The following is a 71,712-nucleotide window of genomic DNA, read 5'->3' as shown; positions in this document are numbered from 1 at the left end:
CATGTTTCAAATTTGTTACATAACGTTTACCATACGTGCATGCTACGGGGCTTGCAAACTTCAACACAAGAATTTCTCAATTTCACAACTACTCAACTAGCACGACTTTGATATTATTACCTCCATATCTCCAAACAATCATCAAGCATCAAACTTCTCTTAGTATTCAAAACACTCTTAAGAAAATTTTACTAATCTTGAATACCTAGCATATTAGGATTTTAAGCAAAATTACCATGCTATTTAAGACTCTCAAAATAATCTAAGTGAAGCATGAGAGATCAATAGTTTCTATAAAACAAATCCACCACCGTGCTATAAAATATATAAGTGAAGTACTAGAGCAAAACTATATAACTCAAAAGATATAAGCGAAGCACATAGAGTATTCTAACAAATTCCAAATCATGTATGGCTCTCTCAAAAGGTGTGTACAGAAAGGATGATTGTGGTAAACTAAGAAGTAAAGACTCAAATCATACAAGACGCTCCAAGCAAAACGCATATCATGTGGCGAATAAAAATATAGCTCCAAGTAAAGTTACCGATAGAAGTAGACGAAAGAGGGGATGCCTTCCGGGGCATCCCCAAGCTTTGGATTTTAGGTGTCCTTAGATTATCTTGGTGGTGCCATGGGCATCCCCAATCTTAGTCTTTTGCCACTCCTTGTTCCATAATCCATCAAATCTTTACCCAAAACTTGAAAACTTCACAACGCAAAACTCAAAGTAGAAAATCTCGTGAGCTCCGTTAGAGAAAGAAAACAAAAGACCACTTCAAAGTACTATAATGAAATCATTATTTATTTATATTGGTGTTAAACCTACTGTATTAAAACTTCTGTATGGTTTATAAACTATTTTACTAGCCATAGATTCATCAAAATAAGCAAACAACACATGAAAAACAGAATCTGTCAAAAACAGAACAGTCTGTGGTAATCTGTAGCTAGCGCAAGATCTGGAACCCCAAAAATTCTAAAATAAATTGCTGGACGTGAGTAATTTATCTATTAATCATATTAAAAATAATAAACTAAATAGTACTTCCGAAATAAAAATGGCAGAAGTTCTTGTGAGCGCTAAAGTTTCTGTTTTTTACAGCAAGTTTAACAAGACTTTCCCCAAGTCTTCCCAACGGTTCTACTTGGCACAAACACTAAATTAACACAAAAAAACACAACAAAAACAGAGGCTAGATAAATTATTTATCACTAAACAGGAGCAAAAAGCAAGGAATAAAAATAAAATTGGGTTGCCTCCCAACAAGCGCTATCGTTTAACGCCCCTAGCTAGGCATAACAAGCAAGGATAGATCTAGGTATTGCCATCTTTGGTAAGCAATCCATAAGTGGATCTCATAATATATTCATAAGGTAATTTAATTTTCTTTCTAGGAAAGTGTTCCATGTCTTTCCTTAATGGAAATTGGAATCTAATATTTCCTTCCTTCATATCAATAATTGCACCAATCGTTCTAAGGAAAGGTCTACCAAGAATAATAGGACATGAAGGATTGCAATCTATGTCAAGAACAATAAAATCTATGGGCACATAATTCATATTTACAACAATAAGAACATCATTAATTCTTCCCATAGGTTTCTTAATAGTGGAATCCGCAAGGTGCAAGTTTAGAGAACAATCATCAAAATCACGGAAACCTAACAAATCACACAAAGTCTTTGGAATCGTGGAAACACTAGCACCCAAATCACATAAAGCTTAGCATTCATGATCTTTAATTTTAATTTGAATAGTTGGTTCCCACTCATCATAAAGTTTTCTAGGGATAGAAACTTCCAATTCAAGTTTTTCTTCATAAGATTGCATCAAGGCATCAACAATATGTTTAGTAAACGCTTTATTTTGACTATAAGCGTGAGGAGAATTTAGAACGGATTGCAACAAGGAAATACAATCAATCAAAGAGAAATTTTCATAGTTAAATTCCTTGAAATCCATAATAGTGGGTTTGGCAACATCTAGGGTTTTAATTTCTTCAATCCCACTTTTATCAATTTTAGCATCAAGATCAAAAAATTCCGAATTCTTGGAACGCCTTATAGGTAAAGGTGGATCATATTCAATCCCATCATTATCAAGATTCATATTGCAAAACAAAGATTTAATAGGGGACACATCAATAACTTTTAGATCTTCATCTTTATTTTCATAGGAACTAGAAGAACACGCTCTTATAAAGGCATCTTTCTTAGCACGCATCCTAGCGGTTCTTTCTTTGCACTCATCAATGTAAATTCTCATGGCTTTGAGAGACTCATTTATATCATGCTTAGGTGGAATAGATCTAAGTTTCAAAGAATCAACATCAAGAGAAGTTCTATCAACGTTCCTAGCCAACTCATCAATCTTAAGCAATTTTTCTTCAATCAAAGCATTGAAATTCTTTTGTGAAGTAATAAATTCTTTAATATTAGATTCAAAATCAGAGGGCATCTTATTATAATTTCCATAAGAATTGTTGTAGGAATTACCATAATTATTAGAGGGATTACTAGGATAAGGCCTAGGATTGAAATTTCCTCTATACGCGTTGTTACCAAAATTGTTCCTACCAACAAAATTCACATCCATAGATTCATTATTATTATCAATCAAAGTAGACAAGGGAATATCATTAGGATCGGAAGAAACACTCTTATTAGCAAATAATTTCATAAGTTCATCCATCTTTCCACTCAAAACATTAATTTCTTCTATCGCATGCACCTTTTTATTAGTAGATCTTTCAGTATGCCATTGAGAATAATTAACCATAATATTATCTAGGAGTTTATTAGCTTCTCCTAAAGTGATTTCCATAAAAGTTCCTCCCACAGCCAAATCTAAAAGATTTCTAGAAGCAAAATTCAATCCGGCATAAAAATTTTGTATAATCATCCACAAATTCAAACCATGAGTATGGCAATTACGTATCATTAATTTCATTCTCTCCCAAGCTTGTGCAACATGTTCATGATCAAGTTGCTTAAAATTCATAATATTGTTTCTAAGGGATATGATCTTAGCGGGAGGAAAATACTTAGAGATAAAAGCATCTTTGCACTTATTCCATGAATCAATACTATTTTTAGGCAAAGACGAAAACCAAGCTTTAGCACGATCTCTAAGCGAAAAAGGAAATAGCTTCAATTTAACAATATCATTATCCACATCTTTCTTCTTTTGCATATCACACAAATCAACAAAGCTATTTAGATGGGTAGCGGCATCTTCACTAGGAAGGCCGGAAAACGGATCTTTCATGACAAGATTCAGCATCGGTAAGCGGAGTAATCAGAGTGTTAATAAAATCATTATTGTTGGTATTGGTGAAGTCACACAATTTAGTGTTATCTTGAGCCATCATGACAAGCAAGCAAACTAACACACAAGCAAAAAAAAGCAAGCAGGCAAAAAGAGGCAAACGGGAAAGAGAAGGAGGATAGAGAGAGAGGACGAATAAAACGACAAGGGTGGAGTGGGGGAGAGGAAAACGAGAGGCAAATGGCAAATAATGTAATGTGGGAGATAAGGGTATGTGATGGGTACTTGGTATATTGACTTTTGCGTAGACCTCCCCGGCAACGGCGCCAGAAATCCTTCTTGCTACCTCTTGAGCACTGCGTTGGTTTTCCCTGAAGAGGAAGGGATGATGCAACAAAGTAGCGTAAGTATTTCCTCAGTTTTTGAGAACCAAGGTATCAATCCAGTAGGAGGCTACGCGCCAGTCCCTTGTACCTGCACAAAACAAATAAATCCTCGCAACCAACGTGATAAGGGGTTGTCAATCCCTACACGACCACTTACGAGAGTGAGATCTGATAGATATGATAAGATAATATTTTTGGTATTTTTGTGATAAAGATGCAAAGTAAAATAAAAAGCAAAGTAAAAAAAGCAAAGGAAATAATTAAGTATTGGGAGATTAATATGATGAAGATAGACCCGGGGGCCATAGGTTTCACTAGTGGCTTCTCTCGAGAGCATAAGTATTCTATGGTGGGTGAACAAATTACTATTGAGCAATTGGCAGAATTGAGCATTATTATGAGAATATCTAGGTATGATCATGTATATAGGCATCACGTCCGAGACAAGTAGACCGACTCCTGCCTGCATCTACTACTATTACTCCACTCATCGACCGCTATCCAGCATGCATCTAGAGTATTAAGTTAATGAAAACAGAGTAACGCCTTAAGCAAGATGACATGATGTAGAGGGATAAACTCATGCAATATGATGAAAACCCCATCTTGTTATCCTCGATGGCAACAATACAACACGTGCCTTGCTGCCCCTACTGTCACTGGGAAAGGACACCGCAAGATTGAACCCAAAGCTAAGCACTTCTCCCATTGCAAGAAAGATCAATCTAGTAGGCCAAACCAAACTGAGAATTCGAAGAGACTTGCAAAGATAACCAATCATACATAAAATAATTCATAGAAGATTCAAATATTGTTCATAGATAGACTTGATCATAAACCCACAATTCATCGGTCTCAACAAACACACCGCAAAAACAAGATTACATCGAATAGATCTCCACGAGAGAGGGGGGGGAACATTGTATTGAGATCCAGAAAAAAGAGAAGAAGCCATCTAGCTACTAACTATGGACCCGTAGGTCTGAGGTAAACTAATCACACTTCATCGGAGGGGCTATGGTGATGTTGTAGAAGCCCTCCGTGATCGATGCCCCCTCCGGCGGAGCTCTGGAACAGGCCCCAAGATGGGATCTCGTGGATGCAGAAAGTTGCGGTGGTGGAATTAGGGTTTTGGCTCCGTATATGATCGTTTGGGGGTACGTAGGTATATATAGGAGGAAGGAGTACGCTGGTGGAGCAACAAGGGGCCCACGAGGGTGGAGGGCGCGCCTGGAGGGGGGGTAGGCGCGCCCCCTACCTCGTGGCCTCCTCTTTTGTTTCTTGACGTAGGGTCCAAGTCCCCTGGATCACGTTCGGTGAGAAAATCACGTTCCCAAAGGTTTCATTCCGTTTGGACTCCGTTTGATATTCCTTTTCTTCGAAACCCTGAAATAGGCAAAAAAACAACGATTCTGGGCTGGCCCTCCGGTTAATAGGTTAGTCCCAAAAATAATATAAAAGTGGATAATAAATCCCAATAATGTCCAAAACAGTAGATAATATAGCATGGAGCAATCAAAAATTATAGATACGTTGGAGATGTATCAATGTAGGGTTCGGGTAGGTGTGAATGGCCTCCCACGGAACAAGGTACTTGCTGATACGTCTCCAACGTATCTATAATTTTTGATTGTTCCATGCTATATTATGTTCTGTTTTGGAAGTTTATGGGTTTTATTATACACTTTTATATCATTTTTGGGACTAACCTATTAACCCAGAGCCCAGTGCCAGTTTCTGTTTTTACCTTGTTTTAGGGTTTCGAAGAAAAGGAAAATCAAACGGAGTCCAATCGACCTGAAACTTCACGGAACTCATTTTTGGAAGGAAAGAAGCCCAGAAGACTTGAAGTGCACGTAAGGGAAGCTTCGAGGAGGCCACGAGGTAGGGGGGGCGCCCACCCACCTTGGGCGCGCCCTCCACCCTCGTGGGCCCCTTGTGCTAAAGGAAATATGCCCTAGAGGCAATAATAAAGTTATTATTTATTTCCTTATATCATGATAAATGTTTATTATTCGTGCTAGAATTGTATTAACCGGAAAATAATACTTGTGTGAATACATAGACAAACAAAGTGTCACTAGTATGCCTCTACTTGACTAGCTCGTTAATCGAAGATGGTTATGTTTCCTAACCATAAACAAAAGAGTTGTTATTTGATTAACGGGATCACATCATTAGGAGAATGATGTGATTGACATGACCCATTCCATTAGCTTAGCACCCGATCGTTTAGTATGTTGCTATTGCTTTCTTCATGACTTATACATGTTCCTATGACTATGAGATTATGCAACTCCCGTTTGCCGGAGGAACACTTTGTGTTCTACCAAACGTCACAACGTAACTGGGTGATTATAAAGGAGCTCTACAGGTGTCTCCAAAGGTACATGTTGGGTTGGCGTATTTCGAGATTAGGATTTGTCACTCCGATTGTCGGAGAGGTATCTCTGGGCCCTCTTGGTAATGCACATCACATAAGCCTTGCAAGCATTGCAACTAATGAGTTAGTTGTGAGATGATGTATTACAGAACGAGTAAAGAGACTTGCCCGTAACGAGATTGAACTAGGTATTAAGATACCGACGATCGAATCTCGGGCAAGTAACATACCGATGACAAAGGGAACAACGTATGTTGTTATGCGGTCTGACCGATAAAGATCTTCGTATAATATGTGGGAGCCAATATGAGCATCCAGGTTCCGCTATTGGTTATTGACTGGAGACGTGTCTCGGTCATGTCTACATTGTTCTCGAACCCGTAGGGTCCGCACGCTTAAGGTTTCAATGACAGTTATATTATGAGTTTGTGAGTTTTGATGTACCGAAGGAGTTTGGAGTCCCAGATGACATCGGGGACATGACGAGGAGTCTCGAAATGGTCGAGACGTAAAGATCGATATATTGGACGACTATATTCGGACATCGGAAAGGTTCCGAGTGATCCGGGTATTTTTTGGAGTACCGAAGAGTTACGGGAATATGTATTGGGCCTTATTGGGCCATACGGGAAAGAAGAAAAAGGGCCTCAAGGGTGGCCGCACCCCTCCCCTTGGTCTGGTCCGAATTGGACTAGGGAAGGGGGGCGCCCCCTTCCTTCCTTCTCCTTTTCCCTTCCTCTTTTCCTATTCAATATGGGAGGTGGAATCCTACTAGGACTAGGGAGTCCTAGTAGGACTCCACACTTGGCGCGCCCCCTCCTAGGGCCGGCCTCCTCCTCCCTTGCTCCTTTATATACGGGGGCAAGGGGGCACCTCTAGACACAAGTTGATCCACGTGATCATATTCTTAGCCGTGTGCGGTGCCCCCTTCCACCATAATCCTCGATAATATTGTAGCGGTGCTTAGGCGAAGCCCTGCGACGGTAGAACATCAAGATCGTCACCACGCCGTCGTGCTGACGGAACTCTTCCCCGACACTTTGCTGGATCGGAGTCTGGAGATCGTCATCGAGCTGAACGTGTGCTAAAACTCGGAGGTGTCGTAGTTTCGGTGCTTGATCGGTCGGGCCGTGAAGACGTACGACTACATCAACCGCGTTGTGCTAACGCTCCCGCTGTCGGTCTACAAGGGTACGTAGATCACACTCTCCCCTCTCGTTGCTATGCATCACCATGATCTTGCGTGTGCGTAGGAAATTTTTTGAAATTACTACGTTCCCCAACAGTGGCATCCGAGCCTAGGTTTTATATGTTGATGTTATATGCACGAGTAGAACACAAGTGAGTTGTGGGCGATATAAGTCATACTGCTTACCAGCATGTCATATTTTGGTTCGGCGGTATTGTTGGACGAAGCGGCCCGGACCGACATTACGCGTACGCTTACGCAAGACCGGTTCTCCCGACGTGCTTTGCACAAGGGTGGCTAGCGGGTGACAGTTTCTCCAACTTTAGTTGAACCGAGTGTGGCTACGCCCGGTCCTTGCGAAGGTTAAAACAGCACCAACTTGACAAACTATCGTTGTGGTTTGATGCGTAGGTAAGATTGGTTCTTGCTTAAGCCCGTAGCAGCCACGTAAAACTTGCAACAACAAAGTAGAGGACGTCTAACTTGTTTTTGCAGGGCATGTTGTGATGTGATATGGTCAAGACATGATGCTAAATTTTATTGTATGAGATGATCATGTTTTGTAACCGAGTTATCGGCAACTGGTAGGAGCCATATGGTTGTCGCTTTATTGTATGCAATGCAATCGCGCTGTAATGCTTTACTTTATCACTAAGCGGTAGCGATAGTCGTGGAAGCATAAGATTGGCGAGACGACAACGATGCTACGATGGAGATCAAGGTGTCGCGCCGGTGACGATGGTGATCATGACGGTGCTTCGAAGATGGAGATCACAAGCACAAGATGATGGTGGCCATATCATATCACTTATATTGATTGCATGTGATGTTTATCTTTTATGCATCTTATCTTGCTTTGATTGACGGTAGCATTATAAGATGATCTCTCACTAATTATCAAGAAGTGTTCTCCCTGAGTATGCACCGTTGCGAAAGTTATTCGTGCTGAGACACCACATGATGATCGGGTGTGATAGGCTCTACGTTCAAATACAACGGGTGCAAAACAGTTGCACACGCAGAATACTCAGGTTATACTTGACGAGCCAAGCATATACAGATATGGCCTCGGAACACGGAGACCGAAAGGTCGAGCGTGAATCATATAGTAGATATGATCAACATAGCGATGTTCACCAATGAAACTACTCCATCTCACGTGATGATCGGACATGGTTTAGTTGATTTGGATCACGTAATCACTTAGAGGATTAGAGGGATGTCTATCTAAGTGGGAGTTCTTAAGTAATATGATTAATTGAACTTAAATTTATCATGAAATTAGTCCTGGTAGTATTTTGCAAATTATGTTGTAGATCAATAGCTCGCGTTGTTGCTTCCCTGTGTTTATTTTGATATGTTCCTAGAGAAAATTGTGTTGAAAGATGTTAGTAGCAATGATGCGGATTGGATCCATGATCTGAGGTTTATCCTCATTGCTGCACAGAAGAATTATGTCCTTGATGCACCGCTAGGTGACAGACCTATTGCAGGAGTAGATGCAGACGTTATGAACGTTTGGCTAGCTCAATATGATGACTACTTGATAGTTTAGTGCACCATGCTTAATGGCTTAGAATCGGGACTTCAAAGACGTTTTGAACGTCATGGAGCATATGAGATGTTCCAGGAGTTGAAGTTAATATTTCAAGCAAATACCCGAGTTGAGAGATATGAAGTCTCCAACAAGTTCTATAGCTAAAAGATGGAGGAGAATCGCTCAACTAGTGAGCATGTGCTCAGATTGTCTGAGTACTAGAATCGCTTGAATCAAGTGGGAGTTAATCTTCCAGATAAGATAGTGATTGACAGAATTCTCTAGTCACCATCACCAAGTTAGTAGAACTTCGTGATGAACTATGATATGCAAGGGATAACGGAAACAATTCCCAAGCTCTTCGTAATGCGGAAATTGACGAAGGTAGAAATCGAGAAAAACATCAAGTGTTGATGGTAGACAAGACCACTAGTTTCAAGAAAAGGGCAGAGGGAAGAAGGGGAACTTCAAGAAGAACAGCAAGCAAGTTGCTGCTTAAGTGAAGAAGCCCAAGTCTGGTCCTAAGCCTGAGACTAAGTGTTTCTACTGCAAAGGGACTGGTCACTGGAAGCGGAACTACCCCAAGTGATTGGCAGATAAGAAGGATGGCAAAGTGAACATAAGTATATTTGATATACATGTTATTGATGTGTACTTTACTAGTGTTTATAGCAACCCCTCAGTATTTGATACTAGTTCAGTTGCTAAGATTAGTAACTCGAAACGGGAGTTGCAGAATAAACAGAGACTAGTTAAGGGTGAAGTGACGATGTGTGTTGGAAGTGGTTCCAAGATTGATATGATCATCATCGCACACTCCCTATACTTTCGGGATTAGTGTTGAACCTGAATAAGTGTTATTTGGTGTTTGCGTTGAGCATGAATATGATTTGATCATGTTTATTGTAATACGGTTATTCATTTAAGTAAGAGAATAAATTGTTGTTCTGTTTACATGAATAAAACCTTATATGGTTACACACCCAATGAAAATAGTTCGTTGGATCTCGATCGTAGTGATACACATAATCATAATATTGAAACCAAAAGATGCAAAGTTAATAATGATAGTGCAACTTATTTGTGGCACTGCCGTTTAGGTCATATTGGTGTAAAGCGCATGAAGAAACTCCATGCTAATGGGTTTTTGGAATCACTTGATTATGAATCAGTTGATGCTTGTGAACCATGCCTCATGGGCAAGATGACTAAAACGCCGTTCTCCGGAACTATGGAGCGAGCAACTGACTTATTGGAAATAATACATACTGATGTATGAGATCCGATGAGTGTTAAGGCTCGCGGCGGGTATCATTATTTTCTGACCTTCACAGATGATTTGAGCAGATATGGGTATATCTACTTAATGAAACACAAGTCTGAAATATTTGAAAAGTTCAAAGAATTTCAGAGTGAAGTGGAGAATCATCGTAACAAGAAAATAAAAGTTTCTACGATATGATCGCAGAGGTAAAGTATTTGAGTTATGAGTTTGGCCTTCAGTTAAAACAATGTGAAATAGTTTTACTACTCACGCCACCTGGAACACCACAACATAATGGTGTGTCCGAACATTATAACCGTACTTTATTAGATATGGTGCGATCTATGATGTCTCTTATCGATCTACCACTATCGTTTTGGGGTTATGCATTAAAGACAGCTGCATTCACGTTTAAAAGGGCACCATCTAAGTCCGTTGAGATGACACAATCTGAACTGTGGTTTGGCAAGAAACCAAAGTTGTCGTTTCGTAAAGTTTGGGATTGTGATGCTTATATGAAAAAGTTTCATCCTGATAAGCTCAAACCCAAATCGGAGAAATATGTCTTCATAGGATACCCAAAGGAGACTGTTGGGTACACCTTCTATCACAAATCCGAAGGCAAGACTTTTGTTGCTAAATTCGGAGTTTTTCTAGAGAAGGAGTTTCTCTCGAAAGAAATGAGTGGGAGGAAAGTAGAACTTGATGAGGTAACTGTACCTGCTTCCTTATTGGAAAGTAGTTCATCACAGAAATCTGTTCCTGTGACTACTACACCAATTAGTGAGGAAGCTAATGATAATGATCATGTAACTTCAGATCAAGTTACTACCGAATCTCGTAGGTAAACCAGAGTGAGATCCGCACCAGATTGGTACGGTAATCCTGTTCTGGAAGTCATGTTACTAGACCATGACGAACCTGCGAACTATGAGGAAGCGATGATGAGCCCAGATTCCGCGAAATGGTTTGAGGCCATAAAATCTGAGATATGATCCATGTATGAGAACAAAGTATGGACTTTGATGGATTTGCCCGATGATCGGCAAGCCATAGAAAATAAATGGATCTTCAAGAGGAAGAAGGACGCTAATAGTAGTGTTACTATCTACAAAGCTAGAATTGTCGCAAAAGGTTTTCGAGAAGTTCAAGGTGTTGACTACGATGAGATTTTCTCACTCGTATATATGCTTAAGTCTGTCCGAATCATGTTAGCAATTGCCGCATTTTATGAAATCTGGCAAATGGATAAACAAAACTGCATTCCTTAATGGATTTCTTAAAGAAGAGTTGTATATGATGCAACCAGAAGGTTTTGTCAATCCTAAAGGTGTTAACAAAATATGCAAGCTCCAACGATCCATCTATGGACTGGTGCAAGCATCTCGGAGTTGGAATATACGCTTTGATAAGTTGATCAAAGCATATAGTTTTATACAGACTTACGGTGAAGCCTGTATTTACAAGAAAGTGAGTGGGAGCACTACAACATTTCTGATAAGTATATGTGAACAACATATTGTTGATCGGAAATAATGTATAATTTTCTGGAAAGCATAAAGGAATATTTGAAAGGATTTTTTCAAAGAAAGACCTCGGTAAAGCTGCTTACATATTGAGCATCAAGATCTATAGAGATAGATCAAGACGCTTGATAAGTTTTTTCAATGAGTACATACCTTGACAATATTTTGAAGTAGTTCAAAATGGAACTGTCAAAGAAAGAGTTCTTGCCTGTGTTGCAAGGTGTGAAATTGAGTAAGACTCAAAGCCCGACCACGGCAGAAGATAGAAATAGAATGAAAGTCATTCCCTATGCCTCAGCCATAGGTTCTATAAAGTATGCCATGCTGTGTACCAGATCTATTGTATACCCTACACTATGTTAAGCAAGGGAGTACTATAGTGATCTAAGAGTAGATCACTGGACAGCGGTCAAAATTATCCTTAGTGGAATAAGGAAATATTTCTCAATTATGGAGGTGACAAAAAGGTTCGTCGTAAAAAGTTACGTCGATGCAAGTTTTGACACAGATCTGGATGACTCTAAGTCTCGATCTAGATACATATTGAAAGTGGGAGCAATAAGCTAGAGTAGCTCCGTGCAGAGCATTGTTGACATAGAAATTCGCAAAATACTTACGGATCTGAATGTGACAGACCCGTTGACTAAAATTATCTCACAAGCAAAACACGATCACACCTTAGTACTCTTTGGGTGTTAATCACATAGCGATGTGAACTAGATTACTGACTTTAGTAAACCCTTTGGGTGTTGATCACATATCGATGTGAACTATGGGTGTTAATCACATGGTGATGTGAACTATTACTGTTAAATCACATGGCGATGTGAACTAGATTATTGACTCTAGTGCAAGTGGGAGACTGAAGGAAATATGCCCTAGAGGTAATAATAAAGTTATTATTTATTTCCTTATATCATGATAAATGTTTATTATTCATGCTAGAATTGTATTAACCGGAAACATAATACTTGTGTGAATACATAGACAAACAAAGTGTCACTAGTATGCCTCTACTTGACTAGCTCGTTAATCGAAGATGGTTATGTTTCCTAACCATAAACAAAAGAGTTGTTATTTGATTAAAGGGATCACATCATTAGGAGAATGATGTGATTGACATGACCCATTCCATTAGCTTAGCACCCGATCGTTTAGTATGTTGCTATTGCTTTCTTCATGACTTATACATGTTCCTATGACTATGAGATTATGCAACTCCCGTTTGCCGGAGGAACACTTTGTGTGCTACCAAATGTCACAATGTAATTGGGTGATTATAAGGGAGCTCTACAGGTGTCTCCAAAGGTACATGTTGGGTTGGCGTATTTCGAGATTAGGATTTGTCACTCCGATTGTCAGAGAGGTATCTCTGGGCCCTCTCGGTAATGCACATCACATAAGCCTTGCAAGCATTGCAACTAATGAGTTAGTTGTGAGATGATGTATTACGGAACGAGTAAAGAGACTTGCCGGTAACGAGATTGAACTAGGTATTAAGATACCGACGATCGAATCTCGGGCAAGTAACATACCGATGACAAAGGGAACAACGTATGTTGTTATGCGGTCTAACCGATAAAGATCTTCGTATAATATGTGGGAGCCAATATGAGCATCCAGGTTCCGCTATTGGTTATTGACTGGAGACGTGTCTCGGTCATGTCTACATTGTTCTCGAACCCGTAGGGTCCGCACGCTTAAGGTTTCAATGACAGTTATATTATGAGTTTATGAGTTTTGATGTACCGAAGGAGTTCGGAGTCCTGGATGAGATCGGGGACATGACGAGGAGTCTCGAAATGGTCGAGACGTAAAGATCGATATATTGGACGACTATATTCGGACATCGGAAAGGTTCCGAGTGATTCGGGTATTTTTTGGAGTACCGAAGAGTTATGGGAATACGTATTGGGCCTTATTGGGCCATACGGGAAAGAAGAAAAAGGGCCTCAAGGGTGGCCGCACCCCTCCCCTTGGTCTGGTCCGAATTGGACTAGGGAAGGGGGGCGCCCCCTTCCTTCCTTCTCCTTTTCCCTTCCTCTTTTCCTATTCCATATGGGAGGTGGAATCCTACTAGGACTAGGGAGTCCTAGTAGGACTCTACACTTGGCGCGCGCCCTCCTAGGGCCGGCCTCCTCCTCTCTTGCTCCTTTATATACGGGGGCAAGGGGGCACCTCTAGACACAAGTTGATCCACGTGATCATATTCTTAACCGTGTGCGGTGCCCCCTTCCACCATAATCCTCGATAATATTGTAGCGGTGCTTAGGCGAAGCCCTGCGACGGTAGAACATCAAGATCGTCACCACGTCGTCGTGCTGATGGAACTCTTCCCCGACACTTTACTGGATCGGAGTCCGGGGATCTTCATTGAGATGAACGTGTGCTAAAACTCAGAGGTGCCGTAGTTTCGATGCTTGATCGGTCGGGTCGTGAAGACGTACGACTACATCAACCGTGTTGTGCTAACGCTTCCGCTGTCGGTCTACAAGGGTACGTAGATCACACTCTCCCCTCTCGTTGTTATGCATCACCATGATCTTGCGTGTGCGTAGGAATTTTTTTGAAATTACTACGTTCCTCAACACGTGCCCCCTGACATACTTATTCCGCCTATATATCTCCATATACCCTAAAAACATCGAGGAGCACAATAGATCGGGAGTTCCGCCGCCAGAAGCCTTCGTAGCCACCGAAAGCCAATCTAGACCCGTTCTGGCACCCTGCCGGAGGGGGAATCCCTCTCCGGTGGCCATCTTCATCATCCCGGTGCTCTCCATGACGAGGAGGGAGTAGTTCTCCCTCAGGGCTGAGGGTATGTACCAGTAGCTATGTGTTTGATCTCTCTCTCTCTCTTGTGATCTTGAGGTGACACGATCTTGATGTATCGCGAGCTTTGCTATTATAGTTGGATCTCATGTTTCTCCTCCCCCTCTACTCTCTTGTAATGAATTGAGTTTCCCCTTTGGAGTTATCTTATCGGATTGAGTCTTTAAAGATTTGAGAACACTTGATGTATGTCTTGCCGTGTGTATCTGTGGTGACAATGGGATACCACGTGATTCACTTGATGTATGTTTTGGTGATCAACTTGCGAGTTCCGCCCATGAACCTATGCATAGGGGTTGGCACACGTTTTCGTCGTGATTCTCCGGTAGAACTTTGGGGCACTCTTTGAGGTCCTATGTGTTGGTTGAATAGATGAATCTGAGATTGTGTGATGCATACCGTATAATCATACCCACGGATACTTGAGGTGACATTGGAGTATCTAGGTGACATTAGGGTTTTGGTTGATTTGTGTCTTAAGGTGTTATTCTAGTACGAACTCCAGGGCTGTTTGTGACACTTATACGAATAACCCAACGGATTGATTGGAAAGAATAACTTTGAGGTGGTTTCGTACCCTACCATAATCTCTTGGTTTATTCTCCGCTATTAGTGACTTTGGAGTGACTCTTTATTGCATGTTGAGGGATAGTTATATGATCTAATTATGTTATTATTGTTGAGAGGACTTGCACTAGTGAAAGTATGAACCCTAGGCCTTGTTTCAACACAATGCAATACCGTTTACGCCCACTTTTATCATTAGTTACCTTGCTGTTTTTATAATTTCAGATTACAAATACCTTTACCTACTATCCATATACCACTTGTATCACCATCTCTTCGCCGAACTAGTGCACCTATACAATTTACCATTGTATTGGGTGTGTTGGGGACACAAGAGACTCTTTGTTATTTGGTTGCAGGGTTGCTTGAGAGAGACCATCTTCATCCTATGCCTCCTACGGATTGATAAACCTTAGGTCATCCACTTGAGGGAAATTTGCTACTGTCCTACAAACCTCTGCACTTGGAGGCCCAACAATGTCTACAAGAAGAAGGTTGTGTAGTAGACATCACTTTCCTGCAGATAAATCAAACAAGGAAGGAGCAGGCAGGGTAATAGTCTCAGGAGTTGCCTCAGGATCCGGCTCAGGAAATGTCCAATTATTTTCATTTGTCAACATATTATTCAATAGAATTTCAGCTTCATCCGGTGTTCTTTCCCTAAAAATAGAACCAACACAACTATCCAGTTGGTCTCTGGAAGCATCGGTTAGTCCATTATAAAATATATCAAGTATTTAATTTTTCTTAAGAGGATGATCATGCAAAGCATTAAGTAATTGGAGAAGCCTCCCCCAAGCTTGTGGGAGACTCTCTTCTTCAATTTGCACAAAATTATATATATCCCTTAAGGCAGCTTGTTTCTTATGAGCAGGAAAATATTTAGCAGAGAAGTTATAAATCATATCCTGGGGACTACGCACACAATCAGGATCAAGAGAATTAAATCATATCTTAGCATCACCCTTTAATGAGAATGGGAATATTTTAAGGATATAAAAGTAGCGAGTTCTCTCATCATTAGTGAACAGGGTGGCTATATCATTTAATTTAGTAAGATGTGCCACAACAGTTTCAGATTCATAGCCATAAAAAGGTTCAGATTCAACCAAAGTAATTATATCAGGATCAATAGAGAATTCATAATCCTTATCAGTAACAAAGATAGGTGAAGTAGCATAAGCAGGATCATATTTCATTCTAGCATTCAGAGTTTTTTTGTTTAAGCTTAGCTAATAATTTCTTAAGATTACTTCTATCATTGCATGCAAGAAAGTCTCTTTTAGTTTCTTCATCCATAACATAGCCCTCAGGCACAACAGGCAATTCATATTTATTAGGAGAGCCTTCATCATCACTTTCATCAATATTATCGGTTTCAATAATTTCATTCTCTCTAGCCCTAGCAAGTTGTTCATCAAGAAATTCACCAAGTGGCACAGTAGTATCAAGAATAGAAGTAGTTTCATCATAAGTATCATGCATAACAGAAGTGACATCATCAATAATATGCGACATATCAGAATTAATAGCAGAAGCAGGTTTAGGTGTCGCAAGCTTACTCAAAACAGAAGGTGAATCAAGTGCAGAGCTAGATGGTAGTTCCTTACCTCCCCTCGTAGTTGAGGGATAAATTTTTGTTTTCGCGTCTTTCAAGTTCTTCATAGTGACCAGCAGATATAAATCCCAAGTGACTCAAAGAATAGAGCCATGCTCCCCGGCAACGGCGCCAGAAAATAGTCTTGATAACCCACAAGTATAGGGGATCGCAACAGTTTTCGAGGGTAGAGTATTCAACCCAAATTTATTGATTCGACACAAGGGGAGCCAAAGAATATTCTCAAGTATTAGCAGCTGAGTTGTCAATTCAACCACACCTGGAAATTTAATATCTGCAGCAAAGTGTTTAGTAGCAAAGTAATCTGATAGTAGTGTCAACGGTGGTAAAAGGTAACGGTAGCAAAAGTAATTTCTTTGGTGTTTTATAGTGATCGTAACAATAGCAACGAAAAAGTAAATAAGCGAAGAATAATATATGGAAAGCTCGTAGGCATTGGATCGGCGATGGAGAATTATGACGGATGTGGTTCGTCATGTAACAGTCATAACATAGGGTGACACAGAACTAGCTCCAATTCATCAATGTAATGTAGGCATGTATTCCGAATATAGTCATACGTGCTTATGCAAAAGAACTTGCATGACATCTTTTGTCCTACTCTCCCGTGGCAGCGGGGTCCTAGCGGAAACTAAGGGATATTAAGGCCTCCTTTTAATAGAGTACCGGACCAAAGCATTAACACACGGTGAATACATGAACTCCTCAAACTATGGTCATCACCAGGAGTGGTCCCGATTATTGTCACTTCGGGGTTGCCGGATCATAAACATAGTAGGTGACTATAGATTTGCAAGATAGGATCAAGAACTCACATATATTCATGAAAACATAATAGGTTCAGATCTGAAATCATGGCACTCGGGCCCTAGTGACAAGCATTAAGCATAACAAAGTCATAGCAACATCAATCTCAGAACATAGTGGATACTTGTTGTGTCATTCCATCGAACAGGTCGTGGGCAGCCCAGGCTCCTGCCCGATTAATTTTGCATATGACATGTTCAATGTTCGTTGGTTCGTTTCGTACATGATGAATGCTTGGAAACCATGATCATTTAGGAGTTAATCATGTCAGACATGATAAATGATAATCAAGATCCGACCCAAATGGACTACGAATTGGGGGATCCAAATTGCCCTTCATTTGAAGTTGGGACAACATCAAATCCCAATCCGAGCAAGAAGAAGAAGGCAACGGCAACAAAGGCAAGAGGTCCGGCATTCTCTACTTTTGAGGATATCTTGTTGGTCAAAGGTTGGTTGTCCACAACAATGGATCCAATATGCGACATAGAGCAAAAGGGGAACAAGTACAGGAGAGGATTTTGAAGGAATGTCATGAACAAAAGCAATAAGTGGAGTGGCATCTCTCCAACATCGATTGGGGGGCATTCATGGGGAAGTGAACAAGTACGCAGATTTCTAACACAAGTGATTGGCCAACCTCAAAGTGGGATGGGAGTGGCAACTCACCTAAGCTCAATTACTTCATATTTTCATCATTTGCATATGCTTGTTTTTGTTGCATTCTCATGCTCATATATATTTTGTTTGCTAGACGGCGGTAGCGTTCTTGTGTATCACGAAACGGAGAAGAAGCCATTTGGTTTTAGCCATTATATTGTTTGGTGATCTTGAATGACTGACCAAAGTGGACACAACTTGTGGTCGATCTCAAGGCCGGCAATTAGAGGAATGATGGCTCAAGCTCCCACCAATCATGTGGGTAGGACGAAGAAGATGAAGATGTTGTACTGAAGAATAGAAAAGCCACCGTGCGAAAGGATAACCGTCAAGTCATGGGAAACAAGTGGGAGAAGGAAGAGCCTCCTGTGACGCCGCAACTACAAAAATGTTCTCTACATGAATGGACATTTTTTCACCACGGGAGAACAAGAAAGAGGAGAGGTACAAGATCATGTTGGATGCGCAAACATTAGAGAATGGGTTGGGACTGGAAGAGGGCGGAGAAGAAGTTGGAAATAGAGAGGGAGAAGATACAGTTGGAGACGCAAGAGGCAGCGATCAAATGGGAGCTCGAGAAGGCCAAGACATTTAGAGAGATTGAGCTCGAGAAGGAGAGATTGAAACTCGCACGGGACGTGGAGGATACGAATATCATGTTGACGGACAAAAACCTCTTGGATGAGCATGCAAAGAAGTGTCTTGCGGAGAAGAAGAATGAGATCAATGGCCGTAAAGAGTACGAGGCGATGAGGACGGCTACGGTAGCAACAGAGCATGCGGCCCGGATACAGGACGCAAGAATGGCCTCGGAGCAGGCGGCATGGATGACATCCGGCAAGTGATCTGGCCAGGCAACGAGTGACCCGTCTCGCTCGCATATTGATTTCATTTTGGCATACCCATATTGTTCAACTATGCCTTATTTTGCTTTGTCCTATTTATTTTGAACTGTTGAATTGTGACGATTTGTATCGTACAATCGACGTGCATGGGTTGCATGGATTTGAGGATCCACATTTGAGTTGTGAACGTGCGGCAGCCTAAATAAGGGGATGTCCGGATTTATCAAGTCCAGTTATAGATACTCTAAACTTTGTAGTATCACAGATTTCATTTGTATCGAAATGGGACAAAATTTCAAATCCACAATGGAAATATTAAAGCAAGCAGCACACCGCCTCTAATAGCTCCACGGCCCCGGTGAGAGGCAAAGCAACCACGGCGTCCATTAGGAAGAAACCGTACGACCACACAATCTGCCACACACGCCGGACCACAGACCGCAACGGGAACCCAGAAAAAGGCAGTCGAAGAAGAAGGGAACATCAAGCGATCCAGTATCGTATCATCGGCCTACATCCTCCCTTGCAAATGCAAGAAAATACACGTAACTGAAAAGATGTGTCGTGCGAAAGCGGGGCGCGGGCCTAAAGACGAACCCCCCACCCCGAGAGATTACACACGACGCGGAGGAGAGAGGGTTACGGCTTACGGGCCATGTGGAGACGTAATCGGGTGTCTCTTTTGCTTTCCTTTAAAATAAACTCCAGTTGCTTTCCGGGCTTTACGAAATTCAGGGCGACGACAGCACGCACGGGAAGCTGCTGCCTTGACCCAAAGGCTGGTCTTTGACCGGGGCAAGGGCAGGGGCGTCCACTCGAATTTATCAGTGGAGTTTTAAACGGAAACGAAAACGACGCGCACGCAAAGAATGGCGGCGCATGCGCATCCTCCCGCTGGTGTTTAATCGTCGCGGCAATTTGGGTTCGTTCAGCGTGAGATATTTCGTGCCATGAGCGCACTATTTCTCTGACAGCAACGGCTGATCCTTATCCTTGTGGCGAACAGCCAGAGACTGCAAACGCGGCCTTCTCAGTTACGTACGTACTTACGTCCGTAATATTTGCGGAAAAGAAGAGGGGAGAAGCCGTTGCGTCCGTAAGATTTTGCGCAAAAAAACGAGTATGATTTGACCTTTTGGGCTGACGTGCAATTGACAAAGAGCGAGATGAGTTGGCGCGCACGACTTGGACGACGGACGCGTTCAGATTGAGAGAGATGTTGTGCGAGTCTCGTATCGTCGTAACTTTTTTTTAGCAGATCGTGTCGTCGTAACTAAACGGAAAAAACGATGAGAAATTCAGAAGGTCGTCCGCAGTGCTCCCCCCGATGGGACTCTAATCTATGGCCCAAAACAATACAGCCTTCTAGGCCCATGCGTTACCTCAGGTTCAATTGGAGGGAGAGGAGTGGGCTAAACTGCCACGCGAATCCTACTCAGTGCTTCAGGCGCTGATTAAACTATTTCCAATTTATGACATTTTCCAAATCTGCAAACTTTCTTCATTCCGCGAACGTTTTTCAATTCGGCAAATGTTTTTCAAATCCGTCGAAAGAAATTAAATCCGTGAACATTTTTCAAATCTGTAAAAAAATCAATCTGTGTACATTTTTCAAGTCGGTGAACTTTTTTTAAAATCGTTGAAAAAGATTCAAATCAACTAATATTTTCTAGACAAATGAACCCACTTTTTCTTTCAAAATCAACGGTCAACAGTCAAACAGGTCTATGGTCAACTGGTCACCCAAGTCAACCATGAAGAAGCTTTTTTTAGTCTTTTTTTACATAAATTTTTTTAAGTCTTTTTTAAACAAATCTTCTTTTAGTCAAAAATCCTGAAGAAGCGATCAGGCTCGTCGAGCGAGAGTTGCTCACTCGTGTAGCTAGGCCGATACATGCAAGGTGGCGTGAGAGCGTTGCTTCTGCTAGCTAGCGCAGCGAGCGCTGACTAGGAGCTCTCAAACTGCCATGACATCTCCAGGCCTGCACAGTCCAGGCTCCTTACGCTCGAAATGGACCTGACCCAGCCCAACACTAATTACAGTTTAATTGGAAAACAGAATTAGCCCAGCCCAACATATATCATAAATTCGCCCAAGTTCTGGGCCACTAAAGTCACATCCCCCTAAACAAAGGCATTTCCTAAACGGCACCCGTTGCGCCCGTTCCAGTCATCGGTGCAAACGGACGCACACCCCCCGCCGCACCCCCTCGCTGCCCTGGGCCAGCCCAACAATATGATCGAAGCAAAAAATTACCGTAGAGTGCAGCGCACTGACCACCAGGATAACAAGACACTTGTGCTAGTAAACTTCTTTCCTTTCTTTTAATTTTTATCTATGTTGTTCGCTGGTCAGTTTCTGGACGTTTTTTTTTCTTGTTCCGTTTTCCTTTTTTTTCTCATTTCCTTTTCTTTCTTTCCTTAAACGCGCAAACTTTTTATCAAATTCATGATCTTTTTTCGAATTCAATGAACTTTAATCAAAATCGATGAAATTTTTTCAAATTTGATGAACTTTTTTTCAAATCGATGAAATTTTTTCAAATGCAATGAACTTTTTTTTCAAATCGATGAACTTTTTTCAAATCCAATGGACTTTTTCCATTTTCGATGAACTGTTTTCAAATTGGATGAACTATTTTTTAAATCGATGAACTTTTTCCAAATTTGATGAAATTTTTTCAAATTTGATGAACTATTTTTTCAAAATAATGAACCTTTTTTCAAATCTGATGAAATTTTTTCATTTTTGATGAACTTTTTTTTCGATTTCCATGATTTTTTTTTAAATTGACGAACTTTTTTTCAAAACCGATGAAGCTTTTTTCAAAATGATGATTTTTTTAAATTTTGTGAACTTTAAAAAAATGCTGAACTCGTTTTCAAAATCAATGAACTTTTCAACTAATTTTCAAATTTACGTCAATGTTTCACTAAAAAGGGTTAAGTACAACGTTTTCCTAGTTAAAGAACAACAGAACGTGGTTGGTCTGTTGGTTGTCGCGTTAGTGCAGAATAATCCCTGTGGTCTTGAGTTCGATACACAGCTTTTGCACTTTTTCTTCATGTTTACCTTTTTCGCGTCGTGGTCGAAGCTCACCTGGGCCGGCCCAGTAGCGCGACGCTTCGAGCGCCAGAACGCGAAACCGGCGGTGAAGGCGCCGGTTAGGAGCTCCCACAAACAAAACCGTCAGATGCATCAAGTAAGGACAATCAAAAATATGAAACATAGCAACTTTTGCTAGCATGAGAAAAATTATTGTGTCTCCTGAAACATGCAGGTGCACCGGACCAGATCTAGGGGTATCCGGATTGCGCCAAGTGCGCCAAATATACATCATCTTTTGTTTACGAAGGATTATATCTTGTACACTTGGACGAAGCGAAGGGCATTTGGGCTCTTCATGATGATGACGTTGCGCTACCGGTGATTGGCGATAAAACCTCAAATGTCGAGCTTTGGCTGTTCAGTTTATGCAACACTCTAAGTAATCGTCGATTTGTGGGGATCCTAGTAGTTATGGGCAACCTAGTGGGCACAGCGTCAAGCTATCCATGAGCAATAATTTCAGAGTCATGTACCGACACATTATTTTTCATCCATCGATATCATGAAAAACTGGAGGTGTGTGATCATATGGCTAGTATGCCGTGCAGGCCTCTGGTTCGGGTGCGGACGAAGGCCCAGTGGAGAATCAAAGCTAAACTCATATGGCGCGGTTGCAAAACAATCTAACAAGGGTGCTGTTTAAATGTTTTTGCGGTGATTAGTCAATGTGTACGTGTAATGCACGTTAATTTAGAAGTATATTAAATGCATGCGGATATTAAGTACTTCCTCCGTTTCAGTTTACAAATCCTACGCGTATACCTAAATTGCCAATTTTATCACCCTAATATAAATTATATAACACAAAAAATATATCATTTGAAAATAGAACATCTGAAGTTTATATTGATATATTTTTTGTAATATATGACTTGTGTTAGGTTGGTCAAATTGACGATCTAAGAGTATGGCACGCCCTGTAAACTGAGAGAGAGGAATTACAATATTATTTACTTGTTATTATGTGATTCGCACTATATTTGACATGAAATTAACTACACGCTAAACGCGTTGAGCGCTTAACATTAAAGCAGTCTAGATCGTTGGATTAATATGATTTGATGCACGATGTTCTCAAGGAGTGTGACGAGGAAGCACTATGAATAGCTCTGCATCCGTAGTTCTGGTCCTCGTTCGCGCGAGCCTCTGGTTACTGCCTTGTTTCTGTTAGTAGTTTGTGAGGCGCGTTTAGACTGCTGCGGCATTGGTCGTTTTTGGTACAGACTTTGTAAGTTGTAGTGCTGTTCCTTGCAATTTCTAGGTCGTTGTCATGATCCTATCTTGTAATCTGCCAGATCATGTACTGTACCCCATTGCTTTCCTTGTACTCCTATATTATTCACATGCAGTCTTCCTGCATGTCTTGGAAAAATAGCCCCAACGGCCACTTCGTTGGCAGTGAGTAATAAATTACTTATGTGTTTGCTACTAGTTCTAAAAGAAATTAAAAGAACAAATCCAGTGTAGACCTGTTTTGTGCTTTATGAACATGCGGCCTTCCTTGCTGAGCTGGGCACAAGCGTGGCAACGACGGCACAGCAGCCGTGATAGCAGCGGTCAGCCCGTGAATAGCACCGCACCAGCGTGAGCGTGGACGGGCGTAGCCGCCACCGCTGGCGGCGGCATCGGAAACAATATAGACCACAGTTGCACCGCATTCATGGCACCACGTCTGGCTCCAGGCTGACGGCCATTTTGTTTTGTCGCCGCGTAGACGAAGGCAGCGGCAGGCGGCAGGCGGCAGCAGAGCTCTGCTGGAAAAGAAGAAGGGCGTAGCCACGTGTGACATGACACGACGCGTGCTTCCCCCAGATCCAGATCTACTCCTACTAACTACGGTCGCTTTACACATGCATGAGCCGCTGAAGGGCGCACACAAACACACACGTACGAACCGTCGCTGTCCGCGTGTGCTGGCCGTGGGGGATCAGTACTGCTTGTTCCACTCCACTCTCTTGTGTCTCTTATCTTCAAGACTCGGGCAAAAACGTGTAGTACGTTCGACAGTAAATAACGTACGGTATACACTTACATTCAGATTAGCATCTTGATGAGGACATACATATGCTCGCGCTAAGAGCAACTTCAACAGGCCGACCCAAACGGACGGCGTATTTGAGGTTTTTTGTCCGTTTGGGTCGGTTGCCCGTCCGGCGTCTGCCTAGTTTTGCATTTTGGGTCGGCAGTGTGTCCAACGCGTCGATCTATTTCATGTGCGCATTCAACTTTTATATAAAAAAAGTCCGCAGCCGACCATGCCAGCGGCCATGTCTCATGTCGGCACCATGCCAGCGCCGGCATACAATGCCGGCTTCATAAAATATCACCATAGTTCATACTTGCGCACTCGCCAGCCGACCGGCACACATGCCAGCACACAAAAAAGGGTGGGACTTGAGCTCGACCACGCCATCGCGGCTCCCGTGGTCATGCCGGCACACCTGTTGGCATACAAAAAAGATGACCCTCGCCGCCATAGATCACTCGTCGTCGAATTTGAGCATGTCGGCCTGCATCTTCTCGAACCACGACATCTTCCTTGGCGACACGGTTTTGAGATCCACCTTCATGGTCTCCACCCCGGTCATCATGCTCGCGAGAGCCACTTCTTTCGCCTTGGTCTTGGCGTTGGCGACCTTGATCTCTAGCATCTTGGCTTGATTCTCCGCCTCGAGCTCGAACATCTTGACTTGCTTCTCGGCGTCCAGATCAAGCCTCCTCCTTTGGATCTCCATGAAAGCATCCATTTGTTCTGCCTTAAAACACCGGCGTTCCTCCTCCCTTGAGTCCTTCTTATTCATCATGTCGTTCACACTTGCGATCAAGGCGTTGGTGGCCGCATCTCGCTTGTCCTCCTTCTTGTAGTTGGTCTTCCCCCGCGGCCGTGCCGGCTCACCCTCCCCAACATCCTCTATGGCTTTCTTCCCCCCACGTGCCTTGAATGCGGCATATTGCGCCTTGAACTTCCAGGGGCGGAGTCAGGATTTGAACATAGGGGGCGTGAAGCAAAGTTGGAAAAAAATTCCGCTTCATTGCTATAGAGTATAGACATGTCGTGGCTACATTTGAATTAGTTGTATAATCTCGGTGATTTTTAATAACATAAAGTATATTAACAATTTCATTAGAAGAGAATTCAGTTCTAAATTCCTTTCGAAGCAAGTTTTCATGCAATGCTCGAGCAAGTCGTCTCTCATTTTACTTTGAAAACATGCCCTCACAATTAAGCTGAAATAATATTTTTGGTGTTTGGCGACCCTTTTCTCTTGATAAATATAAATCTTAAAAATGACATTGCAAGTCACATAATTAAAAGAATTGAAATTTGATGTACAAATTTGATAGGTATAAGGTGGGAACCGATCGAGATGAGCAAGCAGTTGTTAGTTGTGCTAACCTTGGCTAGTTGGCCGGAGAATTAACGAGCTCATGATCACGCCGACGTCGCCTCTGATCTAATCCGGAATTGATCGCCAAAATTTGCTGGAAGAGCGTGAAGTAGCAAGGATGTATGGCAGAGCCAATTTCTTTGATCGTTTGTTCAGTTGCTAAATTGTGTAGATCCAATATCCTAATGCAACCACTGCGATTAATAGATAATTCACTATTTTATAGTCAACACTAACACACCATACTAGAACAATATGATTTTAATTCATAATAACTGATTGTTACAAGTACGAGCTAGTACCTTCCTCTATCTAATCTCCGTTTCTTCCAGTAAGATTCTGATCTAATGAAGCCTCCTCCTCCTGCCTTAGTCCTTAGACACTGGACAAACAACGGACAAAGACAACAGATTAATGTAGCCAATAGGGTAGGGGCGACGGCGTGGTAAGCGCCTTACCTAAGCAGGAGCGTCTGCGGCAGCCGGGCAGCCGGCGGCTGGGCGACAGCTGCAAACAACGCCCTAGACCCTAGTGCAAGGACACGATCAAAGAATCGATCCCATGGGGCAAACAACAAAAGGCCACAACCACATGACAATGACATGGGCTAGTGGGCTTCGGTCTAGGATAGTTATTATATTAGTACTTATATGGGCTAATTTTCCTAGAAAAATAATCTTATATGGGCTAATGATGTGATTATCTCCGGCCAATTAGCACATCTACAGTATACTACCTTACTACTACCTGCTAGAAATTGTTAGTCGGGGGGGGGGGGGCGATTGGCAGGGGTCTAGCCCCTGCTCGCCCCCCGTCTCCGCCCCTGTGAATTTCTCCTCGTCCTTGATGACTCGATAACAATGGAAGAGGTTGAAGCATTTGTCATTGTGTTGAACCTTGAATGCCTCCAAAGCTTGAAATGTCTACAAAATATTTTCATGCAAGCATATGGGCAAGTGATATGCAAATGAACACGCAAAAAATGATCTTGATGACACAAAAAGGGCGGTTTGCTTGCTATCATACCATGTCTTGCATGCTGATGCCGCTCACGGGGCAGGCCTTGACGCCCTCAAGGGTGGCGCAAAACTTGTTGCACTCTTGTTGGATCACCCTCCACTGTTTGGAAATGGCGACCCACCCGCGCGTGCTCTCAAATTGGTAAGTTGGAAACTTCTTGCGCTCATGAAACTCTCGGTGGACACGAGTCCAAAAGGTTGAATGCTTTTGCTCAGCGCCCGTCTTGGGGTCTTGTCCAATGTCTCGCCAACACTCGTAAAGAAGCTTGTCCTCGACAGCTGTGTACGTCTTCGTGCGCTTGTTCTTGCGCTTCAGCTTAGGACCGGCAGCTTGGTTGGCGAGCTCGTCCTCGAACAAAGGCTGCACTTTGATGTCGCACTCGTCCTCTTCCTCTAGCCCGTAGTCGTCCGGGAACTCGTGGTCGAGGGGGAAGCCATCCAGGTCGATGCCGACCTGATCACGCATGAAGGCCGCCTGATCGGGATCATAGCCAGCGACCGGCGTGAACGTCCCGCGGCCGTCCTGGCTTTGTGTCTCGTCGGGATTGTAGCCAGCGCCCGACGCACCATCCTCGAAGATGAGGTTTTGCAAGTAGTCCTCCTCGACGGCGGACGGCATTTCCTCGAACAGATTACGGGCGTCTGGGAGCCCGCCGGCCAGCGTCTGCCGCGTGCGTTTCCTCGTGCCGCCGGATGACGAGTCACCGACCACCGGGGTGGCGTTGAGGTCGATGGGCGCGGGCGTGGGCGTGGAAGGCGCGACCACGCTCACGTCGGGCGAGCACTCCCCGAAGAGGCAGGAGGCCTGCGGGTAGACGTGGAAGCCGGGGATCGGGCTGCAAGCCGACGCGCGAGGTGAGTCGGGCAGCACCATCCGAGGAAGGGCCGACGAGCCGGTGCTGGCCGCGGCGACGGCGGCTTGGACGAGGCTGTGCTGGCTAGGGTTTTACCTCTAGCATGTAAAGCGCCTCCCTCGTTGCCGCCGCGACGCGGGCGTTGGTGAACTCCTGCTGCGCGGCGGCGACGACGGCGGCCTACGCGGCGGCCTCATCCCTCGCATCTGTGGCGTGCCTCCGGCCCTTCCTTTTGGTCGACTCCCTTGCCCGCTGTTCGGGCGTTAGCGTCTTCTTCGGCTTGGTCGCGGTGGCGGTCTTGCGCGGGGCACGAGGCTTGTATTTTCCGGAGGGGGCGGCGGCGCCGGACGAGGCGAGGAAGGCGAGGCCGCCGCCGGCGGCGAGGTCGATGGCGTCGTCCATGGCTGGTTGAGGACGGGAGCGTGCGCGGCGGGAGTGTTTTTGGGAGAAAATGATGGTGGCTCCCATCGACACGCGGCCCGGGGAGAGGAGTAGGCGCGCGCGTTCATGTCGTGTCCGTACCGACGCAAATCTTAAAATTAGGCCGGGAATGGGTCGCCCGCGGACAAAAATGGACGCGCGTTCATTTGGATAGGCGCGTTGAATCACCACTTTTATCCGCGCCGACTCAAACGGACGCGGGCGGACGAAATGAGTCGGTCCATTAGAGTTGCTCTAATAGTTATAGTTGATACTCCAGCAATGCTACATCAACGGTCTCTTACGGGCATTTTACAGGGAGAATTTAAGTTGGAAGGGTGTGATTGGACAAAGGAAGAGGGCGGGCCCCATCACCCTGAAAATCAGGGGAGGGGGGGAGGGGCGGGGGCGGAGGGAGTTTAGTTGAAAGGAAGGGCCCGTAAAAGCCCCGTATTAGGCCCGTCGATGTAGCATTTTTGGTTGACACTCCTCCGGAGGACGAGCACCCGTGTGCGCATTTGCCTCTTATCTTCTTATTATTCCGTTGATGGTGCCAAGGACGTCTCGCCAGTACCGTCGCGCTCGCGATTAACCTGCGCGGTTTTGTGATCAAGCAGATAAGCCGCCGAGATATGGATCTTATCTTCTTCCATGGCCGCCGTTCTTTCATTGACTTGTCACCAAGCACTGCACTCGTACAGCGGAGATGTGGTTCCTTCTCGCAATCAAGCAAGTAACACAGCAGTCTCCTTCTCCTTCATGCTTAATGGGAAGGTAAGTAACACTGTATGTCTCGATGTGGTACAGAATTCAGACGGGTTTCCCCCCCATTTTCTGTTGGATGATGATGGGCTGTCTTCGTCAGTTTGCCGCCTTGGGCCGAGAAGACTAAAAAGTTTGACAATTCACAGAAGAGAGTAATAATAACTAGCCCTAAAGAAAACGAGTAATAATAACTGAATTCGACGGCTATCCATTTTGAGCCACCGCACTCTCCGCCGGTGTGCCTGCGTATAAGTAGTGCTGCTACCAGCTAGCTAGGGGGGTACTGCGGCTCGTCACTCTCAGACCTTGCTCCGTCCGTGGTACTTGTCCAAGTGCTCCTCTGGTCAGCCATCTTCTCCGGCCTCCAGTCTCAATGGCGGATCAGAGCCTCGCAGCCCCTATCCGTTGCAAAGGTAGTAATTGTGAGACTCCTCATGCATGCTCCAGCTGCCATCTTTTTCTTTACTTCAAGCAAGGAAGAGCTTATCCGTGTTGCAAACAGCGGCGGTGAGCAGAGCCAAGGGCGCACCTCTCGTCATCGAGGACATCGTCGTGGATCCACCCAAGGCGTACGAGATCCGCATGAAGGTCCTCTGCACCTCCCTCTGCCACACCGACATCACCTTCTGGCGCGGCAAGGTACCTCCTACACGCTCACGTCCAAAGATTCAGTTAGAAGCAGTGCACACTTGCTAACTCAGACACGTACTTCCGATCTGGCAGGAGGACTTCCCGCTCCCGCCCGTGTTCCCAAGGATCTTAGGTCACGAGGCGTACGGGTAAGCTCCTCAGATCCTGGTGCTGAAGGCGGCCGGGGACGACGACGTTGAACGTGTTATAAGATTGGACGGTGCTGCGTTGCGTTGCAGGGTGGTGGAGAGCGTGGGGGAGCGCGTGGAGGGGTTCGCGGCGGGGGACACGGTGGTGCCGACGTTCCTGGGGCAGTGCGACTCGTGCGGCGGCTGCGCGTCGGCGGGGAGCAACATGTGCTCCGCGCTGCCGTTCGTCGTCGGCCCCGGGATGCGCCGCGACGGCACCACCCGCTTCAGGGACAGCCAGGGGGAGCCGCTGCACGACTTCCTCGCCGTCTCCAGCTTCAGCCAGTACACCGTCGTCGACGTCAACCAGGTCGTCAAGGTCGACCCCGCCGTGCCGCCCAAGCTCGCCTGCCTCCTCGGCTGCGGCGCCGGCACCGGTGAGCCCGCCTCACAGAGAATATCTAGCTAGCACTGTAAGATTGATGGAGTAAAGAAGATGAACTCTCACGTTGCATTGCCGATGCAGGGGTCGGGGCTGCGTGGAGGTTGGCCAAGGTGCAGCCTGGATCGTCGGTGGTCATCTTCGGGCTCGGAGCGGTGGGATTGTCGGTAAGCTGGTGCCGTGACGCAGGCTGCTGCTTCTTTTTCTTCGTCGTCTTCTGATAAATATAAGCGGTTAGTAGATTTCAGTTGGTTGGTGCTGAAACCTGATGTAAACAACTTTTGGGTGGCAAGGTGGCACAAGGCGCAAAGATGTGCGGAGCAGCCAAGATCATCGGTGTTGATTTGAACCCTGACAAAGAAGAACTCGGCAAGTCGTCTTTTTTTCCTCCAGAGGAACGGAACACCGATTCAGAACACATTTGGTTGATTTCAAAATGGTATCTACTCCTGTTGCAGGGAAAAAATTCGGCGTGACAGATTTCGTGAACCCGTCAAAACTCGGCGAGAGCCCACTCAGCCAGGTAAGAATTTGGTACTACGAGGGCAGTACAAAACGGAACAATGGTAGTACTACCAATACACATCTGAACTCAACGGATGCTTGTTTCAGTCGTTCTCATTTCGCTTCTTGACAAAGTTCAGGTGATCATCGAGATGACCGGCGGGGGAGCCGACTACTGCTTCGAGTGCATCGGCTCCGCGTCCGTCATGACCGAGGCGTTCAGAAGCGCTAAGCAGGGGAATGGCAAGACGGTGATCCTCGGGTTGGAGAAGGACGGGAAGCCGATCAGCCTGCCGTCCATCGAGTTCCTCTTCGGCAAGTGCGTCATGGGGTCGCTCTTCGGGGGGATGAAGCCCAAGACCGACATCCCGATCCTCGCCGAGAAATGCATGAACAAGGTCATATGATATGATATCTCGTGGGTCTGAGCTGATGCCCATTGTTTCCACGAGTTTGGGAGCTGAAAAATGTGTTTTGCGTGGGTGGATGCAGGAGCTGGAGCTGGAGAAGCTGATCACGCACGAAGTGGGCCTGCAGGAGATCAACACGGCCTTCGACCTGCTCCTGCAGGGGAAGAGCCTCAGGTGCATCATCTGGATGGACAAGCTGGAGGTGTGAAGAAACATGGGTGAAAATGTTGGTCCAGGGCTGGCTGATGCAGAATAAAACTGTTGCTTGTTTCCTAAATAAAATTGTTGCTTGTGTTTATTCACCGAGTAATGCTACATCTACGTAATGACTATTACGTGACTGACGTAATCATCAACTTGGGGAGTTTTGATTAGAGATTGGGGGAGGCTAGGGCCCACACCCCTGAAAATGGGGGGTGGGGGGGGGGGGATTCTATGAGACCAAGTCTCACGCGAGACCCATTCTGATGAATGGCACGTGGCATTCACAAATCACAAAGTATCCCCCACCCTCCTCGAGGGGGGGGAGATTAGATGCTTTGTGATTTGTGAATGACACGTGTCATCTATCAGGACGGGTCTCATCTGCTAACCGTAAGACCTGGTCTTATATAATTTTTTTCCGGAGGAAAGGGTTTAATTAGGTAGTTTACGTAAACCTGTTCGTAGACGTACCTAGGTCTAGCATTATTGTTATTCACCGGTGCTGCTAGAACATCAAAGCTTACGATGGCTATTGTGACCGGACGCTGTGCCATCGTGGCATCCTGTTCTTTCAAAACCTGCCATCATGAATTATCGTGTGCTTGTCTGGGCATGGGTGCCATTGTTTGGTTGCCAAGACGAAGATTTAAGCGGGGAAACACCAATGCCGGGGTCTCTCTCTGTTTTTATCTTTGTAAATTTGGCATCTCTGTCCTAGGCGTCCTTTTGATTTACATGAATTTTATAGAGATTCTAGAGGATAGGGATTTTGTAGGAGAAATTCCTATGTGGCTCTTTGATTTGTAGGAATATATTCATATTCCTATTCCTATGTGGTATATTAACGAAACTACCGCGAAAAAAAACATAATAACAAACCCTTCAATTTCAAAGGGAAAAAACATTAGCCTAGGCCCAGTGAAAAAGTTCTTATCATATTAATCAGATGGCATATATTCCCTTTAGTAATGGCATCTGATGAGATTTGTCTCATAATAATTGAACATAATACAATTTGATTGTCTATCAGAAGTGCAATGTAGCAAAAAACAAAGAGATTTCATGCTAATTTGTGAGCCCCACGGTGTTAGTGCGCCTAAATAGAAATTAGCTTGCATTGTACACCTTGATCCATTTTACGACGAAGAAAAATCAAACCCATTACGAGTCGCGCAAAGGGCGATCCCTGGCGATAGACACATCATCACAGGCACACTATTCGGGGCAGCCAATCGGGATCAAGCTTTGCGCTGGCCAATCGCGTTCGTCGGAGCAGGTTCTTCTCTTCTTCACGCGACCTGATAATCCTTGGGCTGGGCATACGAGTTTCACTGAAAACTAAGGCTAAGCCCAACTCTACACAAACACCTTGAAGCATGAAACCTGCATTGAGGCCTGACAAAACCACTAACAGAATTTTTTGATTCGTTATCTATAATAGGAACCCACACTTTTCAAAGCGAAAGCACAAATGTAGAGACGTCTGGCAGAAACACATTCGTACATTTTAGAATCTGTACACATTTTCAGGCCACAAATCAATCACTAAAGTCTCAAAAAGAAATCACAAAAAAGATGAAAACAACCTGTATATACAGTTATACACATCAGAAACGCAAAGCGCATATGCATCTCTAATTGTCTTGCACATGCCGCAATGTCCAGGGCTCCGAGGAAACCACACAGATGTGGAGATCTTGATAAAGAAACGATGGGGGCGGCCTCATCTTCCTGATCTTACCTCGGGTGACAGAGGCACTACTTGGATTGGGATCTGGTAGACTACACCTTGCTCGGCGTGGCCTCCATCAGCCGCCAAAGTACACCTTGCGGCCGCCGCTCTCGCGTGGTTCACTATGGTCGGGTCAACAGGGAGGTGTAGGTTTGGGCCAACATAGTCTGCACCGGCGGCCATATTGGGGCTTTGGTCGGCAACAAAAGCAATTTTGAGAGACGCATAAATAATGGGAAGAAGAGAAGAACTGTAGTAGACAATAAAGATTTATTGATTGGGGGAGATGAACGGAACCATTGATGAAAGATGGAGGAAGAGACAATTATGAAGGAGACGAACAGACTAAAACGCTTGGGGAGAACAATGCATCGATAGTTTGAACACGTGGGTTGCTGGTTCATTGGTGGCGCATTTGTGGCCGATAACGTACGTTAGCTGCTGGTTCATGGGTGGACCAAGAAAGTGATGACATGTCCTCGTGGGATTAGTTTTTTGCTGAGATGGCATAATTGCTGATGTGGACAGTGTGTATGGTGAGAAAACAGGTAGAAGTTAGGAGCAAGTTGTTAAGAATGGTAGATTTCTAAACTGAGACTAAAAATCCTTGTATAAGAAAAATAAGATCCAATGTTTATGATTTACTTGTATTTATAATCTTCTACCAAATTACAGAGTCAAGTGTTTCCAATTCTAATTTACGTTCAAAGTTGAATTTTGAAATATGTGTATGTCCTATTCATTTGAATGGAGGAAGTAAGCGCATCTCTAACGGTAAACATCAATGAGACCCTCCTATTTGTCCGTAGACACGTCCAGACGAGTCTATAAACCATCAGGCGGGCGCAGGTCCTCCAACACTAGCATTAAAAAATCTCATTTCAAATATTTCAAACATGAAGTTTAGATAGAATTTAAATGAATCCAATATCTTACGTGCAGCTAGACGACATTTAAGCTAATTTGATATATTACATCCAAACTTATCCAAAATTAGCCTAAAGGAAACAAACAAGACAAAATATCATACGGTGATCTCGTAGGCATTACCGACGAGGCTGCCAAGACCGTCGTCGTCATCATAACTGTCATTGTTTTGTCGTCATCACGCCAGTTGTGGAAAGCACCCTAGCCACCGCAACATCCGTCTCTGGCCGCGGCGTCGCGCTTGCGCCATAGCTCCTCTGCCTTGCAACGCCTCTCGTCGGTCTTGAAGCGAAGCTCGCGCTTCAACTCGAGCAACACAACTACGAGGAGAGCTGCTTATTGAGCCGGTGTTGGCAGCGAGCGTCCGTCTCCTTGGAGGACTTGGACTGATGCAGAGCCCAAGCCTCCGCGAGCGTTGTGTCCACAAGGACCTAGGCATGGCGAATGTTGCCAAGCGCTGCGCCCAGTACCCCTTCACCCCTTCGCATTCTCAAATGTCGACGTGGCCCGATATTTTGCCATGTGGTACAGGAGCATCAGGACGGTGAGCCGCTTCGAAATCGTGGCAGAGATTCACGGCCCGGAGGCCTCGCATGCGGCACACGTTGATGTGGATCAACATCCGAGCTCTCCGGAATGCTTGGAGGACTAGACGAATGAGGATGAGGATGAGGAAAGGCCCTCTTGGTCATGGCGGAGATCACCAAGGAGGACGAGCATGAGCCCGCACCGGTGCAGGAGCCTCTGGTGTTGGGGTTCAACATGCTACCTGCGAGGTATCACTACGGACGGGTGCTGGTGGAGGTGGCGAAAGAGTAGGTGGAGGAGGAGCAGGCACTCACACCGATGGATCAGATGTTGGTGTCCGTGTTCAGACAGCTGTTAGTGGGGCGGCACCACAACCTCAAGCTCCTGGAGGAGCGCCGGCTGAGGGAGGACTGGCTGAAGGCGGAGCGCGCGTTTGGAGTTGTCGGCGCGACCATGGTTGAGGCGGACCAGGCAATCGTAGGGGTCAATCGGGCCGTGTTCGAGTCGGCATGGCGCCCCCGCCATCCACTGCGAGCGCCAGCCACTTCGCCTCAGTGTATGTACAATACATAGTCTCAAAATGATGCCTCGCATGCCATGTAGGATCGGATATGACGTAAAGTAGGTTCGGATAGGGAAGCGAGATCCTCTTCAGGAGACGGGTGCTTGAAGAGAAAAAGTGTGGTCCGGTGACAAAAACTGAAAATGTTGGAATAAAAAGTAGAGATGCATGTGTACTAGAGTCTTTATTTTCTATTTTTTTTAATGATGCTCACTAGTGGTAGCTTGCATTGGGGAGAAAAAATAAACGTAGATGTCTCAAATTATTTTTTGTCATGATCAATATGCCATCATTGTACATGCCGTGAGGCGGAGCCCAACCGGCTCTTCGAGGGGCTCGTGGCGGAGGATGATGACGCGTGAGAGCAGCACGATAATGATGCTCTTCGCGTCACTTTGCTACTTGTTCGCGTCAAAGAGGTATCCGTCGTCACTTCGTCTCGTTCACGCCGGCCGCCAAGGGCGACGAGGATGAACTGTTCCATGCCTGTCGCCTCACCTCAGACAGGGAGAGATAGCATATGATTTAGTTATTTTTTAGGTACTTTTGTCATGCAAAAGTTATTTCAAAAACTCAATAAAAATCGGTCCACTTTTATTTGGTGACTCTTGGATGGCCGGCGCCCCGCTCCCCATCTGCGAACATTTGTGTTGTCCGTTTGGTGATCCGCGTTGACGTTGCCCTTAGGGTTGCAATTTGGTTGCGAAAGTACACTACATGTCAAAGCCTCAAATTTTAGCAAATTCTCTAAAATATATTATCATCATTCGTAAAACTTAGGCAACTTTTAACACTTTTAGAAGATCTTTAATTCTACTTCCTCCGTTCCGGTTTAGAGTGCCGGCCTAGAGAGATGGTGAGTGGTAAAATAATTTGCGCACTTTGCCAAAGTAATTAATTAGTGCACTCATTTTTCTAAAAAAATATTTACCAATGCGTTCCTTGCGACTCATGCATGCCTTACCATTAATGACTAAGAATTTTTTAAATACTCCCTCCATTGCGGAGTACATTGGTTAGTTTTTTCTTAATCATTGATGCAGCGATTTAATGCACTTCAAGGTCCAAACAAATAATGACGTGCAAAATAAATATGGTCATACAAAAATAAAATAAAATTGAGAACGCCCCTAAACCGGAAGGGGGAGAGTAAGCTTTCATAGATTTCATCGCAGTCACGAGACATGCCCGGAGCAGCGACGCGGTAAATCAGACAGGCCGCCGCCAGGAACCAGATAAGGTCGCCATGCACACCCAGCATCCCCATGCCTAAGTCGGCGCCTTCAAAAAGGTGACGACGTTGTGGCGCCGCCGCCGCTTAGCCACCAGGGCTAGGGTTTTCACCCCGGCACAGGGGAAGGGGAGAGGCAGGGGAGGTTTAGCCTCGGCGCCGCCACCAAGGAGGGAATGGCGTCCGGGACACCATCGACGCCGTGACCGCCACCGGCGGCCAAGGGTTTCCCCCGGCCAAGCACCCTGCTGCCACCTCCGAACCAGACACAACATCAGCAGGCGCGTGCACGCCGGAGATCCAGGCTGGCCGAAGGTCATGCAACACGAGCGGACCAGATCGCCTCCGATCTGACGAGGGGAGCCCGGGGCCTCCCCGCGCCATGACCAGCGCCCATCGGGACCTCGCTGCCCGCGCAGCCGAGGAGATCCGGTCTATCTCACTGACGAGCACTCCCTGCAGCCGAAGGAGCGCCGTCCGCCCCAGCGAGGCCGCCGCCTCAGATCAGCCGGCGTGGATCTGACCAGAACAAGCACCGCCGCGAAGAACACTGCGCCGCCACCGGCCCGCGCGCTCCACCGTGGCGTGCCGCCATCGGGCAGCAGGCCGCGCCGCCTCGCACCGACCACCAGCGCGCGACACCCGACGCGCCGGCCGCCGAGCTCCGCCTCCGCGCCCGAAGAAGCAGCCCCCCGCGGCCCCTGTTCCAGGCGAGGTCAAACGAGATCCCGCCGCCGCCGGCACCGCGCGGGCTTTGCCCGGCGGCGGGAGGAGAGGAAGGAGGTGGGTGTTGGGTTCGGCGGCGGCTAGGGGTTGGGCACCCGGGTCGCCCGCGCAGGGAGGGGGGGGGAGGGGAAGGACACAGGGCTACGGGCTGTAGAGCGTATGTGTTGCTCCTCGAATGATTTTTCTCATCATATCTCGTCCGTTTTATTGCTACTTTCGTAGCCAGCTACACAATATGAAGGCGAATTGTGTGGTCAAGATATGGTTCTCCGGTCCCAAGGGTAAATAATCGACATCTATTTGGTATTCTGGCGCAGATACCCTTGGGCCTTTGTGGCGCTTTCGAAGATGAATGCAGGTCCATTCACAAAAGTACCCTTCTGTACCTGAGCTTACACGTACTCCTGTAAATAAAAAATAGTATTTTTTAGAAAAAAGCATGAACATTTTTTGGAGACAAACTTTGACAAATTCTGAACACACATGCAAAATTTCATGAAGAAACAACGTGCCAAAAATGCTGCGTAAAAATAACAAAATTGACGATCCAAAAAGTCTCCTTCACATAGCATCAATTTTGTTTTTTTACAGCAGCATTTTTGGAATGTTGATTTTCCATGAAATTTCACATGCATATTCAGAATTCGCCAAAGTTTGTCTCAAAAAAAATCAGATTTAAAAAAATTACTATCCTTTTCGGTTTTAGGCCTCGTTTGGTTTGTAGGAATTTCATAGGAATTCTAGAGGATAGAATTCTTATAGGATTTTTTCCTTTAGAGCCCTTTGGTTTATAGGAATGGATTCCTATTTCTACATGGAATTGGTTCCTATCCTCCACATTTCATAGGAAAATAAAAATGAGCCTAGACTCAATGAAAAAATTCTTTTGGTGTCAACCAAATGTCATCTTGATTCATATTCATAGTCATAGAATTTGAGATACATGTCATCTCATTTCCTACAAGATTTCTATTCCTACGATAATCCTATCCTATGAGCCAAAAGAGACCTTACTGTTCGTGAGGGTGCATATGGACTCGGGTGCAGAAACTCCATCCGTCCATATATAAACAGGGCGCTAGCTATCCTGCAGGCCTCCCTCCACCCCGAGCTCCCTTCGAACGCTCCAACGAAACGCCCCATCCGCAACTTCGTCTTCTCTCGCCGTCGCCGATGGAGGACAAGCGCCCCAAGCCCATCCGCTGCAGAGGTAATTCCCCAGGCCTTTCCGCACCAACCAGCCCGACCCCTAGTAGTGATTCCGCTCCGTCTTTTCCCGCGTACGTGCGCGCCATGCTCATGCATGGGCGTATGGCTAACCGTGCTGCCACGGCGGCGAGCAGCGGCCGTGTGCAGGGCCGCCGGCGAGCCTCTGGCCGTGGAGGAGGTGGTCGTGGACCCGCCCAAGGCGCACGAGCTCCGGCTCAAGATCGTCTGCACCTCGCTCTGCCACAGCGACGTCACCTTCTGGCGCATGAAGGTACGCGCTCCATCCATCCATCCATCCATCCATCATCTCCGCTCCGCCGCGCGCGTGCGTCCGCCATTGCCGCGCCGTGGAGCCGCACGGCAGCTCACGCGGCCGCAGAGGCAGGACCACCGCCGACGCGACACACGTGGGAGCGCCATTTATGACGCGTGTCTGCTACTGCCCGTGCGTTTGCAGGACTTCCCCGGCGTCTTCCCGAGGATTTTTGGCCACGAAGCGTTCGGGTGAGCGCTCCTCCGTTCCCCATCCCTGTCTGCCCGCCCGTACAACTGTAGTGCCGCGCGTTCTTCTCTTTGAAAATTCCGCGCGTTAGTCTCCGGCGTTGATCTTGCAAGTCAAGCCTGCACGGCGCATCATGGGTTTCGACCCAAATCGGCACATGTACACACCTCTCACCGTCCTCCTTTTTCTTGCCATGTACATTGCCCGGCACTGTTTGTTTGACAGGAACAGACGAGAAAGTTGCTGCTTCCAGTGTACTGCATATCTTCTTTCATTGTAAGAACGTGTGAATATCATCTACAGTACATAATTGTCAACAAACTAATTAATAGGAAAGTGCACCTCCACCAAGAAATATCAAGTGCGTCCTTATAAAGACTTAGAAAAAAACTATTCTAAGTCTTCAGTAATGCTAAAGAAAACTTTAGAAAAGTGGGCGAACTTTGTAAATTTGATGCAGAGGCCGGGGTAAACTTTAGTAAGTTTTTTGTAGTATAAATATAGAACATGTAATGGTTGTGTGCATCGCTTAATGCAGAGGCCCGCGGCAACTTTAGTAAAAAATAATGTGATCTTTTTATGGCCAGCCCTTACTATGACTTGAAAACAAAATTAGAAAAGTTGGTGAACAGTAAAGTTGAAAAAACAATAAATTCCCTTAAGTAACTGTTCGCGTTCCCTCAATTTTTCTGTGTACTACTAAGTCTCACGATGGACACAGTACACCACCGCCTTGTAGGGCTTTGCCATCATAGTTGTAATGGAGCTTCGCTATGCAACCGATAGATGAAGAGAAAATCATACTTTTCGTCCCTCATCTTTATTGAAATAATTTGCCCCTCAACTTCAAACCCATGAAGCCGTAGTGTCTCAACTTTCAAAACGAGGTAAGTTTAGTTCTTCAGACCGTTTGAGGTGCTTTCCTGTCTACATGGGCATGGTTTTGATAGAGACCCGACACTCACATATGTTGTAATATTATCACATTATCTGGTATTAGCATGTTATTATGGTATTTAGAAAATAATATTGTTATCACATTATTTGGCTATTCAAAAACAAATTAAAGTCAAGCATTTTTTATGTTTGACCAATTTATAGCAAAATATATAAAGATTTACAATACTAACTATGTAGTATATAAAATATATTTCACGGTGAATCTAGTGACAACGGTTTGGTATTGTGGATATTGATACTTTTGTCAATAAACTTGGTAAAAGGTACAGAAGTTTGACTTTAAAAAAAAATAATACACCTTATATTTAGTAATGGATGAAGACTCGGATTCTTTAACTGAATAGCCATGATTGGGTTGGCTAGTAGGTTAAAGTGAACTATGATGAACAGGGCCCGCATGTCATTGACTACGGCATGCTTGAGCTGGCAAATGAGATCGGCCAAAAAAATTGTTTTTTTTTCTTTTTGGATAATTCAATCAATCATTCCCAGAGTATTCTTGGAATTTTTTTCACACATTTTTCTGGGCCGTTTGAAACTTTTGACAGTTTTTCTATTTCTCGGGCAGATGTGAGGTCACACAAATCTGTGGTTTTTACGTGAGTATTCTCGAAACTTTTTCGCACACTTTGCTTGGCCGTTTGTAACTTTTGACAGTTTTTGTATGGGTGTGGCTAAGTGACAAACATGTATGAGAGAAACGAAAAAACTGAATATTTTTTTTGCATAAATCTCAATGTAAGATCTCACGGATAGCGTCGACCGAGACTTAAGACTGTTTTTGTATTCCTCGGACTGATGTGAAGTCACGCAAATTTATGTTTTTGGTGACCGTCGATCCGTGAGTGCAGGGTGGTGGAGAGCGTGGGCGAGCACGTGGAGGGCTTCGCGGCGGGGGACGCGGTGGTGCCGACGTTCCTGGCGCAGTGCAGCGAGTGCGCGGACTGCAGGTCGCCGCGGAGCAACGTGTGCTCCAAGTACCGGTTCGCGGTGCGCCCGGGGATGCCCCGCGACGACACCACCCGCTTCCACGACGGCGATGGGAACCCCATCCACCACCTGTTCGGCGTGTCCAGCTTCAGCGAGTACACCGTGGTGGACGTGACCCAGGTCGTCAAGGTCGCCCCCGCCGTGCCGCCGGCCACCGCCTGCCTCCTCAGCTGCGGCGCCACCACCGGTCAGCACACCCACCATACTCCTCCACTTCTCGCTGGAACTGCTTAGTAGTAGAGTCGCCTGAAATGTCTCATGTCTGGCAGGGGTCGGAGCGGCATGGAAGCTGGCCAAGGTCGAGCCGGGATCTTCGGTTGCTATCTTCGGCCTCGGCGCCGTGGGATTGGCGGTAATCTTATTCCTGCTACTGTAGTGCTGTAGTACTCCATTGCGGAAATTTACTGGCCAACATCTCGTTGTCAGGTGGCTGAAGGCGCCAGGATTTGCGGGGCGTCGAAGATCATCGGCGTGGACTTGAACCCCGATAAACAAGAGCTCGGCAAGGCCTTCTTCCGTTTCACGCCATGAAATTGCTCCGAAAACTGCTCTGAATACTTAAGCCGTTCTGTTGTCTGACACGTCTGAACCACTGCTTCGTGTTTCAGGAAAGAAGTTCGGCGTGACACATTACATCAACCCGAAAGAACTTGGGGAGAAAACTGTGAGCCAGGTGACCTTCTGTCTGTGTTGTTTGACTGTTTCACCGGTGGCAGGCCTCGTGATCTGGTCAATGCTTGCGTCGAAATCGTGCGCTTAGACACCTGTTTTTTCCATGATAAACAGGTGATCATCGAGATGACCGACGGCGGCGCCGACTACTGCTTCGAGTGCATCGGCCTGGCGGCGCTCATGAACGATGCCTTCCAGAGCTCCCGGCCGGTATGCGCGCGCGCGCGCGCACACACACACACATTCGTCCCTCTGTCATGCAAAGATGGATTTCACTTCCTGACATGGCTCTGCCGACGCAGGGATGGGGCAAGACGATCATCCTCGGGGTGGAGATGCACGGCGCCCCTCTCACCATATCTTCGCTGGAGATCCTCCACGGGAAGTGCGTCATGGGGTCGCTCTTCGGAGGCGTGAAGCCCAAGCAGGACATCCCGATCCTCGCCGACAAGTACCTGAACAAGGTGACACTCATCAGACTGTCGATGTTCGAGAGGTTTTGATTCAGAGATTTTTACATGTGTTGTGGTCTATTTGGACATGACAGGAGCTGGAGCTGGACAAGTTCATAACCCACGAGGTCGGCCTCGAGGACATCAACACGGCCTTCGACCTGCTGCTGCAGGGGAAGAGCCTCAGGTGCACCATATGGATGGACAGGTGACAATGCAACCTGAACCTGAAAACCATGCACACAGGCTGTTCGGTCGAGTTTGCTTGCTGCTCATTCCAGTACAAAATAAATTTGGTTTCATTGCTGCCGCGTGTAGTCCTCTTTGTGCCGTGCATGTGTTGACTTAATGTGCCAAAGGAACTTCATCCCTCCGTGCTATACTTCATTGTTCATCAGTGCCACCAGTTGTGTTAACTGTAACAGTTATCTGTCTGTCTCCGTTAGTGCAATTCATTGACTTGTTTCTTCAGTGATTCAGAGAAGTCTCGGCCGTGATCTTTTGTTGATGAAAAACCAGAACTTTCACATGTTCCTAAACCAAAGCTAAGCAACCGTCTCAACTTGTCATCACGCCCAAATTTAGGCTCCCAATTCCCAGCCACATATTTACCAAACCCTACGAACGCACGCGGGATGCACCTCCCTCTTTTATCCTCCTCTTCCCCCACATGCCTAAAAGTTTAGCGCATTGCCAACCGCGGCACCGTTATGGCCTGAGAGCTCTCGCCCCGATCGCCGTGCAGCATTTCAACAGCCGGATGCAGGCGGTCCGGCCGGACATGGAGCAGCAGGTCGCCGAGCTCCGCGGCGAGCTGCGCAAGGTGCGGGAGGAGCGCGACCGCGCCCACCGCGTCCTGGAGGTGACGGAGTGGAAGGCGCTCGACTCGGCCAACGACCGCACCACCATCGAGACGCTGGAGGCGCGGCTGGACGCGTCGCGGGAGTCCGAGTCCCGCATGCTCGAGTCGCTCTCGCTGCAGACCAAGCAGCTGGAGATCACCAAGATGGCGCTGGAGGAGGCCCGGATCGACGTGGCGTCGCTGCGGGACACGGTGCAGCGGCTCGAGGCCAGCGCCGTCGCCGTCGCCGCCGCCAAGCCGCGGGGCCGGTACGACCGCGAGCTGCAGCGGGTCAGCGGCGAGCTGCGGGTGGCGCTGGCCGCCGAGGAGAAGAACAAGCGGGCCATGGAGGAGCTGGTGCTGGCGCTCAAGGAGGTGAACGCGGAGCTGCACACCACGCGGCAGCAGCTGGCGCGCGCGCAGCACGAGTCGGAGACGGCGCGGCTCGAGTCGGACCGGCTGCACGTGTCCCTGAAGCGCAAGGACGACAAGGTCCGCGCGCTGTCCGACGAGGTGGCCCGCCTCCGCTCCGACGCCGAGGAGGCGTTCGCCACGTTCCGGGGCAAGGAGGCCGGGTTCACGGCGTGCATGAAGTCGTCGGAGGCGGAGCTCGCGGCGTCCCGGCGCGAGAACGCGCGGCTCCTCGAGTCGCAGCGGTCCGGGCGGCACGAGGTGGCCAAGCTGCGGGACATCCTGAAGCAGGCCGTCAAGGACACCAAGTTCGTCAAGGAGGCGCTGGAGGAGGCGAGGAGCGAGAACGCCGTGCTCAAGGAGATGGTCGGGAGCAAGGACACCGCCGTCAAGTGCAGCAAGGAGGAGCTGGAGTGCCTCCGGGTGAGCGAGGCCGCGGCGCGCGACAGCGTCAAGGAGCTGCAGAGCCTGCTGGTGGCCACGTCGGTGAGCCCCACCCCCACGCCGTCCGCGGCGGCGGGGGCGGGGAGGTCGTTCGACCTGGAGGTCGACCCGTCGTCGCCGTCGCCGCGGACGCCGACGGATCAGCTGCCGCCCGAGGGCGAGGGCCGGCTGTCGGACGCGAGGATGAAGCCGCCGCCGGACGGGTTCACGCTGCCGCGGCAGATGTCGGAGAGCTTCGAGGGGTCGGTGTACGACATCTTCGGGACGGTGGAGGAGCCCAAGGCCGAGGTGGGCGTGTTTACGAGGATGCCGACGATGCCTGGCCGGCGGCGCGTGGTCATGCGCAAGGTCGGCAGCTTGTTCCGGTGGAAGAGTTTCAACAACAAGTAGCAACTTTGTGATGCTCACGGTGGGAGCCGTGTGCCGTGTATATGTTGTACAATGTCCTTGGTATTGCTAGTAGTTTTTTGTTGGGTAATTGGCGTCTTTGTTCCGGTGGGCGGGATATTTCGTGAGCCTAGTGATAAAAATTGCTCTTTGTAAGTGACCAAGTGTGTATATGTGATCACCTGAATGCTGCTTGGAAATGCTATTTTACAGCGCCGGCCTTCTCAAGGTGACATGTCAAGCCCGAGGTGAGTATTTTTGTTTGTAACGGAGGCAAACGTTGTACCCTGTCTCATTCACGCATGCCCACACTAGACAGCATGGAACATGAAATTCTCCAAGGCATACTCTCGACCAAACTATCTTACAACAAATACACCACACACAACCCCACAAGATAAATAAACGGCAGAGGTTATTGTCGTCACTCCTCCACAAGCAACCGACTCCGATTTCATCATCGGCGACAGCCAATGAAGCCCACCCAAGTCCTAACAACGTATGCGTGAAGCCACTCTAAGATCAACCAAATAGTTGTCCACATAGACGGAAAATAAGATGGGTGTGTGCTTGAGTATGGTACTCATGTTACCGAGTGTCGGGCCGACTCCCCAAAATTAACCTACATGATTCAATTTCAAGGATCATTCTCATATACCAAGGATCATCCCGAAAACTATTTTGAGGGCATGGGCGAAAAGTTTATCAGGGATCATTCTAGGCTATGTCGGCGTGAAAGTGTTCTTTCATACATTGGTGTGATCCCGTTGGGGCCTCGATTCATGCTAGGGTTAAATCAGTAGGTGGGTGATGACACAAATAAGTTTGTAGTTTAGATATATTTTGTCCCAATGGGACATTGGCCACAACTGTTATGGACTTTGCCAATATTTCTTATCATTTTAATATTTCTATTAAAATTTACTTGAATTCTTCAAAGAACAACATAACTTCAAACAAAAATGGGTCTAGCTTGTAGGCATGGAAAGGATGCTCTCATTCCTCCCTCTTGAGAGTCGCCATAACTTCCTTGGCTCCTCTCCTCTTCTCCTCCCGCGATCTCACTGAAAGGAGTAGGGATGTGAGACACATTTGGGTTGTCGCTCTAAGTAGGTGTATGATTAGATCTAGGTCTAGGATTGCCTTAGGGCGATTGACTTGATGTCGTGTCAAAGTTGTGCCCTAGCACTTGCAAGACACGTATGCTAGTCGCACACCTAGAGGTTGATTCGATGGAAGCTCATGTAGTAAGTTTAGCACTTGGCAAGAGTGAGCTAGTGTGGTTGTCCATCCTATCCTCCTCGGTCATCATGGAAATAGAATGTGAGATGGGGACATATCCGCATAACGCCTTTTCCAGATCTAGCGTTCCGTGAGATGTTGAAGCTGGCATAAGGTACCATTGTCTTCGTCTAGACACTACATTAGCGTCGCCTTGGGAGGCTGATGATCAAAGAAAGAATCGGTTTCGATTCGCCTTGTTCAACCTCCACACACAGGCCCTTCTTCCCTTGCTTGTTGCTAGCATTTATTGCGTCGAAGATGGTGGCCGAAGCGTCTTCCATGAGGTCGCTATGTATGCTGGAACCCAACTGCACTCTCATTGTTATAGCTAGACCCTTTCAGTCAAAAGGAAGGGCATGCTTGTCATTTTGCATTCTCCTAGGGTTCTTTTGCTAAGAAGACGTTCGAGTCCCTACCCATTGTTAAAAAATTATTCTAGCTTCTAATCAAATAGGCAACTGCAAATTATTTCGGACCCCTTGCCTGTTCTAGTGCGAATGGCCAAACTGATAATATGGGCTCACATCTCGGAAAAATTGATATTATTGGCGAAAGTGTTATTCTGTCGCAAGCTCAAATGCACCCGCGATGAAATGTAAAATCAAAGAAACTAGTAAAGCAAATAAAAATTAAATTTTCTTTTTTGAAAGAAAATTAAATTTTCTTGGCAACAAACATGGATGAATTCTCTACATATGTGCAAAATTTCATAAGACTTATGTAGACAGTTCGGCAATGTTTTGTTTGAAAAAAAATCAGATTTTTTTATTAAACCGTTCTTGGGGGAACATTTGAGCTCGCGATAAAAAACTCCATGTCTTGTTATTTTTCACGTTGCTTTCCATTATTGGTGCTGCTTTTTTTTTATTGAGCCGGGGGGGGGGGGGGGGGGGCGATTAAGTGAACAGAACAGTAATCGGCCAATTACTAGCATGACCCGTTAACAGGTCCAACATTCTTATGTTAAATCTCATAATAATGTACTTTCTAATAATTTCGCTAATTGGTTGATATATTATTTCTGGTAATTTTAAAAAGTGTTTGTGCATTTTTAAGTTGTTCAATAAATTTTAGAAAGCGTTTGCGTATTTTCAAAACAGGTCCAACTTTTTTTTGGTCAATCACATAATTTATATACTCCCTCTTTAAACAAATATAAGATCTTTTAGATCACCACTGTACACCACTTTAGTGATCTAAAAGATCTTATGCTAATTTACAGAGTGAGTACTTTCTAATAATTTCGAAATTAGTTTATAATAAAGAAAAGATACATCAGGATGTGTAAATTTTAAAAGTGTGTGCATATTTTAAAAAATTTCGTGAAATTTTAGAAAGTGTTCACACATTTGCAAAATATGTACTTCTAATTTTACAAAGAGCTCCTTGTTCCCTTCAAATGTTCATGAAATTAGTGTTGACATATTTAGAAAAATATATTCATGTGGTCTCGAATATGCTCATTTATATTTATTTATTTTGTATAATTTCAAAGAATGTTTGTGTAACTTTAAAATTGTTCATTCATTTTAGAAACATTTTAGAAATTGTTCACGTGGTCTCGAAAATCAAAGAAGATAATCTGAAAACTGGGAAGGAATAAAAATGAACAAAAAATAAAATAAACTGAGGAAGATACTTCAAGCGGAAAACCTGTTCCCGCAAAAATCAAAAGAAACACCGGAACTTTTTTTTTGAGACAACCTCACAAAACTTTTATTAAGTCGTCACAATGTTTACAGGGACGGGGGGAAGATCTCCGGGATGGCCCAGCCACACACGGCGTCCAACCCCAAAAGTTAAAGCATGCTTCGCTAAGTTGTGAACTTTATAATTTGAGCTCCTAAATTCATGGCTAATCTTACAAAAATCAAAATCTAAGAATGAAACACCGGAACTAATAACAAAACGCTGCCGATTCCCTCAAAAAAAAAACGCTGCCGATAAAACTACTTCATTATTGTGGCCTGGCCCATCAAATTAGTCGGTGTTGTCGGTGGGTGCGCCGCATGGTCGCAGAGCCGCGACAGCCACGGCCGCCGCCCGCTTCCGGCACGGCGACACGACGACCGTCTCTCCGGCTCCGGCTCTCGCCGCGCGGCACCGCCCCCCTCATCTCTCCCCGCACACGCCATGTTCTGACCAAGTTTCACCGGCCGGGTGGCCTTGGGTGGGTCGAAGGCTTCATTTGTCATTTCCACGTCGGCGGGAGGAGTCGTTCGGGTCGCTGCCAGGTCCCCATCGACTCCCGGTCATGGCTAGGCCCTGGGTCAGGGCTGGGGTGCCCGGTGCAACTTCCACACGGTTGGAGGCGGGCGGGTGCACCAGTCACCATGGTATCCACCGGCCGCCGCCGTGCGCGCGCGATCGACCGTGGACGGCACGATTCGAGGAGACATATTCTAATCTTGATTCGGAACGAGGATCTATATATATTCCGGCCATATATATATATATATATATCTGACCCAATCGGATGCAACCACTTAATCCGGTCTGCGACACAGCTGCAGGGTACGGTCAACGGAGTTTTCTATCAGCTGTTCGTATTCGGCAATGCTAAAAATCTCATTTGTTTTTGGTTCCTCTGACCTTTTCTTGCTCCTGCGCCGGTCGTACACGGCTGCACGCACGTTCCTCGTTGCCTCCGTCGCCGCCGTGGGCGCAGGTTTGCCAACATGAGCCACGTACCGTTCCCGCTCACCGGAGCACGGCTACCTTGGTCTATATGTGACCGACGTGCTTGTGTGCACCTAGAGGTGCATGCTGTTTTTCATGGCGGCTATTCGGTTGTGTCGGCGCACGTGTCGCGATATCGAGCTGCCTTACCCATCCAAGCAGGGCGGGCCGACGGGCTTTGGGCTTTGGCCGAGACGGAAACAAGTCCGGATCGAGACAACCAGTTTCACGTCCAAACGGATCATCACCAGCTAAAAGATGAAAAGCAGCCGAGAAAATGGAAAGATGATTCAAGCATGACAAGAAAGCTAAAGTGACAAGAGTGGAGTAGCAAAGAAGCAATCATAGAAGGAATTAACTCTTCTATCAGTGCGTCTGTGTGACCAACTGCGTGTATACTCCCTCCGTTTCAAATTACTTGTCCTGGTTTTAGTATAAATTTAAACTAAAACCACGACGAGTAATTTGAAACGGAGTGAGTACGATGCAAGCATTCCTTTCTGTTCCTCCTGATTTTGCATACTCCATATGTTTAATCGCCCCCGTATAGTAGCAATAGTAGCAAGTAGCAAGACCAAAGGTATGCAGGCCAAGTACACAAGATACTGAGAAAGAAATTCAAGCAAAGCTATGGTATAATTCGTGAATCCCAGGAGCATTCACGTAGTAGTAGTGCATACTATGCTAGATACAAATACAAGTTAATTTACATCTATACACTCTGTCCTAATTAAAAAAAATCAATAACCATATGCGATTTTCACCATGTATGTGTGCTTCTCCTTACGGTCAGCTACTTGATCTCGTGTATATACACGGCGCTTGAGGAAAATATCAAATCAAGCTCAAGAAGAATACTTGTGAAAAATAATAGAGGAAATAAAGAAAAATCATCAATACCCGATCGATCGAGAACCGAGAAAGGCCAAGCATGTTTGTTGGTATAATGGTTGGTGGGCGGCGCCGGCCGGTCTGATCAAAAGAAGACCCACTTGGTCGACGACTTCTCCTTCATGGTGCTGGAATGGAAGAGCTCGCCGCCGTCGCCTGCTTCCCCTGTTTTCCGCCGCTTCTCCGTCCCGACCAGCCTCGACAGGAACCGCCCGATCTTCTTCTTGCTGCTGCTCTTCTTCTTCTTCTTCGCCTCGCCCTCCTTTCCCTTGGCTTCTGCTGGTTTCTTTGAGGCCGTCGGCATGAGCGGCTGCGAGAAGGCGGAGACGTTGACGAAGGAGGAGCCGGCCCCGGAGCCGACGACGTGGACGGAGGTGGCGTCGGCGGAGAGGGCCGCGCGGTGGAGCGGCGGGGAGTCGGTGGAGGAGTAGGGGGAGGTGCTGGCCGAGTTGGAGGCGCGCGTAAGGGTGGTGGTGGCGGAGGAGTTGGCGGAGAGGTGGGCGAGGCGGTCGCGGAGGCAGCTCGGGCACACGCCCTTGGACAGCCGGTGCTCCGGGTGCCGCCGGCACCGGTCCTCCCAGTCCGACCTCCGCATCACTCGATCTTCTTAATCAGCTCGGTCGATCGGGGTGCGCCCTCGCGTTGCTGTGTCTCGATAGATGCTCACGTCGGCGTTCGCGTTCTTGGCGGTGTTGGTGCTCGGGGAGGAGGGTGGGGGTGGAGAGAGGAGATATGAAGAGCAGGGGAGACCCGAGGTCGACGAAGCGAGGTGGAAATGTCAGCCTTGTCGCAAGAGGTGGTGGTGCCAGGTGCTACTGTTTTATTGGCGCGTCCGTAGAAAAAAGAATGTTTTTGTTTTAATTTCAGGTTCCTTTCGGATACTTTTCCTTTTCCTGCCTAGTGGAGAGGGATTTTTGGTGTGTGTGTTTTTTTAGGGTAAAGGATTTTTGGTGTTGGAACTGTAGCGGCCATAGTAGAATTTGCCAAGGACAACAAGGTCACAGTGAAAGCCGACATGATTTGATCCCTCAACGCAAATGAGAGTGATATCACTTTTTCGGTATGGTTTAAGGACATATTCATGTTTTCTTGCTCTCGTTGTATGGAAAGTAAGGGTATCTACAACGTCGACCTCTAAGCCGGACACGCATCCGTCCACGGACCGAGAGACCAGTCCAAGGACATGATGCGGGAGCCAGCTATCCAGAGATATCTACATATAATTTGAACCGGATTTAAACAAACGATACGAAACTAATGCAAACCAGATGATTTTTGTATAAACCGGACGATATTTGCAGTTCAGAGATATTTTAAATAAACTATAGCGGACTAGCCTAAACTAGTTAATAGCCGGCCGCGGCGGATCTTCATTCTCAGGACATATCTTTCTATACCCGGCAGCCCATTCATCGGATTGCCGTGAGCTATAGAGGGATATAGAGACATGCTTCAGCGATAGGGAAGAGCAGCCTTCCTCTGCCGTCACGAAGCACATATCAGAGTTGGTTTTTGGGCGAGGAAGACGGTTGCCATGGCCTACGCCCCCGCGAAGCGGGAAAGTCATTGGCTATGTAACTCGGCGAGGCGGTGGCGGTGGCCTCCCATGGTGTATTTTCCTCACTGTCCATAGCGGCCGCAGGCGTGCCCGCTTCGTTGTCTTGCCGCCGGGACACGGCCGACGCGGAGTTGCCCCTCCCCCCCCTCCCCCCCTCCGGTTTGTGGGGAAAAGGATGTCCGAACCGGCCCGCGGACGAATGCAGGACCAAGTTGGATGACAAAACACGTCCTGACAACGCGGTCCAGTCAATTACAGGCTGTTTGAGAGTTGTCATTGAAGATGCCCTAATGCTTCCTCCGGCTCTTTACATAGTTGTTTTTTACTCAACCTTTGGGCTTTGACTTTGAATCTAATACTTAATTATTTTTCTTCTGAAATCGCAGCTCTTTGGCTCTATTTATTAATTAGGAAGAAGAGAATTATTCGATGAAGTAGCCAAAAACCGATTACATCACGCCTACAAAATAGGGAACCCCATCGACCTGGCTGTCCACCAATCCCCACACACCGCTAAAGAGGGAAACGCCGTCGAGATTATCTCCAAATTGTCATCGTATTCACTCCATCCCAAGCAAGTGACTCTATCTTCATCACTGATGATCAACCAAGAGCTCTCACTTCGGACGTAGCAGGAGATATATGACGATCTATGCCATACAATTGGTCGAACATGTCGAGGACTTGCTAGCTCAGCTTTGAGTCACGGGATAAAACAACATGACTTGTGCTGACCGAGCCCGACGTGGGCACTGGAGATTGCTGGACACCGGACCAACCCTTCGCATGGTATCATACCGCCGCATCGCCCGCGACGCTACAACTTCGACTTCACACTACAACACACGAGGATGCTAGAACAAACCCAAGACTCGCCAGATGGTCGATGACAGAGGCATGTTATGACCCCGCTCCTCTCGCCACTGTCATCATTGTCACATAAGTCGCAAAGCCACCAGATACGGGGGCAACCTCCCTGATATCTACATCCACGTTGTTGGTTGGGCAGGGGCCAACCACAAATATCATGTGCGTCCAACCCCTCGAAAGTGCGAATATAATCATTAGTCTTGAAGGCAACGCCCCAAAGAGGGAAGCGTCACAGGGATGACGTCGTCGTCCTTCCCAATTAGGTCTTAGGCTTTCGTCCAGAGAACCAGATCCAATGATGAAACAGTCAAAAAACTGTCGGCAGTGCCTTCAAAAAGGAGAACGACGCCCGCAGCCCCGACATCGCCAAGCAGGCTTTTCCTCAAAGCATCTTGACAACCACCCACACGCAGCCGGCCCATGGCGACCCGCACCTCCACCGGCCGGCACACCTCTACACGGCGTCCACGCCATCGGCATGTAGAGATCACCTCTGCATCTCGCCCGCCATATCCGGCATTTTTGAGTACAACATTACATCAAGGTGGCTACTTGAGAGTTGTATGTGCATGCATTTACGTTGAAGAAAATGAAACCAGCATGCGTTCTACTCCATATTTTTTGCGTAATTTACACCATAGCGACCCTTGAGAAAATGGCTCTTGAGTCTTGGGCAGAATCAATCAACAGGGAATGGCCGGATCAATTAATTCTGTCGGCAGTACTGACAACAACACCAGACTGAACTTGGTCACGACCACCACACGCGAGACGGCGAGAGGGGGAAACCTACCTGGTCGGTCATCCGTGTGGTGGGACGCGTCGATCGTACACACACACACCCAGCTTCGTTTCGTCACCTCGCGCGTCTGCTAAAGCAGAGCAAAACAAACATGCTTCTTGTTTTTCCAGCCCCTGTTGACCGGTGGAAACAAAAAGAAAAGAAAAGAAAAGGGACTAGTGCCACAGCGTGAGAAAAGATAAGCGCTGCCTCCATGGCGCCATGGCCACGCCGGTCAAAAGACGCTGGCTATCTTTAATCGCACGTCTCTCCCAGTGGGATCCGGTCGCGCTTTGCCTTCTACCTCCCACCTCCTCTCCCTATCTGCGTCCAAGCGTTTTACACCTGATGAAAAGTAAAAGGGAGAGAGGGAAATAAAGATAAAAAAGCGGAGGAAAAATGAATTATAGGGCTGTGGTCTAGCGGGAGACAAGGGCCGTGGCCCGCGACGGCGACCGGCGGGCCCACGCGGCCTCGTTGGTCTTGGTGGACGGGGGTACTGGAGCAAGACAAGAGTTTTGGCGAGTGGTGACACTGGCCGCCGGTCGCCGCACGCGCACGCGCACGCGAGGAGACTGGTCAGACGCGCGTCGATCGCTAGCTACGTGCGCTCCCGGCTCGGCTCTCCGTCCCCTGATGTGCACGTCCGCGCGTGCGCGTGGGGTCGCGCTGCGTGCGTAGTGTGCCGCCTCGAGTCGGGTCGCGTCGAGGAGTGTGTGTGGTTTCGGTTTGCTTCCTTCTGGAGGCGAGTGGCCTGTGCACGTACGGCGCGACGTGCTTGTTGGGGTTGGTGACTGGTCGACGCCGTAATCGTCGTGCTCGTGTTGAGCATGGGTTCGGACCATCGCGGACAATTTTCGTGTTTTGACCCTTTTGCAAAAGTTTACCTGAATCTGACTCTGGTTCGTAAAAATTTCAGGATCTGATCCTTTTTCTATCGTCATTACTTTTGGTGGTAGGGTTACACAACCTACCGCCAAGGCCTCTCACGGTAGGAGTTACTGAGACCGTCATGCCCGTTTGATGTGAAGAAGACCCTATCGCCATAGTCTCTGACGATGGGTAGTTATACCCTACCGTCTAGTATTCTGCGGTAGGGTCTGCATGCCGGTGAAGTGCGCTAGTCTAAATAATTAGGCGCTGTATGTAGTCATGCTGTTGCCAGTAATTAGCTCGAATGCATGTTGATGTGTAGGTAGCTAGCTCGTCTGCATGCTACTCCCTACGTCCTAATGTAAGACATTTTTTTACACTATATTAGAGTCAAAAAACCGTCTTACATTATGGGACGAAGAAAGTACTCTACCACACTCCTCACGCGACCCGACTCGAGGTAGCACACTACGCACGCAGATATCTACGTAAACCATGTTTACAGAAGGCTGCGTAAACCCGACTCGAGGCTGCGTGCAAAGTAAATATCTACATAGTACGTAGATCAACTAAATCTACACTAAACTACTCGTTTTCATCGAAGATGTCCCCTATCCCTGTTCCGGTCTCCAGGTACATGGCAGCAGATGGCTCCGTGGCGGCCTCCGCCTCCATCTCACCCCATCAAAAAGCATGTCGGTCTTCACCCGTTGTTGTCGGATGAAGCGTCGGTTGGATTTTACATATGCCTCATCTTAGATGGAGTTCAGGATGGCAGTCTGCTCCGCCATCTCTGCCGCTTGGACGACCTCGAACTGTGCCATGACGAAGCCCGCAACCGGCACCGACTCCTCCTCTCCCTCCTTCGAATATGCCCCCTCCATGGGCTTCGGCTGCTGATACCCCTCTTCCTCTTCCGGCTTCAGCTAGACCGGATGCATGCCAGCTGCGATTCGGGCAGCGCACCTGTAGGGGAACGTAGTAATTTCAAAAAAATTCCTACGCACACGCAAGATCATGGTGATGCATAGCAACGAGAGGGGAGAGTCTCGTCCACGTACCCTCGTAGATCCTTAAGCGGAAGCATTATGACAACACGGTTGATGTAGTCATACGTCTTCACGATCGACCGATCCTCAGTACCGAACGTACGGCACCTCCGCGTTCAGTACACGTTCAGCTCGGTGACGTCCCGCGAACTCACGATCCAGTAGAGCTCGGGGAAGAGTTTCGTCAGCACGACGGCGTGGTGACGATGTTGATGAAGCTACCGTTGTAGGGCTTCGCCTAAGCACCGCTACAGTATGACCGAGGTGGATTATGGTGGAGGGGGGCACCGCACACGGCTGGGAGAGATCAATGATCAACTTGTGTCTAGAGGTACCCCCTGCCCCCGTATATAAAGGAGCAAGGGGGAGGCCGGCCGACCCTAGAGGGCGCGCCAGGAGGAGGAATCCTCCTCCTAGTAGGAGTAGGATTCCCCACTTTCCTACTCCTACTAGGAGGGGGAAAGGTGTTGGAAATATGCCCTAGAGGCAATAATAAAAGGATTATTATTATATTTCCTTATTCATGATAATTGTCTTTTATTCATGCTATAATTGTGTTATCCGGAAATCATAATACATGTGTGAATACATAAACACCAACATGTCCCTAGTAAGCCTCTAGTTGACTAGCTCATTGATCAATAGATAGTCATGGTTTCCTGACTATGGACATTGGATGTCATTGATAACGAGATCGCATCATTAGGAGAATGATGTGATGGACAAGACCCAATCCTAAACATAGCACAAGATCGTATAGTTCGTTTGCTAGAGTTTTTCCAATGTCAAGTATCGTTTCCTTAGACCATGAGATCGTGTAACTCCCGGATACCGTAGGAGTGCTTTGGTTATACCAAACGTCACAACGTAACTGGGTGACTATAAAGGTATACTACGGGTATCTCCGAAAGTGTCTGTTGGGTTGACGCGGATCAAGACTGGGATTTGTCACTCCGTATGACGGAGAGGTATCTCTGGGCCCACTCGGTAATGCATCATCATAATGAGCTCAAAGTGACCAAGTGTCTGGTAACGGGATCATGCATTACGGTATGAGTAAAGTGACTTGCCGGTAACGAGATTGAACGAGGTATTGGGATATCGACGATCGAATCTCGGGCAAGTAACGTACCGATTGACAAAGGGAATTGTATACGGGGTTGCTTGAATCCTCGACATCGTGGTTCATCCGATGAGATCATCGAGGAGCATGTGGGAGACAACATGGGTATCCAGATCCCGCTGTTGGTTATTGACCGGAGAGCCATCTCGGTCATGTCTACATGTCTCCCGAACCCGTAGGGTCTACACACTTAAGGTTTGGTGACGCTAGGGTTGTAGAGATATGAATATGCAGTAACCCGAAAGTTGTTCGGAGTCCCGGATGAGATCCCGGACGTCACGAGGAGTTCCGGAATGGTTCGGATGTGAAGAATTATATATAGGAAGTGCAGTTTCGGCCATCGGGAGAGTTTCGGGGGTCACCGGTATTGTACCGGGACCACCGGATGGGTCCCGGGGGTCCACCGGGTGGGACCACCCATCCCGGAGGGCCCCATGGGCTGAAGTGGGGAGGGGAACCTTGGCCCACCCCTTGGCCCACCCCTTGCACCTAGGGTTGGAAACCCTAGGGTGGGGGGCGCCCCACTTGCCTTGGGGGCCACTCCACCCTTGGCCGCCGCCCCCCTAGGAGATCCCATCTCCTAGGGCCGGCGCCCCCCCTTGGGGAGCCTATATAAAGGGGGGTGGGGGTGGGGGAGGGAGGGGCAGCCGCACCCTTGACTCTTGGCGCCTCCCTCTCCCCTGCTACACCTCTCCCTCTCGTAGTAGAACGGTGAAGCCCTGCTGCGGTGACTCCTGCATCCACCACCACGCTGTCGTGCTGCTGGATCTTCATCAACCTCTCCTCCCCCCTTGCTGGATCAAGAAGGAGGAGACGTCACGCTGACCGTACGTGTGTTGAACACGAAGGTGCCGTCCGTTCGGTGCTAGGATCTCCGGTGATTCGGATCACGTCGAGTACGACTCCCTCATCCCCGTTCTTTGAACGCTTCCACGTGTGATCTACAAAGGTATGTAGATGCAATCTGATCACTCGTTGCTAGATGAACTCATAGATGGATCTTGGTGAAACCGTAGGAAAATTTTTGTTTTCTGCAACGTTCCCCAACAGTGGCATCATGAGCTAGGTCTATGCGTAGTTCCTTTTGCACGAGTAGAACACAATTTGTTGTGGGCGTAGATGTTGTCAACTTTCTTGCCGCTACTAGTCTTATTTTGCTTCAACGGTATTGTGGGATGAAGCGGCCCGGACCAACCTTACACGTACGCTTACGTGAGACCGGTTCCACCGACTGACATGCACTAGTTGCATAAGGTGGCTGGCAGGTGTCTGTCTCTCCCACTTTAGTTGGAGCAGATTTGATGAAAAGGGTCCTTATGAAGGGTAAATAGAAGTTGACAAATCACGTTGTGGCTTTAACGTAGGTAAGAAAACGTTCTTGCTAGAACCCTCTTGCAGCCGCGTAAAACTTGCAACAACAATTAGAGGACGTCTAACTTGTTTTTGCAGCAAGTGTTCTGTGATGTGATATGGCCAAAGTTGTGATGAATGATGAATGATATATATGTGATGTATGAGATCATGTTCTTGTAATAGGAATCACGACTTGTATGTCGATGAGTATGATAACCGGCAGGAGCCATAGGAGTTGTCTTTATTTTTTGTATGGCCTGCATGTCATTGAGAAACGCCATGTAAATTACTTTACTTTATTGCTAAACGTGTTAGCCATAGTAGTAGAAGTAATAGTTGGGGAGCAACTTCATGGAGACACGATGATGGAGATCATGATGATGGAGATCATGGTGTCATGCCGGTGACAAGATGACCATGGAGCCCCAAGATGGAGATCAAAGGAGCTATGTGATATTGGCAATATCATGTCACTATTATTATTATTTGATTGCATGTGATGTTTATCATGTTTTTGCATCTTGTTTACTTAGAACGACGGTAGTAAATAAGATGATCCCTCATAATAATTTCAAGAAAGTGTTCCCCCTAACTGTGCACCGTCGTTGTTTCGAAGCACCACGTGATGATCAGGTGTGATAGATTCCAACGTTCACATACAACGGGTGTAAGACAGATTTACACATGCAAACACTTAGGTTGACTTGATGAGCCTAGCATGTACAGACATGGCCTCGGAACATAGAAGACCGAAAGGTCGAGCATGAGTTGTATAGAAGATACGATCAACATGAAGATGTTCACCGATGTTGACTAGTCCGTCTCACGTGATGATCGGACACGGCCTAGTTAACTCGGATCATGTTATACTTAGATGACTAGAGGGATGTCTATCTAAGTGGGAGTTCATTGAATAATTTGATTAGATGAACTTAATTATCATGAACTTAGTCTAAAATATTTGCAACATGTATTGTAGATCAAATGGCCAACGTTGTCCTCAACTTCAACGCGTTCCTAGAGAAAACCAAGCTAAAAGACGATGGCAGCAACTATACGGACTGGGTCCGGAACCTGAGGATCATCCTCATAGCTTCCAAGAAAGATTATGTCCTACAAGCACCGCTAGGTGAAGCACCTGTTCTCCCTGCAGAACAAGACGTTATGAACGCTTGGCAGACACGTACCGATGATTACTCCCTCGTTCAGTGCGGCATGCTTTACAGCTTAGAGCCGGGGCTCCAAAAGCGTTTTGAGAGACACGGAGCATATGAGATGTTCGAAGAGCTGAAAATGGTTTTTCAAGCTTATGCCCGGGTCGAGAGATATGAAGTCTCCGACAAGTTCTTCAGCTGTAAGATGGAGGAAAACAGTTCTGTCAGTGAGCACATACTCACTATGTCTGGGTTACATAACCGCTTGACTCAGCTGGGAGTTAATCTCCCGGATGACGCGGTCATTGACAGAATCCTTCAGTCGCTTCCACCGAGCAACAAGAGCTTTGTGATGAACTTCAATATGCAGGGGATGGAAAAGACCATTCCTGAAGTATTTGCAATGTTGAAATCAGCAGAGGTAGAAGTCAAAAAGGAACATCAAGTGCTGATGGTGAATAAAACCACTAAGTTCAAGAAAGGCAAGGGTAAGAAGAACTTCAAGAAGGACGGCAAGGGAGTTGCCGCGCCCGGCAAGCAAGTTGTCGGGAAGAAGCCAAAGAATGGACCCAAGCCCGAGACTGACTGCTTTTATTGCAAGGAAAGTGGTCACTGGAAGCGGAACTGCCCCAAATACTTAGCGGACAAGAAGGCCGGCAAAACGAAAGGTATATGTGATATACATGTAATTGATGTGTACCTTACCAGTACTCGTAGTAGCTCCTGGGTATTTGATACCGGTGCAGTTGCTCACATTTGTAACTCAAAGCAGGAGCCGCGGAATAAGCGGAGACTGGCGAAGGACGAGGTGACGATGCGCGTCGGGAATGGTTCCAAGGTCGATGTGATCGCCGTCGGCACGCTACTTCTACATTTACCTACGGGATTAGTTTTGAACCTCAATAATTGTTATTTAGTGCCAAGTTTGAGCATGAACATTGTATCAGGATCTCGTTTAATACGAGATGGATACTCATTTAAATCCGAGAATAATGGTTGTTCCATTTTTTATGAGAGATATGTTTTATGGTCATGCTTCGATGGTGAATGGTTTATTCTTAATGAATCTCGAGCGTAATGCTACACATATTCATAGTGTGAGTACCAAAAGATGTAAGGTTGATAATGATAGTCCCACATACTTGTGGCACTGCCGCCTTGGTCACATAGGTGTCAAACGCATGAAGAAGCTCCATGCAGATGGACTTTTAGAGTCTCTTGATTACGAATCATTTGACACGTGCGAACCATACCTCATGGGTAAAATTGTTGGGGAACGTTGCATAAATTCAAAATTTTCTACGTATCACCAAGATCAATCTATGGAGTCATCTAGCAATGAGGGAGGAGTGGATCTACATACCCTTGTAGATCGCGCGCGGAAGCGTTCAAGAGAATGGGGTTGATGGAGTCGTACTCGTCGTGATCCAAATCACCGATGATCCTAGCGCCGAACGGACGGCACCTCCGCGTCCAACACACGTACGGAGCAGCGACGTCTCCTCCTTCTTGATCCAGCAAAGGGGGAGGAGAGGTTGATGGAGATCCAGCAGCACGACGGTGTGGTGGTGGAAGTAGCGGGATTCCAACAGGGCTTCGCCAAGCGCTGCGGGAGGAGGGAGCTGTGTCATGGGAGGGAGAGGGAGGCGCCAGGGCTTAGGTGTTGCTGCCCTCCCTTCCCCACTATATATAGGGCCAAGGGAGAGGGGGGGGGGGCGCAACCTTGGCCCTTCCTCCAAGGAAGGGTGCGGCCAGGGAGGAGTCCATCCTCCCCAAGGCACCTAGGAGGTGCCTTCCCCCTTTAGGACTCTTCCTTTCCCTTATCTCTTGGCGCATGGGCCTCTTGGGGCTGGTGCCCTTGGCCCATATAGGCCAAGGCACACACCCCTACAGCCCATGTGGCCCCCCGGGGCAGGTGGACCCCCGGACCCCTTTCGGCACTCCCGGTACAATACCGATAATGTGCGGAACTTTTCCGGCGACCAAAACAAGACTTCCCATATATAAATCTTTACCTCCGGACCATTCCGGAACTCCTCGTGACGTCCGGGATCTCATCCGGGACTCCGAACAACTTTCGGGTTACCGCATACCAATATCTCTATAACCCTAGCGTCACCGAACCTTAAGTGTGTAGACCCTACGGGTTCGGGAGACACGTAGACATGACCGAGATGACTCTCCGGTCAATAACCAACAGCGGGATCTGGATACCCATGTTGGCTCCCACATGTTCCACGATGATCTCATCGGATGAACCACGATGTCAAGGACTTAATCAATCCCGTATACAATTCCCTTTGTCTAGCGGTACGATACTTGCCCGAGATTCGATCGTCGGTATCCCGATACCTTGTTCAATCTCGTTACCGGCAAGTCTCTTTACTCGTTTCGTAACACATCATCCTGTGATCAACTCCTTGATCACATTGTGCACATTATGATGATGTCCTACCGAGTGGGCCCAGAGATACCTCTCCGTTTACACGGAGTGACAAATCCCAGTCTCGATTCGTGCCAACCCAACAGACACTTTCGGAGATACCTGTAGTGTACTTTTATAGCCACCCAGTTACGTTGTGACATTTGGCACACCCAAAGCACTCCTACGGTATCCGGGAGTTGCACAATCTCATGGTCTATGGAAATGATACTTGACATTAGAAAAGCTTTAGCATACGAACTACATGATCTTGTGCTAGGCTTAGGATTGGGTCTTTGTCCATCACATCATTCTCCTAATGATGTGATCCCGTTATCAATGACATCCAATGTCCATGGTCAGGAAACCGTAACCATCTATTGATCAACGAGCTAGTCAACTAGAGGCTTACTAGGGACATGGTGTTGTCTATGTATCCACACATGTATCTGAGTTTCCTATCAATACAATTCTAGCATGGATAATAAACGATTATCATGAACAAGGAAATATAATAATAACTAATTTATTATTGCCTCTAGGGCATATTTCCAACAGTCTCCCACTTGCACTAGAGTCAATAATCCATTTCACATCGATATGTGATTAACACTCAAGGTCACATCCCCATGTGACTAACACCCAAAGAGTTTACTATAGTCAATATTCTAGTTCACATTACCATGTGATTAACACTCGATGAGTTCTGGGTTTGATCATGTTATGCTTGTGAGAGATGTTATAGTCAACGGGTCTGAATCTTTCAGATCCGTATGTACTTCGCAAATCTCTATGTCATCTTGTAGATGCAGCTACTATGCTATATTTGGAGCCATTTCAAATAACTGTTCTACTTGGAGCTATTCTAAATTGTTGCTCCATTATATGTATCCGGCATCTCTACTCAGAGCTATCCGGATAGATGTTAAGCTTGCATCGATGTAACCCTTTACGACGAACTCTTTTACCACCTCCATAATCGAGAAAATTCCTTAGTCCACTATTTACTAAGGATAAGTTTGACCGCTGTCCTGTGATCCATTCTTGGATCACTCTTGTACCCCTTGACTGACTCATGGCAAGGCACACTTCAGGTGCGGTACACAGCATAGCATACTGTAGAGCCTACGTCTAAAGCATAGGGGACGACCTTCGTCCTTTCTCTCTCTTCTGCCGTGGTCGAGCTTTAAGTCTTAACTTCATACCTTACAACTCAGGCAAGTACTCCTTTGACTGATCCATCTTGAACCCCTTCAAGATCAAGTCAAGGTATGTGCTCATTTGAAAGTACCATTAAGCGTTTTGATCTATCCTTATAGATCTTGATGCTCAATGTTCAAGTAGCTTAATCCAGGCTTTCCATTGAAAAACACTTTCCAAATAACCCTATATGCTTTCCAGAAATTCTACATCATTTCTGATCCATAATATGTCAACAACATATATTTATCAGAAATTCTATAGTGCTCCCACTCACTTCTTTGGAAATACAAGTTTCTCATAAACTTTGTATAAACCCAAAACCTTTGATCATCTCATCAAAGCGTACATTCCAACTCCGAGATGCTTACTCCAGTCCTTAGAAGGATTGCTGGAGCTTTGCATACTTATTAGCATCTTTCAGGATTGACAAAACCTTCCGGTTGTATCACATACAACCTTTCCTTAAGAAAATCATCGAGGAAACAATGTTTTGACATCCTATCTGCAAGATTTCATAAATAATGCAGTAATCGCTAATATAATTCCAACAGACTCTTAGCATCGCTACGAGTGAGAAAGTCTCATCGTAGTCAACTCCTTGAACTTGTCGGAAAACATCTTAACGACAAGTCGAGCTTTCTTAATGGTGATACTTACCATCATTGTCCGTCTTCTTTTTAAAATCCATATGTACCTAACAGCCTTACGACCATCAAGTAGTTCTTCCAAAGTCTACACTTTGTTTTCATACATGGATCCTATCTCGGATTTTATGGCCTCGAGCCATTTATCGGAATCCAGGCCCACCATCGCTTCTCCATGGCTCGTAGGTTCATTGTTGTCTAGCAACATGACTTCCAAGACAGGATCACGTACCATTCTGAAGTAGTACGCATCCTTGTCATCCCACGAGGTTTGGTAGTGACTTGATCTGAAGTTTCATGATCACTATCATAAGCTTCCACTTCAATTGTTGTAGGTGCCACAGGAACAACTTCCTGTGCCCTGCCACACACTAGTTGAAGAGACGGTTCAATAACCTCATCAAGTCTCCACCATCCTCCCACTCAATTCTTTCGAGAGAAACTTTTCCTTGAGAAAGTACCCGATTCTAGAAACAATCCCTTATTGCTTTCGGATCTGAGATAGGAGGTATACCCAACTGTTTTGGGTGTCCTATGAAGATGCATTTATCCGTTTTTGGGTTCGAGCTTATCAGCCTGAAACTTTTTCACGTTGCAGCCCCAAACTTTTAAGAAATGACAGCTTAGGTTTCTCTAAACCATAGTTCATACGGTGTCATCTTATCGGAATTACGTGGTGCCTTATTTAAAGTGAATGTGGTTGTCTCTAATGCCTAACCCATAAACTATCGTGGTAATTCGATAAGAGACATCATGGTATGCATCATATCCAATAGGGTGCAGTTATGATGTTCGGACACACCATCACACTATGGTGTTCCAGGCTGTATTAGTTGTGAAACAATTTCCACAATGTCTTAATTCTATGCCAAACTCGTAATTCAGATATTCATCTCTATGATCATATCATAGATATTTTATCCTCTTGTCGCGACGATCTTTCAACTTCACCCTGAAATTACTTGAACCTTTCAATAATTCAGACTCGTGATTCATCAAGTAAATATACTCAACATCTACTCAAATCATCTGTGAAGTAAGAACATAACAATATCCACTACATGCCTCAGCACTCATTGGACTGCACACATTAAAATGTATTACTTCCAACAAGTTGCTTTCTAGTTCCATTTTACTGAAAACGAGGCTTTCAGTCATCTTGCCCATGTGGTATGATTTGCATGTCTCAAGTGATTCAAAATCAAGTGAGTCTAAACGGTCCATTTGCATGGAGTTTCTTCATGCATATACACCAATAGACATGGTTCGCATGCCTCAAACTTTTCAAAAATGAGTGAGCCCAAAGATCCATCAACATGGAGCTTCTTCATGCGTTTTATACCGATATGACTTACGTGGCAGTGCCACAAGTAGGTGGTACTATCATTACTAACATGTGTATCACTACGATCGAGATTCAATAAACCATTCATTTTAGGTGTAAGACCATTGAAGGTATTATTCAAATAAACAGAGTAACCATTATTCTCCTTAAATGAATAACCGTATTGCGATAGACATAATCCAATCATGTCTATGCTCAACGCAAACACCAATCTCGATGGTAGAGGGAGCGTATGATATTTGATCATATCAACCTTGAAACACTTCCAACACATATCGTCAGCTCACCTTTAGCTAGTCTCCGTTTATTCCGTAGCTTTTATTTCGAGTTACTAACACTTAGCAACCGAACCGGTATCTAATACCCTGGTGCTACTAGGAGTACTAGTAACGTACACATTAACATAATGTATATCCAATATACTTCTATCGACAGTCTTCTCATCTACCAAGTATCTAGGGTAATTCTGCTCCAGTGGCTGTTCCCTTTTATTACAGAAGCACTTAGTCTCGGGCTTGGGTTCAACTTTCGGTTTCTTCACTAGAACAACAACTGATTTGTTGTTCCATGAAGTATCCCTTTCTTGCCCTTGCCCTTCTTGAAACTAGTGGTTTCACCAACCATCAACAATTGATGCTCCTTCTTGATTTCTACAAACATCGCGAATATCTCAAGGATCATCATATATGTCCCCGATACATTATAGTTCATCACGAAGCTCTAGCAGCTTGGTGGTAATGACTTCGGAGAAACATCACTATCTCATTTGGAAGATCAACTCCCACTTGATTCAAATGATTGTTGTACTCAGACAATCTGAGCACAAGCTCAACAATTGAGCTTTTCTCCTTAGTTTGCAGGCTAAGAAAATCGTCGGAGGTCTCATACCTCTTGACGTGGGCACGAGCCTGAAATCCCAATTTCAGCCCTCGAAACATCTCATATGTTTCGCGATGTTTCAAAACGTCTTCGGTGCCTCAACTCTAAACCGTTTAACTGAACTATCACGTAGTTATCAAAATGTGTATGTCAGATGTTCGCAACATCCACAGACGACGTTCGAGGTTTAGCACACTGAGCGGTGCATTAAGGACATAAGCCTTCTATGAAGCAATGAAGACAATCCTCAGTCTACGGACCTAGTCCGCATAATTGCTACTATCAACTTTCAACTAAATTTTCTCTAGGAACATATCTAAACAGTAGAACTGAAGCGCGAGCTACGACATAATTTGCGAAGACCTTTTGACTATGTTCAGGATAATTAAGTTCATCTTATGAACTCCCACTCAGATAGACATCCCTCTAGTCATCTAAGTGATTACATGATCCGAGTCAACTAGGCCGTGTCCGATCATCACGTGAGACGGACTAGTCATCATCGGTGAACATATTCATGTTGATCGCATCTACCATACGATTCATGCTCGACCTTTCGGTCTCTTGTGTTCCGAGGCCATGTCTGTACATGCTAGGCTCGTCAAGTCAACCTAAGTGTTTTGCGTGTGTAAATCTGGCTTACACCCGTTGTATGTGAACGTAAGAATCTATCACACCCGATCATCACGTGGTGCCTCGAAACGACGAACTTTCGCAACGGTGCACAGTTAGGGGAAACACTTTCTTGAAATTTTAATGAGGGATCATCTTATTTACTACCGTCGTTCTAAGCAAATAAGATGTATAAACATGATAAACATCATATGCAATCAAATAGTGACATGATATGGCCAATATCATATTGCTCCTTTTGATCTCCATCTTCGGGGCTCCATGATCATCATCGTCACCGGCATGACACCATGATCTCCATCATCATGATCTCCATCATCGTGTCTTCATGAATTTGTCTCGCCAACTATTACTTCTACTTCTATGGCTACCGGTTAGCAATAAAGTAAAGTAATTACATGACATTTATGTTGACACGCAGGTCATAAATAAATAAAGACAACTCCTATGGCTCCTGCCGGTTGTCATACTCATCGACATGCAAGTCGTGATTCCTATTACAAGAACATGATCAATCTCATACATCACATATCATTCATCACATTCTTCTTGGCCATATCACATCACATAGCATACCCTGCAAAAACAAGTTAGATGTCCTCTAATTGTTGTTTGCATGTTTTACGTGGCTGCTATGGGTTTCCAGCAAGAACGTTTCTTACCTACGCAAAAACCACAACGTGATATGCCAATTGCTATTTACCCTTCATAAGGACCCTTTTCATCGAATCCGATCCGACTAAAGTGGGAGAGACAGACACCCGCTAGCCACCTTATGCAACTAGTGCATGTCAGTCGGTGGAACCAGTCTCACGCAAGAGTACGTGTAAGGTCGGTCCGGGCCGCTTCATCCCACAATGCCACCGAATCAAGATTGGACTAGTAACGGTAAGCATATTGAACAAAATCAACGCCCACAACTACTTTGTGTTCTACTCGTGCATAGATACTACGCATAGACCTAGCTCATGATGCCACTGTTGGGGAACGTAGCATAAATTCAAAATTTTCTACGTATCACCAAGATCAATCTATGGAGTCATCTAGCAACGAGGGAGGAGTGGATCTACATACCCTTGTAGATCGCGCGCGGAAGTGTTCAAGAGAACGGGGTTGATGGAGTCGTACTCGTCGTGATCCAAATCACCGATGATCCTAGCGCCGAACGGACGGCACCTCCGCGTTCAACACACGTACGGAGCAACGACGTCTCCTCCTTCTTGATCCAACAAGGGGGGAGGAGAGGTTGATGGAGATCCAGCAGCACGACGGTGTGGTGGTGGAAGTAGCGGGATTCCAACAGGGCTTCGCCAAGCGCTGCGGGAGGAGGGAGATGTGTCATGGGAGGGAGAGGGAGGCGCCAGGGCTTAGGTGTGGCTTCCCTCCCTTCCCCACTATATATAGGGCCAAGGGAGAGGGGGGGGGGCGCAGCCTTGGCCCTTCCTCCAAGGAAGGGTGCGGCCAGGGAGGAGTCCATCCTCCCCAAGGCACCTAGGAGGTGCCTTCCCCCTTTAGGACTCTTCCTTTCCCTTATATCTTGGCGCATGGGCCTCTTGGGGCTGGTGCCCTTGGCCCATATAGGCCAAGGCACACACCCCTACAGCCCATGTGGCCCCCCGGGGCAGGTGGACCCCCTTGGTGGACCCCCGGACCCCTTTCGGCACTCCCGGTACAATACTGATAATGTGCGAAACTTTTCCGGCGACCAAAACAAGACTTCCCATATATAAATCTTTACCTCCGGACCATTCCGGAACTCCTCGTGACGTCCGGGATCTCATCCGGGACTCCGGACAACTTTCGGGTTACCGCATACCAATATCTCTATAACCCTAGCGTCACCAAACCTTAAGTGTGTAGACCCTACGGGTTCGGGAGACACGTAGACATGACCGAGACGACTCTCCGGTCAATAACCAACAGCGGGATCTGGATACCCATGTTGGCTCCCACATGTTCCACGATGATCTCATCGGATGAACCACGATGTCAAGGACTTAATCAATCCCGTATACAATTCCCTTTGTCTAGCGGTACGATACTTGCCCGAGATTCGATCGTCGGTATCCCGATACCTTGTTCAATCTCGTTACCGACAAGTCTCTTTACTCGTTTCGTAACACATCATCCCATGATCAACTCCTTGATCACATTGTGCACATTATGATGATGTCCTACCGAGTGGGCCCAGAGATACCTCTCCGTTTACACGGAGTGACAAATCCCAGTCTTGATTCGTGCCAACCCAACAGACACTTTTGGAGATACCTGTAGTGTACTTTTATAGCCACCCAGTTACGTTGTGACGTTTGGCACACCCAAAGCACTCCTACGGTATCCGGGAGTTGCAAAATCTCATGGTCTAAGGAAATGATACTTGATATTAGAAAAGCTTTAGCATACGAACTACATGATCTTGTGCTAGGCTTAGGATTGGGTCTTTGTCCATCACATCATTCTCCTAATGATGTGATCCCATTATCAATGACATCCAATGTCCATGGTCAGGAAACCGTAACCATCTATTGATCAATGAGCTAGTCAACTAGAGGCTTACTAGGGACATGGTGTTGTCTATGTATCCACACATGTATCTGAGTTTCCTATCAATACAATTCTAGCATGGATAATAAACGATTATCATGAACAAGGAAATATAATAATAACTAATTTATTATTGCCTCTAGGGCATATTTCCAACAAAAATGACCAAGACTCCGTTCTCAGGAACAATGGAGCGAGCAACCAACTTATTGGAAATCATACATACTGATGTGTGCGGTCCAATGAGTGTTGAGGCTCGCGGTGGTTATCGTTATGTTCTCACCCTCACTGATGACTTGAGTAGATATGGGTATGTCTACTTAATGAAACACAAGTCTGAGACCTTTGAAAGGTTCAAGGAATTTCAGAGTGAGGTTGAAAATCAACGTGACAGGAAAATCAAGTTCCTGCGATCAGATCGTGGAGGAGAATACTTGAGTCACGAATTTGGCACACACTTAAGAAAATGTGGAATAGTTTCACAACTCACGCCGCCTGGAACACCTCAGCGTAATGGTGTGTCCAAACGTCGTAATCGCACTCTATTAGATATGGTGCGATCTATGATGTCTCTTACCGATTTACCGCTATCATTTTGGGGCTATGCTTTAGAGACTGCCGCATTCACTTTAAATAGGGCTCCGTCGAAATCCGTTGTGACGACACCTTATGAATTATGGTTTGGGAAGAAAGCTAAGCTGTCGTTTCTAAAAGTTTGGGGATGCGATTCAACCTGAAAAGGTCGAACCCAAGTCGGAAAAATGCGTCTTCATAGGATACCCTAAAGAAACTATTGGGTATACCTTCTACCTCAGATCCGAAGGCAAGATCTTTGTTGCCAAGAATGGGTCCTTTCTAGAGAAAGAGTTTCTCTCGAAAGAAGTAAGTGGGAGGAAAGTAGAACTTGATGAAGTATTACCTCTTGAACTGGAAAGTGGTGCAACTCAAGAAAATGTTCATGAGGTGCCTGCACCGACTAGAGAGGAATTTGATGATGATGATCATGAAACTTCAGATCAAGTTGCTACTGAACTTTGTAGGTCCACAAGGACACGTTCCGCACCAGAGTGGTACGGCAACCCTGTCTTGGAAATCATGTTGTTAGACAACGGTGAACCTTCGAACTATGAAGAAGCGATGGCGGGCCCAGATTCCAACAAATGGCTTGAAGCCATGCAATCCGAGATAGGATCCATGTATGAAAACAAAGTATGGACTTTGACAGATTTGCCCGATGGTCGGCGAGCGATAGAAAACAAATGGATCTTTAAGAAGAAGACGGACGCGGATGGTAATGTTACCATCTATAAAGCTCGACTTGTCGCTAAGGGTTATCGGCAAGTTCAAGGGGTTGACTACGATGAGAGTTTCTCTCCCGTAGCGAAGCTGAAGTCCGTCCGAATCATGTTAGCAATTGCCGCATTCTATGATTATGAGATATGGCAAATGGACGTCAAAACGGCATTCCTTAATGGTTTCCTTAAGGAAGAATTGTATATGATGCAGCCGGAAGGTTTTGTCGATCCTAAGAATGCTGACAAGGTGTGCAAGCTCCAACGCTCGATTTATGGGCTGGTGCAAGCGTCTCAGAGTTGGAACATTCGCTTTGATGAGATGATCAAAGCGTTTGGGTTTATGCAGACTTATGGAGAAGCCTGCGTTTACAAGAAAGTGAGTGGGAGCTCTGTAGCATTTCTCATATTATATGTAGATGACATACTTTTGATGGGAAATGATATAGAACTTTTGGACAGCATTAAGGCCTACTTGAATAAGAGTTTTTCAATGAAGGACCTTGGAGAAGCTGCTTATATATTAGGCATCAAGATCTATAGAGATAGATCAAGACGCCTCATAGGTCTTTCACAAAGCACATACCTTGATAAGATATTGAAGAAGTTCAATATGGATCAGTCTAAGAAGGGGTTCTTGCCTGTGTTGCAAGGTGTGAAATTGAGCTCAGCTCAATGTCCGACCACGGCAGAAGATATAGAAGAGATGAGTGTCATCCCCTATGCCTCAGCCATAGGGTCTATTATGTATGCCATGCTGTGTACCAGACCTGATGTAAACATTGCCGTAAGTTTGGTAGGTAGGTACCAAAGTAATCCCGACAAGGAACACTGGACAGCGGTCAAGAATATCCCGAAGTACCTGAAAAGGACTAAGGAAATGTTTCTCGTTTATGGAGGTGACGAAGAGCTCGTCCTAAAGGGTTACGTCGATGCTAGCTTCGACACAGATCTAGATGACTCTAAGTCACAAACTGAATACGTGTATATTTTGAATGGTGGGGCAGTAAGCTGGTGCAGTTGCAAGCAGAGCGTCGTGGCGGGATCTACATGTGAAGCGGAGTACATGGCGGCCTTGGAGGCAGCACATGAAGCAATCTGGGTGAAGGAGTTCATCACCGACCTAGGAGTCATACCCAATGCGTCGGGGCCGATCAAGCTCTTCTGTGACAACACTGGAGCTATTGCACTTGCCAAGGAGCCCAGGTTTCACAAGAAGACCAGGCACATCAAGCGTCGCTTCAACTCCATTTGTGAAAATGTTCAAGATGGAGACATAGATATTTGTAAAGTACATACGGACCTGAATGTAGCAGATCCGTTGACTAAACCTCTCCCTAGAGCAAAACATGATCAACACCAGAATTCCATGGGTGTTCGATTCATCACAATGTAACTAGATTATTGACTCTAGTGCAAGTGGGAGACTGTTGGAAATATGCCCTAGAGGCAATAATAAAAGGATTATTATTATATTTCCTTGTTCATGATAATTGTCTTTTATTCATGCTATAATTGTGTTATCCAGAAATCGTAATACATGTGTGAATACATAGACACCAACATGTCCCTAGTAAGCCTCTAGTTGACTAGCTCGTTGATCAATAGATAGTCATGGTTTCCTGACTATGGACATTGGATGTCATTGATAACGAGATCACATCATTAGGAGAATGATGTGATGGACAAGACCCAATACTAAACATAGCACAAGATCATATAGTTCGTTTGCTAGAGTTTTTCCAATGTCAAGTATCTTTTCCTTAGACCATGAGATCGTGTAACTCCCGGATACCGTAGGAGTGCTTTGGTTATACCAAACGTCACAACGTAACTGGGTGACTATAAAGGTATACTACGGGTATCTCCGAAAGTGTCTGTTGGGTTGACGCGGATCAAGACTGGGATTTGTCACTCCGTATGACGGAGAGGTATCTCTGGGCCCACTCGGTAATGCATCATCATAATGAGCTCAAAGTGACCAAGTGTCTGGTAACGGGATCATGCATTACGGTACGAGTAAAGTGACTTGCCGGTAACGAGATTGAACGAGGTATTGGGATATCGACGATTGAATCTCGGGCAAGTAACGTACCGATTGACAAAGGGAATTGTATACGGGGTTGCTTGAATCCTCGACATCGTGGTTCATCCGATGAGATCATCGAGGAGCATGTGGGAGCCAACATGGGTATCCAGATCCCGCTATTGGTTATTGACCGGAGAGCCATCTCGGTCATGTCTACATGTCTCCCGAACCCGTAGGGTCTACACACTTAAGGTTTGGTGACGCTAGGGTTGTACAGATATGAATATGCAGTAACCCGAAAGTTGTTCGGAGTCCCGGATGAGATCCCGGACGTCACGAGGAGTTCCGGAATGGTCCGGAGGTGAATAATTATATATAGGAAGTGCAGTTTCGGCCATCGGGAGAGTTTCGGGGGTCACTGGTATTGTACCGGGACCACCGGATGGGTCCCGGGGGTCCACCGGGTGGGACCACCCACCCCGGAGGGGCCCATGGGCTGAAGTGGGGAGGGGAACCAGCCCATAGTGGGATGGTGCGCCCCCCTTGGCCCACCCCCTGCGCCTAGGGTTGGAAACCCTAGGGTGGGGGGGCGCCCCACTTGCCTTGGGGGCCACTCCACCCTTGGCCGCCGCCCCCCCTAGGAGATCCCATCTCCTAGGGCCGCCGCCCCCCTTGGGGAGCCTATATAAAGGGGGGGGGGGAGGGAGGGGCAGCCACACCCTTGACTCTTGGCGCCTCCCTCTCCCCTGCTACACCTCTCCCTCTCGTAGTAGAACGGCGAAGCCCTGCTGCGGTGACTCCTGCATCCACCACCACGCCGTCGTGCTGCTGGATCTTCATCAACCTCTCCTCCCCCTTGCTGGATCAAGAAGGAGGAGACGTCACGCTGACCGTACGTGTGTTGAACACGGAGGTGCCGTCCGTTCGGCGCTAGGATCTCCGGTGATTTGGATCACGTCGAGTACGACTCCCTCATCCCCGTTCTTCGAACGCTTCCGCGCGTGATCTACAAAGGTATGTAGATGCAATCCGATCACTCGTTGCTAGATGAACTCATAGATGGATCTTGGTGAAACCATAGGAAATTTTTTGTTTTTTGCAACGTTCCCCAACAAAAGGAAGGGGGAGAAGGAGAAGGAAAGGCCCCCCCTCTCCTAGTCCAATTCGGACCAGAGGGGGAGGGGGCGCGCAGCCTTCCCTGGCCGGCCCCTCTCTCTCTCCACTAGGGCTCAACAAGGCCCATTAACCCCCGTGGGTTTCCGGTAACCCCTCCGGCACTCCAGTAAAATTCCGATTTCACCCGGAACTCTTCCGATGTCCAAATGTAGGCTTCCAATATATCAATCTTTATGTCTCGACCATTTCGAGACTCCTCATCATGTCCGTGATCATATCCGGGACTCCTAACTACCTTTGGTACATCAAAACATATAAACTCATAACACCGATCGTCACAAAACTTTAAGCGTGCGGACACTACGGGTTCGAGAACTATGTAGACATGACCGAGACATGTCTCCGGTCAATAACCAATAACGTAACCTGGATGCTCATATTGGTACGAAGATCTTTATCGGTCAAACCACATAACAATATACGTTGTTCCCTTTGTCATCGGTATGTTACTTGCCCGAGATTCGATCGTTGGCATCCCAATACCTAGCTCAATCTCGTTACCGGTAAGTCTCTTTTCTTGTTTCGTAATGCAACATCCTGCAACTAACTCATTAGTCACATTGCTTGCAAGGCTTATAGTGATGTGCATTACCGAGAGG

General features: G+C 46.4%; 4 protein-coding genes across 5 annotated transcripts; 3 read left to right on the top strand and 1 right to left on the bottom strand.

Annotated features, from left to right (window-relative positions):
• Window positions 1-28,695: 28,695 nt before the first annotated feature.
• On the top strand, window positions 28,696-30,851 carry LOC147976732 (alcohol dehydrogenase-like 2). Its single transcript, XM_087519011.1, has 9 exons — window positions 28,696-28,852; window positions 28,942-29,078; window positions 29,163-29,218; window positions 29,309-29,634; window positions 29,724-29,806; window positions 29,933-30,008; window positions 30,098-30,162; window positions 30,284-30,541; window positions 30,636-30,851. Exons 1-9 carry the CDS (start codon window positions 28,813-28,815, stop codon window positions 30,759-30,761), a joined length of 1,167 nt encoding a protein of 388 aa, XP_087375137.1. The 5' UTR covers window positions 28,696-28,812; the 3' UTR covers window positions 30,762-30,851.
• A 6,670-nt stretch (window positions 30,852-37,521) lies between these two features.
• Window positions 37,522-41,719, top strand: LOC147976731 (alcohol dehydrogenase-like 7). 2 transcript variants are annotated; one of them, XM_087519009.1, is made up of 10 exons: window positions 37,522-37,673; window positions 37,807-37,943; window positions 38,130-38,176; window positions 39,986-40,311; window positions 40,394-40,476; window positions 40,551-40,626; window positions 40,733-40,797; window positions 40,911-41,006; window positions 41,099-41,260; window positions 41,344-41,719. In XM_087519009.1, the coding sequence occupies exons 1-10, from the start codon at window positions 37,637-37,639 to the stop codon at window positions 41,458-41,460; spliced, it is 1,146 nt and encodes a 381-aa protein (XP_087375135.1). In that variant the 5' UTR covers window positions 37,522-37,636; the 3' UTR covers window positions 41,461-41,719. The 2 variants fall into 2 exon arrangements, with proteins under 2 accessions (XP_087375135.1, XP_087375136.1); XM_087519010.1 differs by lacking the exons at window positions 37,522-37,673; window positions 37,807-37,943; window positions 38,130-38,176 and adding an exon at window positions 38,196-38,333.
• Window positions 41,720-41,869: 150 nt separating this feature from the next.
• Window positions 41,870-43,541, top strand: LOC147976730 (uncharacterized). Its single transcript, XM_087519008.1, has one exon. The coding sequence runs from the start codon at window positions 41,919-41,921 to the stop codon at window positions 43,332-43,334; it is 1,416 nt and encodes a 471-aa protein (XP_087375134.1). The 5' UTR covers window positions 41,870-41,918; the 3' UTR covers window positions 43,335-43,541.
• Window positions 43,542-47,900: 4,359 nt separating this feature from the next.
• On the bottom strand, window positions 47,901-48,972 carry LOC147976729 (uncharacterized). The gene has a single exon (XM_087519007.1). The coding sequence runs from the start codon at window positions 48,778-48,780 to the stop codon at window positions 48,271-48,273; it is 510 nt and encodes a 169-aa protein (XP_087375133.1). The 5' UTR covers window positions 48,781-48,972; the 3' UTR covers window positions 47,901-48,270.
• Between the last annotated feature and the right edge of the window lie 22,740 nt (window positions 48,973-71,712).

Source organism: Triticum urartu, chromosome 4A, assembly GCF_056163025.1.
Source record: "Triticum urartu cultivar PI428250 chromosome 4A, HENAU_Tu73, whole genome shotgun sequence".
Lineage (NCBI taxonomy): Eukaryota > Viridiplantae > Streptophyta > Magnoliopsida > Poales > Poaceae > Triticum > Triticum urartu.
Note: the sequence above shows the minus strand (reverse complement) of the source record. Positions and strands in the feature narration are given on the sequence as shown.

Coding starts and splice junctions, on each gene's coding strand:
- LOC147976730 (XM_087519008.1), top strand. CDS start 41,919: ATGCCTAAAAGTTTAGCGCATTGCCAACCGCGGCACCGTTATGGCCTG.
- LOC147976729 (XM_087519007.1), bottom strand. CDS start 48,780: ATGCGGAGGTCGGACTGGGAGGACCGGTGCCGGCGGCACCCGGAGCAC.
- LOC147976731 (XM_087519009.1), top strand. CDS start 37,637: ATGGAGGACAAGCGCCCCAAGCCCATCCGCTGCAGAG. Junction 40,627..40,732: donor CCCCGATAAACAAGAGCTCG/GCAAGGCCTTCT, acceptor TTCGTGTTTCAG/GAAAGAAGTTCGGCGTGACA. Junction 41,007..41,098: donor CCTTCCAGAGCTCCCGGCCG/GTATGCGCGCGC, acceptor CTGCCGACGCAG/GGATGGGGCAAGACGATCAT.
- LOC147976732 (XM_087519011.1), top strand. CDS start 28,813: ATGGCGGATCAGAGCCTCGCAGCCCCTATCCGTTGCAAAG. Junction 30,009..30,097: donor CCCTGACAAAGAAGAACTCG/GCAAGTCGTCTT, acceptor CTCCTGTTGCAG/GGAAAAAATTCGGCGTGACA. Junction 30,542..30,635: donor CCGAGAAATGCATGAACAAG/GTCATATGATAT, acceptor GGGTGGATGCAG/GAGCTGGAGCTGGAGAAGCT.